The 72,089-nt window shown below is 42.1% G+C and overlaps 2 protein-coding genes across 2 annotated transcripts in view; both read left to right on the forward strand.

The window, feature by feature from the left end:
* The first annotated feature begins 6,271 nt into the window (after positions 1-6,271).
* Positions 6,272-52,214, forward strand: LOC121873788 (probable glutamate receptor). Its single transcript, XM_042377491.1, has 14 exons — positions 6,272-6,334; positions 15,791-15,887; positions 16,141-16,265; positions 30,800-30,919; positions 32,011-32,234; positions 39,608-39,736; positions 43,883-44,041; positions 44,230-44,320; positions 44,798-45,098; positions 45,566-45,786; positions 46,137-46,317; positions 48,909-49,008; positions 51,649-51,778; positions 51,978-52,214. Exons 2-14 carry the CDS (start codon positions 15,806-15,808, stop codon positions 52,059-52,061), a joined length of 1,947 nt encoding a protein of 648 aa, XP_042233425.1. The 5' UTR covers positions 6,272-6,334; positions 15,791-15,805; the 3' UTR covers positions 52,062-52,214.
* Positions 52,215-58,604: 6,390 nt separating this feature from the next.
* The window catches only part of LOC121874003, a 44,688-nt gene continuing 31,203 nt past the window's right edge, over positions 58,605-72,089 (forward strand). Inside the window, exons 1-3 of the mRNA XM_042377882.1 lie at positions 58,605-58,689; positions 68,601-68,710; positions 69,085-69,188. Coding sequence (XP_042233816.1) covers positions 68,650-68,710; positions 69,085-69,188 — 165 coding nt within the window. The 5' untranslated portion in view covers positions 58,605-58,689; positions 68,601-68,649. The remainder of the gene's footprint in view (positions 58,690-68,600; positions 68,711-69,084; positions 69,189-72,089) is intronic.

The following is a 72,089-nucleotide window of genomic DNA, read 5'->3' on the forward strand; positions in this document are numbered from 1 at the left end:
CTTGGTTTGTGTTTCTCATTAGTCTGTACTCACCCCTGATGATGTGAATTACACGAAAGCGCTTGGGAACTTCGTGTTTTCTTCTTTCCTTGTGGTTATCAGCATATACCTAGATCACGCGTACCTACAGTGATTTACTGTAGTACACTAATATAATATGTTCTTGTTTGTTAAATACGTGTAGTGGAAAAGACATTATATCCATTATTTGAATTAATTTCTAATAGAAAACAAATATCTTTTAATTGTGGGTCAAGTGTTCACAATTACACTAGTTTTACACCTTTCACTCTCTCTCTCTACTAGCTCACACACACACAAGAGAGAAATAAACAGAGTGAAAGAGAGAGAGTGAGAGGTGCAAAACTATTTGGAGAATAAAGGTCATTCAATGAGATGTGTCATATAATTTTTCAGATATGCAGGAAAAATCGGAGCAAATTATGGTAGAGAAAACATAAATAGAACAGATTTAATTGAAGATAATATACAAATCATCACCCAAATTATTAAAGTGACCCATAGTGTAAAGACAAGCTCATAACTTTTTGCTTCAGTAAGATGTAGTAATGGTGGCAAACTAATCCGCTGAAAATCCATTAGAAATGTTTCCTCCCACGCACAAGAAAGTATCAACATAATGTCATTTATTTAGGATTATGCTAGGAGCGAAACATACAGGGTGTCCATAAATGATTACCCTAAAAACAGTAAGCTCTCATGTTTTAATCAGGGTAATCATTTATGAACACCCTGTATTAAGAACTTGAATTCAAAATGCTCATAGTTCTCTAACTTAAACCTATTTTCTTAAATTGTAAAATATATTTAATTACTCTAAGAAAATCACATTCTAAAATATTAATAGTAATTAAATTTCCCTCAAGATTGTCATAAAGAAACATTAGTTGTAATATCTTAATGTGATGCGGACAAACATTCACCATCATGAAACTCAATGTGGAAAATATTTCAAATAAACTATATCTATATATCTTGAATAAAGCTCTTTTAATACTTAATTCTTAATATTATAGACTGTTTATACCAATCTAATATACAATGAGACTGTACGTACAATATATAATGTACGATATCTTTCCTGAATTATCCAACTGTTTATATTAATTTCTACTGCGCAACACTGAATAGAAAATAGGAACCAATCAGAACTCCTTATGGGTCATTTATAATGACCCACATCAAGGCTTAGGGGGCGAAAAATATAATAAATTAATAAAAATAATAATGATAATAATAAAATTAATAATAATTAATAAAATAAATTACAATTATAAGAAAGAAAATATTAGTAATACTAATAAAAAATAAGAAAAAATATTACAAAATAATAATAATAATGATAAAGAGCCTTAAATAAATAAAAAAAATTAAAACAATCATGAGTGAGAAATGATATATGTATGTTGTGTCGTCAATAGTAAGAGAAACAATTGAAACCCTGCAATTGTGTGTAAATGAGACAAAGACAGATCAACAACCTGGGACTTGGTCACAATTTTTGTGGTGCCATATGGCAGCAGGGTCTACCATAGACAATACATTGACCCCGCCTCCCTTGCCTGCTCTTTAATGGAGGACTGGGCACGAGCTTCCTCCCTGAGGCACTTCCAGATCCAATGCAGGAGGCAGTGCAGGCCCGCATCGATGCGTCTGAGCCTGTTGTTCGTGCTGCTCTTACCTCCCCTGACCCCACTGATCATCCCATCACACAGTTCGAGGTTGACAGTGCTCGTCGCTCTAGAAAAGACACCTCTCCTGGGGATGATCAGATAACCTACTCCGTCCTCAACGCCTGTACTAATATTCCTAACGGCCCCTTGCTTGCTCTCTACAATATGTCTTATGAACATGGGGTTCTCCCGTCCAACTGGAAAAATGCCACTATTATCCCCATCCCTAAGCCGGGAGATCCTGGGAAATATCGACCCATTAGCCTTACCTCCTGTGTTTGTAAGATGATGGAGAGGATACTCCATCGTCGCCTTCTTCACACCAAAGGCGGCTTCCACAACTCCCTCAATGGTTTCATTCAACATCGCAGCACAGCACACTCCATTGCTTCCTTTTATTGCAATCAGACTGCCCGCATCTCCGTCTTCCTTGATATCAAGGGAGCCTTTGATACGGCTCAGCCTGCCCTCATTTTACGTGAACTTGCGCGGTTAGGGGTTAAAGGGAGACTTCTCCAATGGATCGCCTCTTACCTCACTGGACGTCAGGCCCGGGGTCGCGTTGAAGGCTCTATGTCTCCTGTTCAAGAAATGAACCTCCGCACCCCTCAAGGTGGAGTCCTGAGTCCCACCTTGTTTAACACTCTCATGCACTCCATTGCATCTCTCCCGTGGCCGACAAAAGTTGTCCACTCAGGATATGCCGAAGATGTCCTCCTCCAAGCCCCTGACTACCTCAGCATGCAGGAAGCCCTTAATCTGGTCTCCAGAGAGTGTGATTCACTTGGTTTCCTTCTTTCAACTGCGAAAACAAAAGCCATGTGACACGGTCGTGTTGTACCTCCACCCCTTCTCTTATCAGGAACGCCCTTGGACTGGGTTAAAGAGACAAAATACCTGGGTGTGTATGTAACTCGCACACTTTGTCAGATCCCTGAAGTCCGCTATCTTCGAGACATATGCTTTCGGCGTCTCGCTCTCCTCTCTACCATGTGCAGGGGTTCCCTTGGTGCCACCATCCCTGTACTTCTCACCATGTACAAGTCCTTTGTCCGTTCCTGTGTCGACTACGCCGCCCCTACCCTCGTCAACATTAGTCGGACTGCTGTCAACCGTCTCGAAGTTATCCAGAGGAAAGCTGCTCGTATCATCCTTGGGGCTCCTCAGTGGACACGCTCTACTTCTCTATATACCGAACTTGGTCTTTCCCCCTTACAGGATCGTGTCCAGGAGTTTTACCTAAAAACTGCCGTTTCCATTCTACTGGATCCTCGGGGCAACTATGTCCAAACCAACTTGACTCCTGCTGTCCGAGACCGACCTCCATCTAGAAGACAGTGGCGAGGGTCATTCATCCGAGCCCTTCAGGAACACGACCTCCTGCCTGATATTGTTGTCACCCCTGCTGTTGGTTCGTCTCCTTCTCCCTGGCTGGATTTTCAACCTGAAGTGATTGCCCTCGGTGGACCGCTCCCGAAATCCCAGGTGAACCTTGTTATTCTCTGCAAATACCACCTCTCCAGAATCGCCCACTGGTCCCCAGGTAGGGTCGTCCTCTACACTGATGGTTCTGTTGACCCCGCTACAGGTAGGGCCGGGGCTGGTGTCTACATCTCCCGTCCTGATGCCCCTGAGCCTATCAAACTGTCTCTCAGAGTTTCTGACGGGGCATCCTCCACTCAGGCTGAACTAATAGCCCTCCTTGCTGCCCTTCTCGCTGAGGAAGAAGCAGATGGCTTCTGCCCCCTGCTTGTCTGCTGCGATTCCAGGTCTGCTCTCGACGGGATCGCATTTGGATCAGGGAAAAATAAGGACCTCATCCTCCGAATACGAGGGTTAACATCCACACTTCAGGATGCAGGCCGTCCTGTGACATTCCTATGGATACCCAGTCATGTCGGTATCTTGGGGAATGAGGCAGCAGATGGCCTTGCCAAGACTGGCTGCAACAAGGCCACACCTGACTACGTTGTTCCTCGAACACGTTTACAGCTCAGGACTCAGATTCGCCGCAAACAGAGAGAAGCTCGGGAAGCAGCCATCCCCCTGGACTCCCCGCCCACCTGGTACGATGTCCTCCGTAAACTTCCTGACCTCTCGTACGTCTATGGGAAAGGGTCTCGGAAAGGGGACGTGATTGCTGCCCGTATCATCATTGGGTATGACTTTGCTTGGGAGATTGGTATTCCCGCATCCTCTGAGCAACGCTCTTGTGCATTATGCAGAAGACCTGACAGCAGCACTCTTATCCACTACCTCCTAAGATGTCCCCACACACAACGCTTCCGTGACGCCTGCTGGACCACCACTCCACGACCCCCTGACGGAGACACGATGATCCTTCCCATACTGGCCAGATATTTTGTAAAAAACATTGATTATGTGTTAAAGGAATATCCTTCCTTCCTTAGGCTTTAGTAAGCCCCTTTATAATATTTATGCTGTATATACTTGTCACACTTGCCAGATGCTTCTGGTGTCATTGTACAGGGGTACCTAGTGACAGCACTAGGATCCCGCTTCCTCTATCAAGAAATAAACAATTGAAATTGAAAAAATTGAAATTGACAATACATTATGCTTCCAATATCCTCCCAGGTGGTAGTACCTCCCTGTTTGGCAGTTGCCTACTACCTCGCAAACAGAGATCATATAATACAATTCCACCAACACGGTCTGCTCTAAAGGAACATGTAAAGTGTGCAGCCTATCAAGGTGGAATGATTTGGGGTCAGGCAACAGTAGCCCAACCAGACATTCCAAGTCCTGCTAACTGGGGCTGGTAAAAGAAAGGAGATATGTGGCAAATACACTGGACTGAACTTCCACCAATAGCAGCAAGCTGCCAAGAACTCACCAAGTGTTCTTGCAAGAAAGACTGTGGACATCGATGTAAATGTATCCGCTCTGGTCTCACTTGTACAGCTCTGTGTAGCTGCACAAGCCAGCAGCTGTATATAGGAAAGAATTCCTATAACAATATCTCCCAAAGGTATGAGCAACATATAAACATGATTTTCACTCATTGTTTAACTAAGAATAGCTTCATTTATTTTTATGAAAAGAAGTAAATGTATGTGCAAAACAATTACTTTAAGCATAAGAGACATATCTGAGGGTTCCAGAACAATCATAATCTGTTCCAGCATGCTTTAAAACATAGGAATAGAGACCTTATGTGCACAGATTGCCCAGTAATAAGTCATTATACGTAAATAATATTTTTGGTGAGGTAAATTTGGCGGCACAACTCTTACCATGACAAAATTTTTAAAAAATTTTGTCAAAACTGTTTCAGTGCAAGTTTGGCAATCATTTATGTAACCGTTTCATTGTCATCTGTGGGCACTTCGTATCTTTGACTTTCTGTAGTTATAAAAAAAATCAACTAGTATTTACTAGAAAAGTTACAGCACTGGACATTCAGATTTCCACATTTAGTTTCATGGTGAGTTAATGTCAACAGTGCCAACACCATGCATCTTCAACTGTGACACGCGGTCATCCGGGAGGGACCCTAACATTTCCGTAAAAATTCCACCGGACTAGCACTTTATAAAACTCCTTCCTACACAATAATTTTACTGTCGTATAACCTTAATCAGATTTTATCATCCTGCTTCAGATATCTTCAGTGTTTGGCAGGCCGACGCTCACATGAATAAATTTGACATGACTTGTTTATTTTATTTTTTTGGTGCTAAAAAATTATATATGGAAGTTAATAAATAGCATTGCTCAATTAATGATACGTGTCCTTGTGCTTCATTATACTTCAAATTTTCAGGGAATGTTTGTGGTCCTGGCTGGCTGCAACGGCCTCAGTGTACTGGTGATGTGGAGATTCTCTGCTCTCGTATTCGATAGACGTGAACCATCACCGCCTGTGACCCCCGACACCCTAATCACACCTTGCTGAATTGTCGTTATTTACATTTCAAACAACACTTTTCTTCATCAGAAATCTGTAAATATCTTAGAACGTTAACAAGTAACAGTCAGTCACAATTCAACAAGCCGCCCATTTATTTTTAATTTATGCAATGTCATACGAAACGTCAGTTAGGGAAATTTATCATCTTTAACGTTTTTTTATATATTATTGCTTTGGCCATTTTCTTCATCCAAGATACCGAGGAGCTTGATTATATACCGGTACACAAAAGATCACAGAGGACACGTGACTAAATGTATACATACTACGTGCTATGCTATGGATACGCACACACTACAGGCAGTGGCCGGTCATTAGCACTAAATTAGTGAATATAAGCATGTTATCTGTATTTTGAGTATGTAGCATAACTATTAGCCTATCAATATTTAAATATATTTGCAAGGACTACAAATAAGTCTTAATTATATGAAATCAAACACTAACCTAAATATTTATTGCTCATTCAAGTTATCATTATGTTATTCGATAAAGAAAAACTACCTATATATGGTATATACACAAATATTATTTCTATAGTCATACTGCAAAAGCCAACGAATCATTGAGCTTTATTTCTATGACGTCAGGTAGCCGGGCTCGTCAATAAGACTTGTAAAGTCGGTGATGCTGACTCATTCTTCTCAAGTTCCTCGCGCTGTGAACACCTCTCTTCCACGTCTACACTACACCACCAACTTGATTGGTGAGTTTTTCTTAACCAAAAAGCTTATGTTTATCCTTGTTTACTGTTTCCTCGATTGTTTTATCGAGAGGAATCTTCCCAAATTGATTTGGTTGCATTGCGTAGTTCAGTGAAAATGAAGAGTTGCCCAAATATTTTATTTAACACTTCTATAATCTGCTGAAATATACAAGAATTCAGTCTTCGGGTCAGATCTGACCCACCATTAATAATATTAATGGCCCGAACAGACTGCTTGTTATAGTACTTTTTCATTGGTGCAAAACTATCAACTTTTGGGGAGTTGCAATTTGTAACTGTGGGGCATATATGATCACCAACAAACTCAAAATACAATTTGAATGAATTCGATATACAAGAGACGACCACTTGTATACAATAAACACTAAAATTTTAATATTCAACGCCAGAGTCATTACGGCCGTATCATAGTGCTGTAGTTACTACGCCTATTTATGATATAATAACTTTCATCTCGTCAGCGGGGGTGGGAGACCCGTGGCAGTGCTCTAGTGTCCTCTTCAAATCTTGCTTTTCTTCTCGTCACTTGGCGGTCAATCAGTCACAGGAACAGTGTACTCGGATACACATTTTTCTTAGGGGAGGGGTGTTTTATAAAAAAAAAGTCAATGGTGGCGAATAATATAGTAATTTAGATTTAGTCAATTTGACTAGGGACAGCTGACAAAGCCATGAAAGGCTTTATTTCCAGTAGAGTCCATTTGCAAGCAGCATCTGGTCTTTCTATAGCCAGGCAGTCACCCATCCAAGTACTAACCAGATCGGGCACCCACACCAGAAAGATGCTTTTGGTAGCTAAGTGGAGTTTATTGATAGTGTTGCCCTGTATTTCTTTTATTTCTGTTTGGCCACTTTTAATTACTCGAGGAGCTGAGAATTTTTCACTATCGGAGTTGTTTGCGTAGGCAATGGCCTTGTAGCAAACAACTGCGCTGTAAACAGTGTTGTGTGGTCTACTGAATCATTCTTCTCAAGTTACGCTGTAAACACCTCTCTCTCACGTCTACACTACAGCAACTTTAGTGGTGAGTTCATACTTATCAAAAAAGCTTATGCTTACCCTTGTTCGCTGTTTCCTCTATATCTCTATCGAGAGGGATCTTCCCAAATGATTTTGATAACTTAATTTGTGCACAAAGTTACCATTGGTGTACCGGCTGTGCACATTAAGATGTTCAGTAAGGATATGCCAGTGAAGATGGGAACAACTCTCCAGTCACACAAGGACCTGGAGAGACCCCACAAACAAGCAAAGACCTCAAAAAAGATCACAAACACCCACAATAAAAACTAGAAACGAAAAAGATAGGGATCATCCCTCCAGTGCCACAAGGACCTGGAAGAACCCCCCCCCCCAACATAATATGTCCCAAGCAAACATCAAATAGAACAACTTAGCTTAGCTGCTGTCAACCTCCTCCTATATTTCCCACTTCTGAACTTTACCTTGTACTGTACCCTTCTCGAACCCTCAGAGCTAATGCTCTCTTCTCTCCATATCACCAACCAACCAACTCCTTAGTCTGTACTCACCCCTGAAGATGTGAATTACACGAAAGCGCTTGGGAACTTCTTGTTTTCTTCTTTCCTTGTGGTTATCAGCATATACCTGGATCACGCGCAACTACAGTGATTTACATATATATATATATATATATATATATATATATATATATATATATATATATATATATATATATATATATATATATATATATATATATATATATATATATATATATATATATATATATATATATATATATATATATATATATATATATGTATATATATATATTTATATATATACATATATATATATATATATATATATATATATATATATATATATAATATTCAGAAATTTTATTGTGATATTTAGAGACGCTAGAACAAAAATCACCAATCTGTCGAACAGGAAAGCATAAGGAAAGCATAAGTAGGCCAGGCTGAAACACCCAGCCTCGTTGGCAAGTTAAACCAAAGGCTCCAAGCAACGCCATCGATCTGGGGGTGGAAGCATTTTGAATTAAGCCTATAGAAAATTAAATGTACTTTATCGAGTTAATGTAGACACGATTCATGATGTTAAGGGACAATTATAAAATTTAAAGTTATTGGGGATAGTTTCCCAGTCTAAATATGTTACGTGTGTCCCAAAGAAAACTACTAGAAATATGCGAAAGATGACGCCATTGGGGGAGGCGACCGCACTGAATGATGCTGAGGGGTGATGGGGTTTCAGTCAGCGCCGGTCATCGACCAAGGCGGAAGTCTAGCAAGCGTTCTGCCAAGGAAAACGACCAAGTGGCCTCGCCCCTTCCCGCTCACGTTTCATCTGTGTTGCAATTAAGTTTTTTTTCGATCTCAGACAGTATTTAGATAGGGCAGAGAAGAATTTAACAGTAGCTAACAAAGTGCTCCTTTTGCAGGGTTAAGAGAACCCACTTGGTTGGCAGGTGATGGTTGGTCGGTGGTTAGTGGTCGTTTGGAAGATATAGCTGGCAATGCTTGAGGCGAACACGTGTCTCTGACGACTAACCACTGGAACCAGCAGCCGCACTTTGGTCGGTGGTCGATGTGGTTCATCAAATCTCCCCACCTTGGTTCATACAACACCACATCTCTTCAGTCAATCAGTGAAAAATCTTACTACCGGGAAAGTAGAACCCCTCCCTCAGCTGGGCAGGGTTCACCTGGTTGTACTCTGAGCTGGCCTAACTAGGCCGGCTGACGGTCGCTCTCTTCCTGTCCATGAAGTACTGGGAGTAAACTGAGTGCAGACTGAGTGAATGAAAGGTCACACGCTGGGACCGGGAGTCTACTGGTTACATAAAGACATTCATCTCCCCAGTATTGGGTGTATGTGATTAAAATAGCCAAGTCCAGGTGTGTAATCAACGCTCCTCATGGTTGATTGCACACGTGGGAAGTAAGAGTTCCTCTTCAAAAAGTTTGTGAAAGGCTGTAGCACCTTAAAGTACGGGTGCATTCTGAACTTATGTGTGAAGCATGTTACGGGGATTGGTGGAGAAACACACTCATGATTTCGGAAACCTAGAAAGAGTAATGAAAACACAGCAGAGCATCCACCTGCCTGACGGGTCATGGGTGATTTTCTCGGTTTCTTGTAAATGTCTGCCACTTGGCTGGTTAGTAGTTACAACCTTCGGGTTCTGTGTAGTTAGGACAGTTAAGATTATAGTATTTTGTGGGTCGTCCCAGTCGGCTATGAGTGATCCATGTTCTTGTGTAGTGTGACTAAATCAAGATTTCTATTCCTCAGTGATTGCTATAATTTTGTCCGACGCCCTTAAGGGATGTTCATCGGTGCAAGTAATATTTTTTAATGTTTTATGTGGCACTAAGTGATGTAGGATATAAGAAGGAATTGTTTCAGATGAGTTCCTCGTTCTGGTGTCTGTTCTGATGTAGGTAGTACTGCTCCCATTGTGGTGTTGTAAACCACGCTAAGAAGTACTCTAGTGCTTTTGTACACTTATTGATTCCGTTTGTAGTGTTGGAAGGAATAGAAGTGTTATCTTTTACCAGTGCGTCTCATTAACCCCAATCACAGGTACTAGCTATTCCACGGTCACGGAAAATACTTTTATTAATTGTGTTTGTGTTGGTTCGGGATTTCTCTGAGGGGCGCTTTCACTGCCTTTTCCATCAGCTATAACTAAAAAAAACAATAACCGATTACACAAACACACACACACAAACACACACACACACACACACACTCGCTGGCTACGAGTTGGAATAGGGCAGATTTGAAGGTGGTTTCTAAGTTGTTCTCTCAGCACATGAGAACAGTGCTGTCTTCTTTTACTGGGGTCGAGTGTTAGCGGGAGAGAGAAGAGAAGACGGAAATGCTGAGTTTAGCACGTTGCAGGTGTGAGGTGTAGTTTCATAGAACAATTTCTTAGGGGGGTCGTTGCATACTTTTCTCAGCACTTGAGGACAGTGCTGTCTTTTTTTAGGGGGGTCGATTGCAATATTCAGAAATTTCAGTGTAATTTCAAACACCACGCCATTGGAGAGACTGAGTTCAAGGTCGTCTGAAGGAAGACCGCGCTCTAGCACATAGCGAGAGGTTGTGGAACTAGGCCTATACGATATTAAATGTAATTTACCGGATTAATATGGAGGCGAATTATGAAATTAAATATCAGATATTAAATTAAAAATAATTATAGATCGTTTCCCAGTCTGAAAATGTTGCGTACGTCCTAATTAAGCTGTTAATCGTCTGGTAAATATGTCACTCATGAAAAACGTGAACCAGTGAGCAAGCGTGGCTAGGGAGTTGTGAGAGTGGTCAAGGACCACCTCTGTGCTATACCCAGGAGAGACGAATCTCGTGACCTGGTTCCTTCGTTTATTTAACATCAGTATTAATGAGTAAGTTTTATTCACTCTCAGACAAATCTACATAGGGCGGTAGGAACAAACAGTGTGAAACGTCTGTGGTATGATAACGTCCACTGGCGGTATGAGACGAGTGGTGAAGCGAGCTGTATGACCGTCCACTGACCTGGGTTTGAGCCACCTGTTGAGTATGGTGAGAGTTGGAGTGAACCTAGCCGTCTGGGTGCCCAACTAACGACGTGACGATCGTTTGGGGTCATCAGCTCTCCTCTACCCCGCTTACAATACCACATATCTTCAAGCAGCTTAGTGAAAACCTTTTACTAACGGGAAGCTAAAGCTTCTCTCAACTGTACAAGGTCTGATTAGCTCACTCCTTTCCGTTTCATGGATGTACTGGGGGTAAAGCGAAGCCAGCTGAGTGATACAGGGTCACACACTGGGGCCAAGAGTCCAGTGGAACTTAGAGGTACATTTCCAAGGTTTAGAAAGGCTGGTTTGGGCCTTAAACTACGGGTGCCTGTTGGTTGTGCCTTAAAAAACTAAGGAGTGCAGATGGAATCTATGTGTTAGGTTAGGGAGCATGTGTTGACCGGTATTGGTGGACTCAGTAACTTCTTAATCTAGTGATAAGATTTTTTTCAGTTACTGATATTGTCTTGCTGTGTGTAATTAATATTTCTTAAATAATTGTGATAGTATTGTTTTTAATGTTTGTGTCACCCATTGAAACCAGAGAATGAGGGAACTGTTTTCAGATGAGTTTTCTCCCTTATGTTGCAAGTGATACTGTGATTTAGTTCCTTTAATGCATTTAATATTCCTTTATCATTTCAATCTCAGGTATAACCCTTGTTCCCCAGAGTAGTGTTTGAGTTAGGTTAGGAGGTGTGCATTTGTTGGGGTAATATTATTTTATTGAGTTCCCTTAAGGCCTGTTCATGGTGGATTTAATAATTTCTTATTTTATTACCATTTTCTCATTGGTTGATATTATTTTGTTGAAAGCCCTTAAGGCCTGTTTCATGTGTGCAAGCAACAATTCTTAATACTTTGAATTTATTGTTGTCTAATGAGGCATTGTCTGTAGTGTTGGGGGGAATAAAAGTGTCTAAACTTTACAGTGTGTCTCAGACGCTATCCTTCCACGGGTCACGGAGAATTCATTTTGTTTAGTAAATGTAAGTGTTCTTGTGCTCGTTAGGGACTTTTCTCAAAGGGGCGCTACCACTGCAATTACCATCTAATAATCTTTAATAAACCCCAAGTCAAGTGAGAAATTAAAGATCCAGTAATTCCGACCGGTTACACACACACACACATATATATATATATATATATATATATATATATATATATATATATATATATATATATATATAATCAAGGAGAAGCCAGGTAATTCACATCTTCAGGGTGAGTACAGACTGTGCTCACCCTGAAGATGTGAATTACACGAAAGCGCTTGGGAACTTCGTGTTTTCTTTCCTTGTGGTTATCAGCATATACCTAGATCATGCACTACAGTGATTTACTTGTATATATATATATATATATATATATATATATATATATATATATATATATATATATATATATATATATATATATATATATATATATATATATATATATATATATATATATATATATATATATTTATATATATATATATATATCAACAATAGTATCATTTTATTTACACTCCAGCTAGAAAGCGCGAGGCTTTCAATAAGTCTCAAATATCCCTATATACCTGGTCTTCAATATACAAACAATACTTTTAAGATATATTGGTGGCCACGTGCATTCCAGCGGGTTATCTTCCCTGGAGGCTCCTGTTGCTTGAGAATAAGACGAAGGAGTAGGGTTGGTGTGAAATGCAACAAAGCCTGGAATAAGTTTTAGTTGTCCTTGCTGTTCAGTGGTAGCGCTCCCAGGTTCCATCTCAGTAGTCCCGGGTATGTATGGATCTACATGCTTGATTGTACATGAATTATGAACTAGTTAGTAGCTAGTGGAGAACAAGATCATTATAAATATGAAGCCTTTGTTAAGTGAGTCTTTGTGTTATCTGCACAATAATATCCCAGTGTTCATACAGTTTCACGAAATTAGGTATATTATCCATATTTCACATGGAGCTGTTTGCAGTGAGCCATGTGTATTGTTGGAAAATATACTCAAAATATATTCACTGTGGAAAATAATTAGAAACAATGAGAGAAAAGAATACACACACACCCATTCTCAATAAAAGATGGTATCGTCGACATTTACAAAGTACGAAATCAATAGTTACTCGTACATGTGTCGAGAAAGTTAACCATGCCTACCTTCTTTCCATAAAATTATCTCATCTTTTCGGGTTGATGATGATAATGCCACACAGTTAGACTCAGTTCAGAAAATACATCCAAACTTACTGAAGAACTAGGGAACTTTCATGAACCCTGTCATGAGTTGTTATTGTTGTTATAATTTTATTACTACGCTTCAACAAAGAAGGTCTTCAAGCGTGTAACAAGGTTAGTAATTACACTAGTTCAGCTACTTAAAACATTATGAGCGATAGAATTATATCTGCTATGAGTGCATTTAGTTTCGTGTTTCATTGTATTAATTGTTATAAAGTCTGAATATCGTTTATTATATCAAGGATAATAGTCAGTGAAACCCGCAACACACCCACTATAACCGTCGCACCTTTAGCCAAACGAAACAATATAAAATTCGGTATAACATTTTTCGCTCCTCTGACAACCCTTACCCATTGTCTAAAGATAACAAAACACCGAAGTCAGGATGCTTATCAAACAAATTATAGAACTTTTCGATTGAAATTATGAATGATTGATTTCAGACAGAACAATGAAGGCTCCACGGTCATCTCGACCAACAGAGTTAAATGAGAGGGCCAGCTTCGTGTGGATGTGGGTCAAGGGGATGTCTCCCCGCGCTATTGCACAAGAAACTGGAGCAAGTGTGACAACTGTGAGGAGGTGGATAAGACGCTGGAAACTAGAAGGCAACGTGAACACAAAACTTCGCACCGGAAGACCTTGTAAGGATAGATTACGAACATTTCTACAATCCACTCTATCCCGGCGTTGGATAACACCAGCAGAGATTGTTCGTGGTCTCCAGCATAATAATACATGCAGTGCAACACAATTTTGCTTCAGTAGAAACCCATTGCACCACACATATTCCTACCTTGTTTACTTAAAACAATTGGAAAATAACCAGAACTATATATAAGTAAGAATCCCGGTTGACACAAAGTGAATATTTGCTTTGTGTAAAACCTGTCATTAGAAAGAGGAAACCAAGCATAAATGTCAGAAATTTGTTTTATAAGATATATAAAGAAGTTACAAGAGCAACTTTAAATGACCACAAAGATTCACCAACCAAGAAAAAATAATTCTATGGCACCGTTTTATCATCACACATAGGTTATCCCTCTTCATGTTTCCAATATTTTTGTTTAATTCCAACAATATTGAACAACTAAAACAAACTCATACATGACAGTGATGTATATGATAATTTGCATTCGTAAACTTTCAAGTGTGGTTTTTGGCTATTAAGGAATACAAAGTAAGCTTTTGAAATTTGCAAATCAATGAAATGTACATTGCTACAATACAATTGGTGACAGTTCCCCTAAATCTTTAACCTTTAAATTACCCATAGCATCACATAAATTACGACTTTTAATTTTGTGTAATCATATAAATCTCTGGACTGCTTTGAAGTTTTTAGTACAAACTTCTAGGAGAATTTTGTGGGAAGATTCCACTCTTTATTTTTTCGCCCACCACGCCCCGTTATGGGTCGATGGCCTGTGTCTGGGTGGGCTGAGTCCAGCTAGGAAACACGAGGCTACACACACACACACACACACACACACACACACACACATATATATATATATATATATATATATATATATATATATATATATATATATATATATATATATATATATATATATATATATATATATATGTCTCATAGGTAGTGTTTCCTAGCTGGATTCGGTAAAATGCCACACCGACCACATAGTTGGCACGGGCACTCCCCAATGAGGATCACGACTCCATAAGCTCGATCAACAGGCTTAGTGTGGAATATAACAAAGCCTAGGACTGCTTTTGGTGTCCTTGTGGTTCGATTCCCGACTAGTGAGGTGATGTGTATATAATGAAGGTAAATTTTAGAACAATGTTCCGGTTTTATTGCATATTGCCTGTAATTGCAAAAAGAAAATGTTTTCTAGGCTCTGATGATGGAAAATTATTTTCCGAAACGTTAGTCATTAAAGAAATCCAACTTAGTCAAGTTGTTTGTGTTTTCCCTGGTTCTCCTCTTAGAAACTAAGCTTTCCACGTAACAAGTCCATTGCTGAAGTTATATATATATATATATATATATATATATATATATATATATATATATATATATATATATATATATATATATATATATATATATATATATATATATATATATATATATATATATACATATATGATATTTCTGCCTCTACAGGTATATCCACTTAGCTGGTGGTTCATGTTCCCAACTATTGTCCACATTAACTGCTTACAATACACAAATTAAAATAAATTTTAAAATCTGTTTGCTACTTGTACTTTTTGTAATGAACTGTACGAATCCCATCTAACCTCCTCATCCGTATTACATGTTTATACCTACAATGATTCATCGGCCGCTATCCGCCACCAACTACCTCGTAAAAGTAATGATTTATTATATTACTGATTAATGGTATCAGTATGGGCTGAGGCATTTTAGACACTTTATTTACAGAAATATAATCCCAATGTACAACATGCTTAGATCTGAGCAAATAACAATTACATCCTTAAAGACAAAAAATAATATAATTTTTATAAAAGAATATGATACAAAATAGCTGTTGATGAAGAACTGTAATAACTAAAAAAAAATATATTTTTTCATTAAGAAATTCTAGTGTGTCTAGAAAGAAAACATAGTAATAAAATTTTAATTTATTGTTATGATATTCAGGTGTTACGAAGAGAGATGATATCTACCTGGACATCTGTGTTCCTGCTTCTTGCTGCCCTTGTCTTGAGGGGCGATGCTAAATTGCCCCGCGTCTTTGGTGAGATAAAAACTAATCCATAATATATGATGAATTTCTTATAATAAACGTCTGTGGTTAATAAGTTATTGCTGTCGAATATCTCGATTACAGTATATACTGTAATATATACAAGATATATATATATATATATATATATATATATATATATATATATATATATATATATATATATATATATATATATATATATATATAGGTACACTGAAACTTGATTTTTACTCAGTAGTCATTCAAATAACTTTTTTCTTAGATGGACCTAATGTTCTGACACTGGCACACGGGGCTATAGACGACATTCTACAAGCAACTTTACGAACTCAATGCTCCGTCTTCCTTTTTACAGATGGCACGAATTCTTATAGCTCGACGTTCTGGGTGAGCTATAAGATTGGTTTTGTGTTGCAAAATTATGCACACACACATACACACACACACACACACACACACACACACACACACACTCACACACACACACACACGCATATATATATATATATATATATATATATATATATATATATATATATATATATATATATATATATATATATATATATATATATATATACACACCTGTTGTAAATGAAGTGTACTCTGTGTTATACAATATTGTAAAAAATAGATCATACCAGGGGTAAAAAGGTCTTGAAATTTAATAGTTAAGCAATACGGAAGAATTTTTATCATTTTGGTAACAAAGTTTAACATTAGTTATTATTCATTTAATTTACTTAATGTGATATAATACATTATTTGAGAGTAAGAGTAATGACGTTTGAGAAATTTAAAAATTTGGGCAAATTGAGAGTCGAAATGCCTTTGAATTCCTAATGGAAATTCATCGAAGTTAGGTGGGAGTTTATTGCCCAGATACTGGCTAATGGGCTACAACGATAAAGTGCACCAAGGAGTTCAAGCATGAAGTGAGAGCCTTGAGAATGACATCAGGTCTGGATAGCTATCATATACCATCGAATAGTCAACTGACTGTAAGCCGTGTTGAGACATCCATTATGACGGACCGGGGTATGAGAGTCGATAAAATAAACACTGAAGTTGAGATTTCACATGGAAGTGTTTTGATCATCATCTTTGAACATTTCGGGACGTTCCAATTTTTTTCAAGAAGGGCTTAGCCAAACGAGAGCCCTCAGGATCTACATCATAGTATGTGTATCGAATTCCTAGAAAACACACACACACACACACGCACAGACGAAAGCTAAAGTGCTCCAGTATATATTCTCGTGTGTGTATATATATATATATATATATATATATATATATATATATATATATATATATATATATATATGCAAGTAAATCACTGTAGGTGCGCGTGATCTAGGTATATGCTGATAACCACAAGGAAAGAAGAAAACACGAAGTTCCCAAGCGCTTTCGTGTAATTCACATCTTCAGATGTGAATTACACGAAAGCGCTTGGGAACTTCGTGTTTTCTTCTTTCCTTGTGGTTATCAGCATATATATATATAATGAGACACAATCTCATCTGAAGAGGATTGCATATAGATATAATATTGATAGCAGTTGGAATGTAAAGAGAAGAAGTTTGGTAAGGTGGCCGGTTAATTACCTTCTCTTAGCTTATATTTGGGGTCATCTTGTGAACACCACTTCGTTACAACTATTTATTAATTACGACAATGGCATGGACACATTAATAACACCTTCTATCAAAGTTACTAGGACATTATATTTACGTTACTAGACGCTGATTTTCGGACACAAACATGAAATGAATACACTTCCCACGTAAGTAACTCATCCTATGGATAGCTCTGACAAAAACTCACGTGCCCTGAGGGAGGCCCAGCAGGTGCTTCTGGGCGGTCTCCTATGAGAGACTCTGCTTAGCTGGTGACACCGGTGTCGAAAGGGAAGTCTTCCTCCCGACCGGAGGGAGGACTTGCGAGACTCTGTCCTCTGTCGATGGACCCGGCTGACACCTCTAGCTGTGGTGAACTTCCTCCTGTGAGCGGTACTGGGGACGTCGTCGCTGGCCCTTCACTGTTTCTAGACTCCCTCTGTGTGCGGCATGAGGGAGGGCTACGACGTTCTATATATTGGGAGAATAGCCGTCAGATGCCCACTAATGCTGACTGGGTGCCTCTTGACCTAGTTGTTGGGGCCGTGTGACAGGGATGTTGGCTGATTTGTAGTTTCTTGATTTATAAGGTCATGACCCCGGTTTGAGCTGATCCGGCGGCGGCGAGGGGTCCCCTTACATTTGACCTCTCTAATGTAAGGTCAGGTCTGGACTTTTTCTGAGTTGTAAGTTGTTGTATATATATATATTGGAGGAAGAGCTGGCAGGTGGCCTCTCCTGCTGACTGGGTGCCTCTTAACCTAGTTGTTGGGGCTGTGTGGCAGGGGTGCTGGCTGATCTATAGTTCCTTGACTTGCAAGGTCCTGACCCCGGTTTGAGCTGATCGGGCGGCGGCGAGGGGTCCCCTTATATTTGACCTCCCTAATGTAAGGTCACGTTTGGACTTTTTCTGAGCTGTAAGGTGTGGTCTGATAAACCATCATTGAATAGTTACTAGTGTCCCCCAAAGAATGCAGTGATGGGTAGGGAAACACTGTGTAACACTGAAGTCCGTTTATTATGGATGAGAGAAATACAAGTGGTGACTCGCGTGTGCCATGCACGGCTCACACAGTCAGACTAAGGCTGCCTTGCCATATGGCAGCCTCGGGGCAATGTTGACACATAACGTGCAGTGTTGCCACGTGATGATATATATAAATGCTACTCGGCACAGTAGCTTACATACAGGGTTGCTACTCGGCAGAGTAGCTTATATACAGGGTTGCTACTCGGCACAGTAGCTTATATACAGGGTTGCTACTCGGCACAGTAGCTTATATACAGGGTTGCTACTCGGCACAGTAGCTTATATACATAACCTACATCTCCCTCCCCCCTCACGCTCATAGTCTTTGTCTTGAGCGGACTTCTTAGTCCTAAGTCGCTCCGAGCGTCGAGGTGCACTGTGGGGCGGATCCTCGTGAGGTGTAGGTGACTCGTCCTCGGTCAGGGGGCCAGCAGCAGGGGGTGGGACTGGCCGGAGGAAGCGGCGGTTCCTCCACCAGACACGGCCGCTCGGCATCCTGACCTTGTAGTCCCGCGACCGGCCGACGCCCATCACTATGCCCACCTTGTCCCAACGTGTCGTCGTCGGGTCCTGGACGCGGGCAAGGGCACCAATCTCCAGTGGCTGAAGAGGGCGGGCACGGTCGTCATACCGAGCCTTGGCGTCCTGGGCACGTGAAGCGGCGTGGCGGTCGCAGCTCTCGGCTCTGGTCTGCCACTCCTTCGCAAAGGCCTTGGCGTGTGCAGGAACGCAAGAGCGGAGAGGGTGACCATACAGAATCTGGGCAGGGGAGCGTCCTGTGTGGGTGGGAGTATTACGTAACTCCAGGAGACCTTTGTCAAACGCCTCATAGTCTATGTTGCCTGAAGGGGCCACCTTGAGGATGAGGTGCTTGACTGTCTTGACCGCAGCCTCAGCATGGCCGTTTGACTGTGGGTAGTGGGGTGTTGACACGATGTGGCGGACTCCCCAACGCTCCAGGAATCCTGTGAAGTCCCGGCTGGTGAACTGTGGCCAACCGTCCGTCCGCAGACGTACGGGGACGCCCAGGTCACGAAAGAGGTGCCGGAAGTGGCGAATGGTGGCCGCGGACGTCGTGTCCGAGCCACAGATTACCACCACAGGCCAGCCAGAGAGTCGGTCGGCGACCACTAGGAAATGTTTCCCAGCTGTGCTGAAGAAATCAGCCGACACGGACTCAAAGGGCCTGGTGGGTTCGTCGTCGCACAAGAGGGGCTCTTGCTGTTGACTGTTTTGCATGATCTGGCACGGCTCACAGGCAAGGACCGTATTGACGATATCCGCGTCAATGCCGGGCCAGTACACAGCCTGCCTTGCGCGGCGCTTGGTGGCCTCTGCTCCACGATGGCTGTCTTGTAAGCGGGTCAGAACGCGACGACGGAGAGCTGCAGGGACGACCACACGGGCACCGTACAGGACGAGGTCCCCATCTGCGTAGAGGTCCTCACGTATCTTCCAATACGGGCGTAGGGCGTTGTGGAGGTCAAAACGGTCGCGAGGGAACCCAGTCCTCACCCTCTCCAAGAGCTGAGTAGGAGGGGTCGTCACGTGCCGCGGTCCGTAGTTCCTCAAGGGCCAGATCGCTGTCGGGTGGCGACACTGAGGCCTGGGTGCTGGCGAGGGACTGTACGGCCTGCAAGGTGACGATGTTGCTGACGGAGAAACCGGCCTCGGTGCTGAGCATCTCGTCTTCAGGTGTAGGGCGGCTAACTGGGGAGCGGGAGAGGGCATCCGGGATGCACAACTCCTTACCTGCGCGCCAAGCCGCGGTGAAGACGAAGGCCAAAATCTTCTCCTTCAGGCGCTGGAGGCGGGGATTCTCGATGGCGTCCAGCGAATAGTGGTTAAGAATGGGGACCAAGGGCCTGTGGTCAGTGATGAGGTCGAAGTGCTGTAGGCCAATCAAGTAGAACTTGCACTTCGATAAGGCCCATACCACTGCCAGCAGCTCCAGCTCGATGGTAGCGTAGCGAGACTCAGCATAGGTGAGGAAGCGAGAGCCACACTGTACGAGCCGGTACTATCCTCCACCGTGATCCTGGAGAAGGGCGTAACCAACCCCGTACAGGCGCGAGGCGTCTGTCTGGAGGACGGTGGGGAGCGCTGGGTCGAAAGTAGCGAGGATAGGTGGACTTGACAGGGCCTCCTTCACCTTATGAAAGGCGAGGTCGTGGTCAGGGGTCCACGTGAACGTCCTCTTGGGGCTCATCAGGGGGCGGAGAGGCCCGGCAGCGGCGGAGACGTCAGGGGAAAATTCTGCCAGCTGGTTCACCAGGCCCATGAAAGACCTGAGATCCGTAAGGTTGGCAGGTTTCGCAAAGTCCGCTATGGCGCGAACTTTCTCCGGGTCCGCAGCAATGCCATCCCTTGAGAGTCGGTAGCCGCAGAAAGACACTGCAGGTGCGGCCAAGACGAACTTCTCGGCATTCAGAGTGATGCCGTGCGTCCTACACCTGGTCAGTACCTCGTCGATGCGGCGAAGATGCGTCAGGTAGTCCTCATCGTAGAGGAGGACGTCGTCCACTACCTTCACGCAGTTGGTCACGCCTTGAAGTGCCATGTCACCACGGAGACAGAAGGCGTCCCCCGTAGCAGCGAATCCCATAGGGCCACGGCAGTAGCGGAAGCGTCCGTAAGGCGTGATGAAAGTGGTCAGTGGCTGATCCTCCTTCTTCAGTGGGATCTGCCAGTAACCACAGAGGGCGTCCATCGTCGAGAAGTGCCGTACCTTCGGATCCACACTCCGTATAGCTGCAAAAGGTGTGGGTGAAGGGTGGGCGGGACGGGACACCTGGCTGTTAAGCTTAGACAAGTCGGTAGTAATCCGCACTCCACCGTTAGTCTTAGCCACAGCGACTAGAGGGTGGCACCAAGGGGATGGGTCGTCACCAACGGGTACGATGACACCCTGGGCCACCATGGAATCCAGTTCCTTCTTGACTGAATCTCTGAAGGCGAGAGGAATCAACCGGGGAGTGTGTATGGCAAACGACTGTGCATCTTCCCGCAGGTGTATCCTCATAGGCGGACCCGCCATAGCCTTCAGTGGCGCGGTCCGTAGGGCCTCCTTCGTCACCAGCACATCCGAGTACTCCTTCAGGAAGTAGGCCCTTGCAGCTGAAGGAGACGTCTCGCTGTGAAGAGGAAGCAGCCGTGACTTGGGTAGAGGCGGGGAGGGAGTGGACGCGGGTTCTGGGCAGCTCTGTGTGGCAGCGCCAGGCGCGTCGCTCGTCGACTCACGCACCCTGCTGGCGGTGTAACGAGCAGCTGGGATCTGCTTGGGAAAGTCTCTGGGCACCACGCCTAACTCCTTGCAGTGCTCCCACGAGTAGGCTGCACGTCGATCCATCCGTGACACGACCTGTCGCCGTAGGTGATCTCTGCTTGAAAGGAGCCCACAGCGTCCGGCATCTGGGAACCGTCCGCATTGTAGTACTGCAGCTGCGGTGGTGGTCCCAGGCCGCGTTTGGTGAGGCCCAGTTTCTGGAGGTGCTTCAACCCAATCACCGTAGTATCGGCGCCGGTGTCCGGTATCACCTCGATGTGACCCGACACATCACCGTGTGTGACAGCGACGCGGATAGTAGGGGAAGGGGTAGCCCTGGGGCGTGTGGTCGATTCCACCCTCCTGATGTGACTCCGCTGCTGCTTGGGGCTGCGTGGGCCATCTGGAGGGGGCTGCGTGCGAATCACCCCGAGGGAAGTGCGCTGCTGTCCTCCTCGTCTCGGGCTTTTGGGCTTGGGTTGGCGGCAGCACTTGTCGTAGTGTCCATAGCGACCACAGGCCTGACACTTGCGGCCTCGTGCAGGGCACCTGTCTGTGTTAGACCAGTGGCCCTTACGGTCACATCCACGACACAGTGCGTCGGCGGCCGGGCAAGTCTTGGGGCTGTGCTGCTTTCCACAGCTGCCACAGGAAGCACTAGGCGGAGGCGTGGAAGAACGTGTGGCAGCCTTCGCGTTGTTGGCCGCCTTCTTATCCTTCTTGTATTGTGAGATAGCTCTCACAGCAGGTGGGGCCCGTAAGGCAGAGGTGGCGGACTTGGTGGCCTCGTATGGCCGACATTCAGTCACTACCACCTGGAGTGTGGAGGAAGCGTCCAGGGGGATGAGTCGCTGCATCAACTCTTCGTGCCTGACACCTGTCAAGATCCCGTGCTTGATCCAGGCTTCCTCACATTCCCGGCTGTGCGCCTTGCAGACGTCGATCTCCTCCGACAAACTCTTCAAGCGTACAAAAAAGTCGTCAAAGGATTCGTTCTCCGCCTGCTTGCAGCTGGTAAAGGCACGGCGACGCAAAGCCTCGTTGTTCCAACCCTTAACGTGCTCCTGTAAAAGGTCGAGCACATCCGTCACTGAAGATGTAGAATCAGGAGGCACTTGCAACGTGTGCTCCAAAACTCTCTGGGTCTCCAGCGACAAACACATCCGCAGTTGGATGAGCTGTTTGTTTGGAGGCATGCTGTCAAGGTCCACCATTGTGGAGTAATCTGTCCAACGCCGCCTCCACTCACGAAAAAGCTGAAACGTGACGTCTGGTGAGAGGGCGGGTGGGGGTTGAACAGATGCCTTGGGAGCTGTTGGGGTAGCAAGAGTACCTGGAGGACGCTGGTGTGGTGGAGGAGGGAGTGTACTGGCGCCTTGGAGCGCGCTACCTGCGAGTGAGGGAGGGTGGGTTAGCGCCAGGGTCGCCAATAGTGCCTCAAAACGCAACTTTTCCTCCTCTCTTCGTGTCTCCTCCCTCTGAAGTTCCATCTCTCTGCGTCTCTCGTCCCGGTCGTCCATCCACCTCAGAATTGTGGCAATGTCCGTCACAGGAGGTGGAGGATGAGAGTCTGCGCCTGGTGGAGGGGAAGGTGGTGGGGAGTCGTGTCTCCCATCTTGACGTTGTCCCTTCTTACCTCCCATCTTTGTGTGTGCATAGACTGTACTGTTTAGTATATAAAGTGGCGCCTCAACAGCTCGAACCACATATATATGACATAAACAGCGCAGAAATCACGCATATGGTCCACTGTTCTGTCCGTGAGTGAGTGCGTGCGTGTGTGTGTGTGTGTGTGTGTGTCTGAGAGAGCGGAGCGTGGTCCGGCAAGACCGTCAGTGTCCCCCGGATGTCGCACGAGAAGGGTGTATGCCTGCGTGCTCCGTGGGTACCACAAAAAACAGGCCAATGCTCAACTCTCAGCTCTAGACACACACTAATACACTGACACTAACACTGCCACCGTCACTAAAACGCACTGTGACGGCCCAACACTGCACATCGCGGCGAAACACAGCGCAACACAACACAACACACTATGAGTCGACGCGCATCACTGGCAGACGTAACTGTCGGCATTGTTCACACACTTTGTAAGTCCACAGATCCTAGACACTGCGCCATGAATAGTTACTAGTGTCCCCCAAAGAATGCAGTGATGGGTAGGGAAACACTGTGTAACACTGAAGTCCGTTTATTATGGATGAGAGAAATACTCGCGTGTGCCATGCACGGCTCACACAGTCAGACTAAGGCTGCCTTGCCATATGGCAGCCTCTGGGCAATGTTGCCACATAACGTGCAGTGTTGCCACGTGATGATATATATAAATGCTACTCGGCACAGTAGCATATATACAGGGTTGCTACTCGGCACAGTAGCTTATATACAGGGTTGCGTCTCGGCACAGTAGCTTATATACATAACCTACAATCATTGCACCTCCCGCCAAGACCAAAGCTTTCATGCTTAGAGAACTGATGACACATATAGACAGTAACATCATGTGCAGTATCTAATATAGTCCCTGAGGCGATAATGCATCCTCACATTTTACAAACAATAACCTTAGAGATGTATATTTTTCTACTGACTTAGTTTGATCTGACAAAGCTTACTATACCTCCCGCCAAGATTAAGGCTTCTATGCCAGGAGAAAAAAATAAAACACATACACAGCAAGTGAACATAGAGTGAGCTAAAGATCCTTCATATCTACCATAGTATCCGAGGCAAACTTGCAAATCACATTCTACAAACAATAACAGGCGTTACATTGCCTTACCAGGCCGTGTCAAAATAATAATTCGTCCCACTCAGAAATATGGCTACAACATTGCATTAGGTAGTACAAAACATTGATCAACTGAACTCACAGGAAAAAGTGACTAATCTTTCTTAAATAAAAAAAAACATTCTTTGTAATAAATGGTAACATAAATCAGAGACTGAAATACTTCACAATACACAAAAAATGCGCCTACTTCACATGTTAGGGTGTTATATTTTTTCAGTATACATCAACAACAACCATACAGTACACCACCGAAGGGTCAAGACGTACCTGGCGCTCCTCTCGGAGCAGCCAGGTCAACTGTTATGTTGGCCCATACCAACTCCCTCCCCTGAACCCTCCTCCCCACCGGAATATCAACAAGTTCTCGCCAGAATTTACTATTTCATTTAGGAAAGGAATGGAACCAGTGTTAAACAGAGGTGAACAGTGGTGAACAGTGCTTAAGTCAGTGAGAACAACTCAACAGTAACAGTAGTACCCAAGTTAACCTTCACACAGTGAGGTCCCAGGTACCCAGTGATAACGGCCCGTGAGACCCAACAACCAGCGATGTGTTAATCCGTCTACGATAGGAAGGCCTGGAACCACACCTCACTCATATAACACCATCTGTGAGGGAATTACTACACCACGTGAGGCCCCTCATAACACCATATGTGAAGGAGTTACTACACCACGTGAGGCCCCTCATAACACCATCTGTGAGGGAATTACTACACCACGTGAGGCCCCTCATAACACCATCTGTGAGGGAATTACTACACCACGTGAGGCCCCTCATAACACCATCTGTGAGGGAATTACTACACCACGTGAGGCCCCTCATAACACCATCTGTGAGGGAATTACACCACGTGAGGGCCCTCATAACACCATCTGTGAGGGAATTACTACACCACGTGACCCCTCATAACACCATCTGTGAGGGAATTACTACACCACGTGAGGCCCCTCATAACACCATCTGTGACATAACACCATCTGTGAGGGAATTACTACACCACGTGAGGCCCCTCATAACACCATCTGTGAGGGAACTACTACACCACGTGAGTTCCTCCTAACACCATCTGGGAGGGAGTTACTACACTACGTTTTTGCTGTTCAACACCTACATTAATCTGTATGTTCACTGTATGTTCCTTTACCTTTCTTTAATGAAAGCTTTTGTTAAACCACCAATGTATGTAATAAGTCATTTATGTCCAATGCATATTTTCAGCCTTCGGGCTGCAGAACTTTTTCAATAAACCGTCAATTATTATTATTATTATTATTATTATTATTATTATTATACAGTAGTGTGGCCCAGCATGGCTCACGTCCTCCATCCAGCTGGTATCGGGTATCCAGCAGCACAGCAGCGGTAGTGGGTTGGTCCTTCCGATGATCCACCTTTTCATCGTCCACACTCTTCTGATGTCAGCACAGCATGTTTCATGTGTTCTCTCTTCACGTAACACGTTTTTCTTTCTTCAATACCTCACCTTGTAGGTCGTGTCTCCACACCTTCTGACTTCTTCTCACTTCCTCCTGGTTTCTATCATATGACAGATGAATTTTTCTACTCCATCTGCGTTTCCTCTTCGTGTAGAGCATCATTTTCCAACATATTCCAGACGAGTTTTTCTAGCCCCATCTGCATTTCTTTATACAGCTTCATTTTCCGGCATATTCCAGATGGGTTTTTCTAGTTCCATCTGCCTTTCTTCTTTGCAACATAACTTTTTGCCACTCCGGCCGGGGATAGCAGGTCACACTGGGGGGGGGGGGTGATACCATCACTCAAGACGATGTGTGGGGCAGGCTATGTGGCCCTGGTTTCGCCCTCTGTACACGAATATCGGCTGGATCCTTGATCGTCCTGTCACACGCCCCCACCGCAGAAATCACCCCCCTGGTTCGGCTTGTCAGGGTTTGATGTGTGGTGCTGCATTCTACACTCCTTAACTTCCTAAAGTAGAAAAATATAAAATCTTCTTAATCCTAGACAAGGGAGGACTTGAAAGAAGTGAAGTGGTGTGTGGTGGGTGTGGTGCTGCATTCATCACGCTGCTTCTCCTGTGCTCGTATGTGCTGTGGTTGGATTCCGGCTAGTCATGGGGCGGTACTGTGTGTGACATTTGACAAAAGCAATCCGAAAGGAATGATGGATTAGTTGGAAGTGTATCCTAAAGAAAAAAATATTTGCTTTATACATTACGTCAATGTTTGGCAACTATGGTTTCCGTCATGACAATATTCTCATTAGGCTGGGTCGGGGAGTGAAGCTCTGCTCACTACACTGAATATTATGTATCACTACGCGCCAAAGAGTACATTGCAAATCATACTAGCATAAAAACACACTGAGTGAAGCTCTGCAATTATCGCAATATTAAATGACACTAACCATCAATGACACTAACCATCAGCATAACTCAAGGGACAAAACATACGGGGGATTGGTGGTCACAAGGGGCGAGGAGGGGCGGGCGGTGAGAAAAGTACGCTGGCAAGATGGGCGGCTGGTGGGGTGGGGTGGGGTGTGTCGTAGCGTGGCGTAACCGGGACGGGGCGGGGCGGAGCCGGGCGGGGCGGGGCGGAGCCGGGCGGGGCGGGGACGGACGGGTATGGAGGGTGAGGTGAGGATTAGGACAGGGAGGAGAATAAAGGTTGTAAGACATGTTAGGTTTTAACAGTTAGTATAGACACAGCTTCTATCACTAAAACACAATGGGTACATTTAACACTGACCGACAATCAAAATGCACTTGGGTTACTGAGAACTTTACAGATCGCGGGGGACACTGAGAAATTATATTAAGCACTGAGCATATTCTGGGAGTGTTTTGCTAGTAACAATTCGCGCATACCACGACGAGAGACATTGACTTGAGCTGTAAAGATGACACACTAGGACACTTTTCACGCTACGACACAGGAATTCCTTATTACATACACACTTTTAAACAATACTCAAACTGAATTAAATGAAGGATGAGACGAGCCAGGTGTTTTATATATATATATATATATATATATATATATATATATATATATATATATATATATATATATATATATATATATATATATATATATATATATATATATATATATATATGCAAGTAAATCACTGTAGTTGCGCGTGATCTAGGTATATGCTGATAACTCACCCCTGAAGATGTGAATTACACGAAAGCGCTTGGGAACTTCATGTTTTCTTCTTTCCTTGTGATTATCAGCATATATATATATATATATATATATATATATATATATATATATATATATATATATATATATATATATATATATATATATATATATATATATATATATATATATATATACAGTGTATATTACGGTGTGACCGTTGTCCTCCAAAAATAAAAAATGGTCCTACAAATTTGTTCAAAGTCTTATTGTTGTGTATTTATCTCTGAAACACCCCTGTAAATGTTCTTGGAGATCGGTGCATGTCTGACCTAGCACCGTCGGCTTTACAAAATAACAAGGAATATTATTATCTACTGAACAAATTTAGTGGAATTTCTTTTATTAGACTTATAAGATATACTAACACCAAGCAAATGATCGATCTTAATACCCCTAAAACAATATAGATTAGTACGAAATACAATAATCCCAATAATTGCATTTCTAGGTTCAAGACCCATTTCTCTCAACTGGCGTACAATGAAAAAAAAAAATACTACTACCCCGCAATGCCTGGAGTGTTTGAGGAGCGTCAACAGGAGATGGCTGACTTCTTCCGTGAATCTCTAGCCCAACCGTTTACACGTGGCGACTACAAGGAGCTGGTAGAGCTTTGTCTGCTGCTTGTAACTAAAGGATCCGAGCCAGTGAACTTCACGATGGTCTACCCCGGCCCACTTCACAAAACAAGTGGATGGATAAACTGCTCTATACCCTCAAGATTGTTCTTTTGTCAGGCCAGATCAAAGAGCAGTTTCCCAAAGCCGAGGTTGTGACTAAAAGTCAAATCAGCTAGTTAGAACGGTTTGCTGTGTTCACAGTCGCTGTTTATGTCCCATGGTGGATTGTTTGCCCCGTTCCAGCAAGTGCGCCACTGAATGACTTGAATTTGGTCGAAACCTTGGCTGAATTTGTCCCATATGACGCCACAATAGTTAACAAAGCACGTGTGGCATTCGGTAGAAACACTTGGTACCTAACTGAGGAGTTGGCCCCACTGGCTTTGTTCTCGTCCCAAGTACAATAAAGGACAAAAGAGGAGACGAGGAAGGCCCTTCTTTGCCATGAAGGCACTGAAGTTACTAAGAGAGTGGGGCTCAATCATGGGGGCTATGGAAAGCCATATCTTCCCCCTGTCCCAGAAAGTGGCACTGCCCTGGTGGACCTAATTGGGCCTGACTCAAGTCGGTTCTTCACCATTTTAGGCATGCCCTATCAGTTTCTCCACAGTCCAGCCAGTGAATGGGCGGATCATGACGACTACCTGAACATGAAACGGGTTGTGGACAAGCTTCAGGTCGTCAATGAGGCTGCAGAGCGTGGTGTGAAACTTTGCCATGACTTTCTTAATGTTGCCAGAGATGAGGAGCGTTTTCAAGAAGTCCTTCAAGTAGTTGAAAATGACAGACTCCGCGTTCCTAATCAGCGCAAACGATCATCTGTTTCCGAACAAAAATCATGGTTTCTTGCTCTAGAGAAATAATACCTCGTGAATATATGATAAAACCCCTTAATGTACCATGAGAGAATAAGAATGATTAACTTTTTTGTGTTAGTGATAACGGCTTTTAATTAAGACAGGCAAATGATTTGTGTTAATATCCCTTATGATGGTTGTGTAATCTCATATGTAGGTACGTATGCAGTATAAGCAAAATCGCTATTTTTCAAATTGCTGGTGCTCACTCAAATATGAATGAATCTCCAAAAAATTGCACTTGGATATTTTGTATGTCAATATGCAACACCAAAATTTTGTACAGCATTGTAGGACAAAGTTGGGGCAACTGTCACACCCTAGCGTATGTAATATTCAGAAATTTCGGTGTGATATTTAGAGACGTTAGAACAAAAATAACCGATCTGCCGAAAAAGAAAAGATAATTAGGCCAGGCAGAAACACCCACGCCTCATGGCGGGTACAACTAGGCTCAAGCAACACTATCAAGCGGCAGTGGAAGCATTTTGAACTAGGCCTATATAAAACTAAAGGTACTTTATCGAATTAATGTAGACACGATTCATGAAGTTAAGGGACAATTAAAAATTTTTAAGTTATTGTGGATAGTTTCCCAGTCTAAATATGTTACGTGTGTCCTTAAGAAACTATTAGTAATACGCGAAAGATGACGTCATTGGGTGAAGGCTAGGCGGCCGCCTTGAGGCATGCCGACGCTCAACCAGTCTCAGTGAGCGCCCGGTCATTGACGAGACAGACTTCTAACTGCGCGTTCCACCAAGGAAAGTGACCACGTAGCCTCGTCCCTTCCCGCACACGTTTTATCAGTGTTGCAAGTAAGTTTAATTCGATCTCAGACAGTGTTTAGATAGGGCAGAGAAGAAGTTAACAGTAGCTAGCAGAGTATTTTGCAGGGTTCTGAGAACCCACTCGGTCGGCCGGTGATTGGTCGGTGTTTAGTTCGTTGTATAGCTGGCAACGCACAAGGTGAACGGGTGTCCCTGATGACTAACCAAGTGGGACCAGCATCTGCCCTTTAGTCGGTGGTTGATCTGGTTCATCAAATCTCCCCACCTTGGTTCATACAACACCACATCTCTTCAGTCAGTCAGTGAAAAATCTTACTAACGGGAAAATAGAACCCCTCCCTCAGCTGGGCAGGGTTCACCTACTGACGGTCACTCTCTTCCTGTTCATGAAGTACTGGGAGTAAACTGAGTGCAGACTGAGTGAATGAAAGGTTACACACTGAGACCAGGAGTCTAGTGGGTACATTGGACATTATTCTCCCCACTATTGGGTGTAGATAATCGAATTAAACAAGTCCAGGTGTAAGATCAACGTTTCCTGTTCTTTTTTGTTTACCTGCGGTTATCCTGTTTGTAAGGTATTTTTGCAAAATTACCATTATGCATGCCGGTAATTTTGCAAAAGAGCAGATTTCTCAAAAAAAAATCAGAAAAGCGTAACATATATTCCCGGATTGCAAAGCTTTATTGACCATGCCTGACATATTTCCATATATTGCGTGCTAATGCTCATGTCTTCAGGAAGACTTGCGTCAGCTGGTGGCTCCCTGGGGTATGGGGGTGTTCGAGGTGGCAGTGGACGGCCAGGACGCTAACGTGACGCAGGCGCAGCTCTCCAGGGTGGTCGACGAGGCTCGGCGGGTAGGTCACTCTCACATTACTACTGAGGCGCGGGTAGGTCACCCTCACATTACTACTGAGGCGGGTAGGTCACCCTCACATTACTACTGAGGCGGGTAGGTCACTCTCACATTACAACTGAGGCAGGTAACTCACTCTCACATTTCTACTGAGGCAGGTAGGTCACCCTCACATTACTACTGAGGTTGGTAGGTCACCCTCACATTACTACTGAGGTGGGTAGGTCACTCTCACATTACTACTGAGGCGGGTAGGTCACCCTCACATTACTACTGAGGCGGGTAGGTCACTCTCACATTACTACTGATTCACATTACTGCTGAGGCGGGTAGGTCACTCTCACATTACTACGGGTAGGTCACTCTCACATTACTACTGAGGCAGGTAACTCACTCTCACATTTCTACTGAGGCAGGTCACATTACTACTGAGGTGGGTAGGTCACTCTCACATTACTACTGAGGCGGGTAGGTAGGTCACCCTCACATTACTACTGAGGTGGGTAGGTCACTCTCACATTACTACTAGGCGGGTAGGTCACTCACATTACCAGGTCACTCTACTGAGGTGGGTAGGTCACATTACTACTCTGGGCGGGTAGGTCACTCTCACGGTGAGTAGTCACTCTCACATTACTACTGAGGCGGGTAGGTCACTCTCACATTACTACTGAGGCGGGTAGGTCACTCACATTACTACTGAGGCGGGTAGGTCACTCTCACATTACTAATGAGGCAGGTAGGTCACTCTCACATGACTACTGAAAAGGGTAGGTCACTTTTACTTAACTACTGAAGCGGGTAGGTCACTCTCACATTACTACTGAGGCGGGTAGCTCACTCTCACATTACTACTGAGGCGGGTAGGTCACTCTCACATTACCAATGAGGTGGGTAGGTCACTCTCACTTTACTACTGGAGCGGGTAGGTCACTCTCACATTATAACTGACGCAGGTAGATCACTCGCACATTACTATTGACGCAGGCAGATAACACTCACTTTACTACTGATGCGGGTAGGTCACTCTGACATTATCACTGGGGCGGGTAGTTCACTCTCAGATAACTTCTACCATGTTAACGTCAACAGCTGCGTCAGGTGTCTTGGTGCGTGACGGTGGTGGTGGTGAGCGACGACCCAGCCTTCCTCGCCGCCTTCGCCGAGTGGTCCCTCAAGGGCCGCCTGCTGGTGTGGTCGACGAGGCTCCTCGTCGTCACCCGCCTGCCCCTCCAAGAGCTCCAGCTCCTACACAAAGTGATGTCCGGAAGGAACACCATGTTGCTCATCGTGGGTGATACCTCAGTCTCCCTGAGGTAATCGTTAGTTGGCATATATTTTTCAGCTTAAGTGACACACTCAGGACTTGTCTATCACACAATCCTTTATATACTTTCATCATATTACAAAAGTCGCTCCCCACTTGATAAACAATATTTTTCAATCCTATCTATTTTTGTTTGCAGAACTGCATCGCTAGTGAATGAATAGTTACAGTAAAAGAAAGAGTGAACGCCGCCATTATTACCGACACTAACGGGTGAATAAAAACTTATTGTACAATCTCGAATGAAACATTATATTCAAATAGGGGGCGCTGGTGGTAGAGCGGTACAGCTCTTGACTCGCAAGCGAGATGTCACGAGTTCGATTCCCTGGCCGGTGGAAAGTTGTTTGGACACACTTCCTAGCCCTCCTTGGTCCCTGTTCACCTAGCAGTAAAGTAGGTACCTGTTGTAAATAGAAAGTTGCGAACTCGTATTCAGGGACAAGTTATTGGAATTTCCAATAACCTGATGACAAAAACCGTTGACTCTTGTGCACTTCACCTTACACAGGATGTAGGATGGTACCCAATAAAAAAAAAATAATAATTTTATTCAAATTCACAGATCACAGTATGAGCCTCATCTATAACTGTGTATTATAAAATGTAACTTACTTTACAAAAATGTGTGATCAAGATATACTTAGATATGAAGCTTAATCATATGAGACAATAATTTTCCCAACAAGGAAACGACGTTTTTTCTAAAATAGGAATAACATTTTGTTTTCATTGCTAAAACTTAATGAAAATAAGTTCATAAATAATACATTTAGGCAAGTTTACGTGAGATAATTTATGTCAATTAAATAAGGCTAGTAATATTGGAATTAATTTAAATTTGTAATGTGATTGGCAATACTGTATGATCGTCACCGTAATTCGATTTAAAAAACAAAAAATATATATCGCACTTATCTATGTACTTTATATACAGTTCCATGAAATGCTACTGCAACTACTACTTTGCTGTCACTCTTAATCGAGTATGACGATCATCCAGCTATAATACAATGATATGAGCTATTAAGGATGTCACCTTGGTTGGTGAGCTCTGAGGTGACTCGAGAGGCCGATATGTGTGGAGGGCTACATCCAGTGCGGAAGGTGCGGTGGCAGCGTCTTTCCGACGTTGGCACTTGTCTGCCTCGGTATGCAGTCTGGGTAACTCGAAAGTATTGACACCTTCTCGTGTGGTGCTCCACCAAGCGATAAAGTGAGGAGTGATCGTCTCCCAGGTGAGGGGGTTGATTTGGCACTTTTTCAGGTTTGTCTTAAGACTAATCTTATACCTTTTCAGTTTCCTGTCAGTGATATGTTTACCATTCATTAGGTGGCTGTAAAGTAGCTGCTTCGGCAGTCTACTGTCGTCCATGTGTGTAACATGGCCAGTCAACGTAGTTGTTCATGGATAAAGGTAGCCTCGATGCTCCTACAGTTGGTGTCATGGAGAATACTGGCATTTGTTCTTTTGTTTTCCCAGCGAAATCAAAGGATGAAATATAGACTACAATGGTGAAAGTTTTCAAGTGCCGTGAGGTGCCTCCTGTATGTGACTCATGTCTCGCTTCCATATAGCAGGGTGGGGAGGACCACTGCTCAATATATGTGCAACTTTGGAGTTAAACTCAGCTCCCTATAGATGAAGACACTGGTACAGAGTCTGCCTAAGGCTTGAGAAGCACATCTGATCCGATGTTAAATCTCTTCATCGACGTCCGTTGTGGTGGACAGGTGGGAGCCGAGATACTGAAAGTAAATAACATTAGAACGGGTATTACCGTTAAGCTGGGTGAATGGTGGAGCAGAGGGAGCTAAGCTATGAATGATTGACCCTTAAAATATTTCAGTGGAATTGAAAAATTAGCATATCTTGTGTTGATCTGCAAGCTTTCCATTTCACATGCTTATTTTTCAACCATTCGTTTTTAGATTGCGAAGTTCGTGCAAGGTCACCACTTTCTTCTTGTGGAAGGCATCTGATTTGGTCCGAGACTGAGGGTTGTTCTGCCAGTCAGTTAAGGAAGCACGTTTATCATCAATGAGTATGTTCATTTCCGGGTTATTTTTATCAAACCAGTCCTGATGTATTCTCTCGATCTGGCCTTGGGTCTCATTGTAGGTTTATGTCATGATAGTGTCGAGAATACCCCATTAGGCACTGGAATTTAGGTTGTTTGTTGTCGGGTTGTGTATCAGCCCTTGTTTGAGCTTCCTCTGAAAGTACGTGCTACAGCTGGATCCTCCAGACGATTAGTGTCAAAACCTCTTCTGGAGGCTTGTTGCCTTCGCCGTTTTGGGGCAACGTAGAGTGAGAGTTTGGCACTGACGAGCCTATGATCAGTGTCACAGTGGTCTGAGCCACGTATGACTTAGGTAATGAGAACATCTCGGTGATCTCTTTCTCTGACAAAGATGTAGGAGTCGGCCGTTGGGGTTACACTTGCCTAGTCCATTTCTTCCTATGGTTCCCTGCCAAATGTCAGCATCTCTGCCAACTCTGGCATTGAAGTCACCAAGGAGCACAGCTTTATCTTCTCTGCGGATAGAATTTAGTACTCTGTCAAGGTCAGCATAAAAGGGTTCCTTGATGTCATCTTCTCCATCCAGTGTTGGGGCGTCATGAGGTGCTCGTTAATCCCAACAGATATTTCAGTTAGCCTACACAGGATGCATTGGCGGATGGCAAAGGCAACTTCACAAATGTGGTTTATCTCCGCAGCAGGCTTAATCTTCCAGAAGGTATAGCCAAACCCCAGTTCTGTGAGTCATCCCTCGTTTGGGAGCCAGGAGTCACTAATGGCTGCTATGTCGATATCAATCCTAGCCAGCTCTTTTGCCACAAGAGCGGTTCTTCTTTTAGGATGCTCATTTGTGCGGTTGCCCAGTCAGCTTGGTTCTTTAGGCTGGCTATGTTCAAGGAACCTTTTCTAGCCCCCTCCCCATGTTGGGTGAGGAAATTGGCTCCAGGAAAGGGCTGCTCAGTCGCACAGGCAGGACAGGATTGGACTGTTGCCTAGATCCCAGTGCATAAACGACCCTTTTATATATGCTGCCCATATGTAAAGTTGTGACAAGAGACTCCCGGCAGTCATCTGTACCTGTCCCCTTTGCCACTCGTCCGACGCCAGAAGACTTTTGGGGTGTAGGGGTTTTAATGATGATTAGAAATATGATGAGCTGGATGATTACTGCACGTAAGTTTATTTATGTGGTGAGGCAGGAGCGCAGGCTGCAACCACACATTTTGGCTCTCCCTTTTCCTCATCCAGTTGTGCAAGTGTTGCAATGACTCAGGAGAAGGCGAGTTGCATTGACATACATATTCAAATGGTTATCTGTATATGAAGCACATGGTCATTCTTATTTCTTGTGTGTGTGTGTGTATGTGTGTCTGTGTGTGTGTAATAACAATAATAATAATAATAATATTAATAATAAAAATAATAATTACCTGTTTATTGAAAAAGTTTTGCAGCCCGAAGGCTGAAAGTATACATTAGACAAAAATGACTTTTTACATACAAAGACATGGGGTGGGTGGGTCGTTTAACAAAAGCTTTCATTACTGAAAGGAGAAGGAACTTGAGGTGAATATACAAATTATTATAGTTTGCAGCTGATGGCCCGGGCTGGTCTCTTGCCATACTATGTGAGGTTACATAGGCCTCGTGGTGCCGTAACTCGTCCGTAGGTGTTAATATGAAGGACCTCATGTGGTCAAGGAGACACTGGGTGGTGTGGTGTTCACGTGGTGCAGTAACTCGTCAGTAGGTGTTGATATGAAGGACCTCACGTGGTCATGGGGACACCGTGTGGTGTGGATTGGTGTCACAGTACCTCACTCTCTCTGCAAGGTGGTGTTGTGTTATCTCTTAGTCATGTGTGAAGCCGAACCACTGTTGTTCCCATGGTGAACTGATTAGCGCTTCCTGGTCAGAAGATGGTAGTCAGTTCCCAGGGGTCATGCCTCTCACTGGTACTGTCTAGTGCTGAATTCACTGGCTTAAGCACTGTTCATAACTGTTCAACACTGGTCCTAGTTCTTTCCAAAACGAAACTGTCACTTTTGATTATGTTGATATCCCGGTGGTGAGGATGGGTTGGGGAGAGGGACTTAAGGAATGGCGCAGCAGCACCTGGTCGGTATTGACTCTAATGTGGTCAAAGATGTAGTGTATGTGTGTAATAATAATAATAATAATAATAATAAACGGTTTATTAATAGAGTTGCAGCCGATGGCTGAAAATATACAGACTTACATTTGATTTAGACATAATGATATAATATGCATTGAATACATTTACAGGGCTGCACAGTACATAAATCAGGAGTTGTTTATTATTTTAACAATAGATGGGATGGTGCTGTTCTTATATCTATCAGTGGGGGCTCTTATGTTGTAGTGGCGGACTGCGCGAGTTGGGTGGGGGGCTGCAGGTGGCAGGAGGTGGCGATGACGAGGGTGGTGCAGTAGTCCACTGCCAAACCTTTCCAGTGCTTGGTGGTGGAGGTCACTGAGGGATGGCATTTCCAGGGTGGAGAGAGCATTGCTGTAGCCGGAGTATTCTGCGCTGAGCATGATTCTGCAGGCCCTTTTCTGTACCTTCTCTAGCTGACGTTGTTGGGTGGAGTTGAGAGAAGATGACCAGGCTGGTGACGCATACGTTAGCTTGGGGAGAATAAAGGCGTTGTAGATGGTCCTCAGCTCTGGCGTGGATGTCCCAAGTAACCTAAGTCGTCGTAGCATGTAGAGACGGTACGAGGCTGCCTTATTTACATGTGCCTTCCAGTCAAGTTTGTTGTCTATAGTTATACCCAGGAGTTTGGCAGACTGCACCAGCTGGAGAGGATGGGCACCCACTGTGACTGCTGGGGCTTGCACTGGAGTGGTGGCGGTATTGATGCGCATGACTACGGTTTTGGTGTGGTTGATGGTGACCTTGTTCTCCGTAGTCCATGCTAGTAGCCTGTCCAGGGTGCCTTGTAGCGATGAATAGTCTGGTGCGGTGTTTTCCACTGAAACCTCCACAGTGCAGTCATTCACGTACTTCTACCTGTGAGGAGTGTCCGATAGAGCGTCGTTGATCAGGATGAGGAAGCACAGTGGTCCCATCTTGGTCCCCTGGGGAACACCGCAGGTGAGGTGTTGGAATGTGGAGACCAAGCCCTGATACCTCACTGCCTGGCGATGTCCACTCAAGAAATCAGTGAGCCATGAGACCAGGTTGGTGGGCAGCCCTAGTGCAATAGCCTTGTTGATAACAGTGCTGTGATCAATAAGGTCAAAGGCCTTCCCGAAGTCCACAAGGGCAACGGCCAGTGATGTCTTATGTTTCTGCAAGTTTTTGTGCAGAAAATCCAGAAAGCTCACCAAGCAGTGTGATGGAGAGGAGGTCCTCATATTGCCAAATTGCTGTGGATCAATTGACTGATAGATACTGGCAAATGCCCACTCAAAAACAAAGTCCTCACAAAGTAGACTGGGTATGGGGGTAATGGCAACCGGCCTGAGGTCGTTAGGGGACTGTGGGTTGGCGACCTTGGGGATGGGGGTGCAAATGCGGTTTTCCATTCATTAGGGCATTTGCTTTGTCTGAGGGATGCATCAATAATATAACAGAGGGGGGTGGCAAGTTCGACTGCAAACTCCTTGTATATTTTGATTGGGAGGTCAATTGGGGGTCGTGGAGCGTTTGGATTTAAATTTCAGGAGTTTGTTGGCGATTTCATATGGTTGAACACTGGGAAGGGGGGAGGGGGAAGGTATGACATATGGTATCAGCAAAATGGTTATTTATTATCTCAGCTGCCTCCTCACTAGGTAAATGTGAGATGAAAGGCAGTGTGGGAGACTGACGGTTGAGACTACAGAGATCTTTAACCTTGGAGTACCACTGACCGATGCCGACTTCCTTGAGGCCGTGCACTTTCCTGGGATAATAAGTCTTCTTGGCAGACTTGATTTCCCTGATGACCTGGTTATGTAGACTTTTATACAGGCGGTTGTTGGCGTAGTATGCCTTGTTGCACTGCTCGATAAGTCTTTTTATGCGGGGCGTAATCCACGGGACATCATCGGGGTGAATCCTCAGTGTTTTGGCTGGAAAGAAGTGGTGGTAGGCTTTAGTGATAGTGTCCAGGTAATTATCCCACTTGTTCTGCACATCGTCTACCGGGATCACTTCAGTCCAGGGATACCGGGTTATCCATTGTCCAAAACGCCGCATAGCAGAGTCGGGGGTGGGTTGGTAAGTCCTGGTGGCAACTGGCGGTGGTGAGAAGGTGGGGGTAGGTGACCACAGTAGGGACAGGTGGGGGCTGCGTCCCATGGGAGGCAGCGGCTGGGGGGGAAGGTAGTGGTTACCGAGATCAGTCATAATGAAGTCAAGGGTGGCATTGCCATGTGTGGGAAAGTCTACTATTTGTGTAAGGTGGAGGTGTTGGGTGATGTCACTGATGTTTAACTCATTGAAGTCACCGCATATCACAAGTTTAGCACATGGAAATCTGGATCTCAGGGAGTCAGCAGTGTCTATAATATGAGTAATCAGTACATTGGCGGTTGGTGCGCGGGGGGATGATAGCATACACAGACAATGAGGGAGGCAAGCTGGTGGGGGTGGGAGGTGGGAGTGACCTGAACCCACAAGGCTTCTACATCTTCAGGTACATTAACACCTAGGGGTGATGGTTTGAGGTCACTGCGACAGTACAGAACTACACCCCCACCTCTCCTGTCCTTTCTACGCCTCGGTAATCGCCACAATACCTGCACCAACTGACTTCACTGTGACACTGACCTCCACCTTGTTGCATAAAGATGTGACATTGGACAGCAGTAGGGATGGTAGGTTGTACCATAGTTGCGGCACTTCATAGCGAGTACACTGTCTTTCAAGTACTGGCTTGATTTTCCTATGCTTGCTCGGTGTGATGATAGGGATTCGTCTGGGAATGCGGTGACCCCGTCTGCAGCCGCGGTTGTGGAAGATACTCAGCGCCTTTAGTAGAGTGATGCTGTGGGGTGGAGGATAGCCAGCACCAGACTTCAGCCGAAACAGGTCGGTGCGACGATATCTAGCCACTGGAACACACATATTCACAAGTCTGGCACTTACAGTCACTGACACCTTGAAAATACGCACTGTCTACCCGTAAAAGTACTGAACTACCTTAAGTAACTACAGGTCTCCTTGATGACCTAAGCTGCTGCTGAGCGCCAGGAGACAAGTCCTCAATCAGTGAGGTCACTAAGGTGTTTGTGTGTGTGTGTGTGTGTGTTTGTTAATGAATAATGTGATGAGGCAGAATATACAGACTTACTTGATTCATCTGCATAACCCTTCATTTTGCTGCAGGGTCGAGGTGTACGTGCAACTGCCATACAGACAACTAGGAGGCCAGTTTTTGCGAATTGCGACGTGGACGCACAACCAAGGACTTGTTTCAAGAACACATTTGCCTCTCTTCCCTGACAAGTTTTCAAAGTAAGATTTTAAACAAGACTACTTAACCCATTAAGGAGAACGATTAAACATTTAGAAGACGATGATTTAACTTTATCAACACTAAGGGGAACGATGAATTAAACCCTTTATAAACACAAGCTAAACCCACCGGACTCACAGGGTATAACCATCGTCCTAAGAGGGTTAAACCACCATACAATTTTTTTTAACCATCATCATCAATGGATTAATTAATTGAGCCTAACGAATATTACTGTATGATTCATGAAACTTTGTGTTGTTCAATGTGTTTTCTTTCTTACAATACCAATAAACTGTAATTCGATTTTATTTTGCCTCCCATGACAAAATATAAAAGGAAGAATTGCATGAATAGTTAAAACATACACACACAGTAAATATATATATATATATATATATATATATATATATATATATATATATATATATATATATATATATATATATATATATATATATATATATATATATATATATATATATATATATATATATACATATATATATATATATATATATATATATATATATATATATATATATATATTTCATGTATATACGCACATATATATACGCACATATATATACACACATATATATACGCATATATATATATATATATATATATATATATATATATATATATATATATATATATATATATATATATTTATATATATATGCAAGTAAATCACTGTAGGTGCGCGTGATCTAGGTATATGCTGATAACCACAAGGAAAGAAGAAAACACTAAGTTCCCAAGCGCTTTCGTGTAATTCACATCTTCAAGGGTGAGTACAGTCTGTACTCACCCCTGAAGATGTGAATTAACATAAGAATGGAGGAAACTGCAGCGGGCCTATTGGCCCATACTGGGCAGTGGGCAGTCCCGTTTACACCCAACCCCTATTGCTCATATAAGCATCCAACCTATGTTTGAAGCTATTCAGCGTATTCGAGTTAATGATGATATTTGGTAACTTGTTCCATTCATCCACCACTCTGTTTCCAAACCAGTGTTTACCTATTTCCCGCCTAAATCTAAATTTGTCTAATTTAAAACCATTGTTACGAGTTCGCTCCTGGTTGGATAGTTTGAGTACCTTTGTAATGTCCCCTTTGTTTAGCCCTGCCTTCCACTTGTACACCTCTATCAGGTCGCCCCTCGCTCTACGTCTCTCGAGGGAGTGCAAATTAAGATGCTTTAACCTGTCTCAATACTCAAGGTTCCTAATGCCCGGGATTAGTCTTGTCATTCTCCTCTGAATTCTTTCCAAGGATTCTATATCCATTCTGTAATACGGTGACCAGAACTGAACTGCGTAATCCAGGTGTGGTCTCACAAGAGCAAGATACAGTTTTAGGATGACCTCGCTAGTCTTGTAACTAACACTCCTTTGTATGAACCCAAGTACTTTATTAGCCTTGTTACGAGCAAAAACACATTGTTTACTTGGCTTAAGGTTCCTACTTATCATTACTCCTAAATCTCTCTCGCAGTCGGATTTCTCTATGGCATCGTTGTTCATCTGGTATCTAGTTTCCCTGTTTCCATCTCCTATACTGAGTACTTTACATTTGTCCACGTTGAATTTCATCTGCCATTTTTCAGACCATTCGAAAAATTTGTTTAGATCTTCCTGTAGTTTTGCTGAGTCCTCATCAGATTTAATAACACGTCCTATTTTAGTGTCATCAGCAAATTTACTTATGTTGCTGTCTATGCCGATATCTATGTCGTTTATGTATATAATAAATAATGATGGTCCAAGTACTGAGCCTTGGGGAACTCCACTTGTGACGTTGCTCCAATGGGACTTAGTGCCGTTAATGCTCACTCGCTGTTTCCTGTCCTGTAACCACGCCCTAATCCATTTAAGGATGTTACCTTTGATGCCATGAGCTTCTACCTTTCTAATTAGTCTTTCGTGGGGGACTCTGTCGAAGGCTTTGCTAAAGTCGAGATATACCACATCATAATTGTGCCCCTCGTCCACCGATTCGAAAACTGATGAAAAGAATGTTAATAGATTAGTTAGACAAGAACGTCCGCTTGTGAAGCCATGCTGGGAATCATTGATCAATCGGTGCTTCTCCAGGTGATTTCGAATAGAGTTTGAAATGATTGCTTCCAGTAATTTGCCTACTATTGATGTTAGACTGATTGGGCGGTAGTTAGAGGATAGTGATCTATCCCCCTTCTTGAAAATCGGTATTACTTTCGCTATCCTCCAGGATTCTGGTACTACACCTGTTTTTAAGGACGTGTTAAACAACTTTGCTAAGGGCATACTAAGCTCTTCCTTACATTCCTTTAATACTCTGGCAAATATCTCATCGGGACCAGGTGACTTATTAGGCTTTAGTTTGTCTATTTGCTTACTAACATCGTCACTACTATCTCGCTTAATTTGTTTTCTTCACTATCTCTGAATAGAGTCGGTGCCTCGGGTATCATGTTTAAATTTTCGGTGGTGAAAACTGTTGAAAAATATTTATTCAAATTATTGCTCATTTCTCTGTCGTTATCAGTGAGCTAGCCGGCGTCTGACCGTATTGGTCCAATCTTTTCTCGTGTTTTAGTTTGATACATTTGGTAGAATCCTTTGGGGTTTGTCTTCGCCTCCCTTGCTATCCTTACCTCATTATTCCTCTTTGCTTTCCTTATCTCTGTTTTAACCCTACTCGCCAATACCCTATAATAGTCCCGGAGGTGAATTTCGCCACGATTTATCCTTCTACCTATAGCCTTCCTTTGGCCGATGATGTTCTTTAAATAATTATTTATCCATTTAGGGTCATTGTTGTCTGATCTGAGTTTTTTGTATGGTATATTCTGCCTTTGTGCATTAAGTAACTCACTATTTAAATTGATGTGGAACTCGGCAATCTCAGATCTCGTTATCAGGTCGGTGTCATCTGTCAGGTTCACGGCCAAGCGCGACACCCCCTCTGTCAGCTGCCTCTTTAAACTGTCAAAGTTCGCCCTTCTGAAATCTGGTACTTTAGTGGAATTTTCCTTACGTCTGCCCTGAAAATCTAACTGGAATCTAATTTCTTTGTGGTCGCTGTTTGCAAGTTCGTTCCCTACCTCGACACTGCTAATGAGATTTTCTCTGTTTGACAGAACTAAATCGAGTATATTATTACCCCGTGTGGGTTCGGTTATATGTTGACTTAGAAAACAGTCCTGGATCGTCTCGAGAAAATTCTCTGATTCTGAGTTACCTGTAAGGTCAGTCCAATCTATTTGGCCAAGGTTAAAGTCGCCTACTATACAGACTTTGTTGTGTATGGAAGCCCTGCGCATTTCATCCCAGATAAGTCGCTCATTGACTCTATCAAGATTGGGAGGTCTATATATTACTCCTGTGATACACGAAAGCGCTTGGGAACTTCGTGTTTTCTTCTTTCCTTGTGGTTATCAGCATATATATATATATATATATATATATATATATATATATATATATATATATATATATATATATATATATATCATGTAGATCCACAATGAAAACGTGGATAAGATAAATCTTGATAAAATCACACAGGGAAAAGGGGAACAATGAAGCACCTTAGCTTTCGTCTTTATTCAAGACATCTTCAAAGGCAACTGAATTACATGGACCGAGAGAGGCTTAAGCACACAGGGTGACCTTACTAAACATGAGATCAGGTCAAAATCATGACATCCACTAATCCGCACACCAGCACCACCACACACGCAGAGGAGCTTAAGAGAAAGGGCGACGTGACTAGTCAAGTTAAGTCAGGTCAAAAATAAGGGACCGACTAATCATCTATCCTACATCTAACTCCAAGGTTTTCAAAGCATTTTTAACCTTGGGCCACTGACAAATAAATTTGTGTAACATATTATGAGTCTTGTACTGAAAAGGTCTTGAATATAGACGAAAGTTACGGTAATCCATTGTTTCCTTTTTCCTTGTGTGATTTTATCAATATATATATATATATATATATATATATATATATATATATATATATATATATATATATATATATATATATATATATATATATATATATATATATAAAGATAATTTCACTGTAGTACAAATATCATAAATTATATTTCTCTCGAATCGGTTAATGTCATCTTGCTAATCTCCTACTCAGATTCCTTAACGCCCCAAAACTAAAGGTAGCGGCGATAGTAATGTCCCACTTCAAAATTGTGAAAATGAATGACGCTGAGTCAGCTGGGGATGAGAGGGTCGTCTACACAGGAGCCATCGCCAATGTGGTGGAGTATCTTTCCCGGGCCTTAAATTTTACGTAAGTTTAGTTGTAAAAAAATATTTTTAAAATAATTTTCGTATCACTGTCAAAATCCACAAAATAGTAATGACTTTTGGGAGAATTCATCGGTTTATTCTTTTCCCGTTTCTTTCACTAACTCTAGAAAAAAATCAGTAATTGTCGTTAATGATACCTTTATCCTTTCTACATTTATGATTCATCAGGTACAAATACGTAATGCCTCCTGATGGGAGTTTCGGTACAAAAGCAGAGGATGGCTCTTGGACCGGTATGGTGGGATTAGTGAGTAGAGAGGTGAGTTTAGTGAAGCACACAGCAGGAAGACTCCTTGGTCCTGATCAAGTATGGTAGGTACTGTACGGTGAACAGGAGGAGACGGGTGAACTAAGCCATCGTCCTAAATGGTGGTCCACCGATGTCAAGGAGGACGTGTAACACTGACCCGCATGATAGAGTGAAATGTTGTGCTTACAGTTTTTGAGAAAACATTATTATAATAATTTTAAGAAGGCTGATACTTCTAACAAAAATAAAGAGACTGTTTTCTGTTTTAATAAATGCTTTTACAAGGCTTCGTGTGAGGGATGTCTTAGCACGTCGCTATTCAAGATAGTGAATACTGTAACTATAGCTAAATAGATGAAAAAATCAGGCCCACCCAATTAACAAAGCCATGTGTCTCTCTTATAGTTTTATTCACTATGAAACTGTCTGAAATGGTAAACAATTTAATATATACTGTATTATCCGGAAATTCGTGTTTCCATGCAGGAGGCAGATATCGCCATAGGTCCCTTCGGTCTTACACCAATTCGGGCTGAAGCTGTGGATTTCACCTGGCCTCTGTCTTACGACAACACCAAGATTTTAGCTGGTCTTGGGGACCCAGAAGTGGACCCGTGGGGCTTCCTGCTGCCTCTAGCACCACTGGTATGGGCGGCCATTTTGACGGCGCTATTGATGCTGCTTACAGTGATTTTGATGTGTTCTTCATGTCTCTCACCCAAGACTTCCACCTTCTTCATCAGGCTGACAGACACTCACGGATTTATTCGCGTATTATTACAACAAAGTGAGTTATCGTTTGTAAGGATCTTATTAATATTAGTAAGATGAAAAATTACAAATGGAGGATATCTTCTCAAGGTAAAAAATACAAATGAATTTATAAATAAAGTTACACACGTGTCTCAATTAATCTAGATTTATTTATTTTATTCTGTTTACAGAAATATTCTAGTGTATAAATAAATATAATAACATTTGCATAGAATATATACTAAAAGAGTGTATGCAAAATAAGTTTCAGACAAATAATTAGCTAGTAGTGTGTTGAAGTGCGGGGTAATTTACACAAGGAAGTCAGTGAAGGTATGTTGTAAGAAAGAATGAACCAACCGCCACAACGACTACAGTAAGGTGATAAGTGGTCGAATGATGAACTGGAAAACAAAAAGTTAGATGAAATATAACGTTTCTAATAGAACACTGCTCACTTTCATATTCGTTTAATTGCTTAATATGGTATCATTCACCCAGCCGCGATAATTTCGATGGAATGGTGGTGGTGGCAGCGGGTGATGTTGGGAGTGTGGATGTTGATGACGTTGGTGTTAACACGGAGCTACGCCGGCAACCTCATGTCCCTCCTGGCCGTGAGACACATCCCTCAACCCTTCCAGTCTCTCCGGGAAGTTATTGATGATCCTTCAACAATTACCATCTGGCAGAGCAGATCGATCAACGCTGAATACCTCCGTGTAAGTCATTCTAAAGTTGTTGTTTTTTTCACAGTAACCCCGTCGAACTGTTCTCAAAGCGTCAGAGAAAAGAGGATGTGAATCCCACAGGATAAGAAAGTGCCCACCATATAAATTTATTTATGATATATTCGAGTAGATAAAGTTAAAGTTCATCATCCTTTATAGGAAAGTAAACAGTACTGATTAAAACGCAGCAAAGTTCGTCTCTCAAAGGGACTGTCAGTAAAAATATAATGAAATATGTTTCCAAAAATTTGACCTTGACTCATAATTTTGTCATTGTTCAATTGCATCAGCTGTATATAGCTATTATTTAACGGAAGGTACTGCAATTTTTGTTCTTCTAGACAGCGAAATCAGGCATTATTCAAGAGGTGGCAGACTTGGGGGCTGACGGACGAGTGATGTACACTACCCATGAGAAGTACAAGAGTGTGGTGGACACGCTCGTGCGGCGCGGCACACATGTCCTCGTAGACATTCACATAAATATCAGGAACTTGATGGCACAGGACTTTTCCCAGTCAGGTTATGTCATTTCTGTCTTGCCTTGTTTTTCCTTAGAAAATGGCTATACTATAATACAGCATATGGAAAATTGTACACTTTATCATAACAATCACAAATTTTCTGCTCTCATATTTACTTATTTTCTTATTGCAAGTACCTGAGTGATAGGCCGAGATATTATAAAAACATTCCACGAATCTTGAATTGTCGCAGTTAACACCTTCAATTTGTAAATATCACCTCCGGCCTCCAGTGTTACGGTACATTATCGTATTGTGTTCTGACCTTGCTAGAGGAAAGGTCACGGCCGACTTAGCTCCCGGTGATTAATTGTCCCCTAGTGACAGTTATGACCAGTGTAGTGCCCTTCTGAGGGCCGAGTTAGTGAAGGTCAAAGCTGAAAACTGTATCTGACGAAGACACAGGCGAATGGAAGGTTGTGAGGTGAGGAACGACCAAACTGGTGGTGAGAAAAGACACCGAAACGACAACAGCTAAGTACAAACAATCTTTTAGTCCTTTGATAGACGAAATGGACGTTAGCATAGTCATGGACAGGGCAGACAAGGAAGGTACAAAAATCTTAATTGTTGGTGATACCCAAGTACGGTACCTGCATAGAGCATGCTGTGGTAAAATATAAAAAAATAGGGTGTGTTTACCTGGAGCTGGGGTGGGGGGATATAGTTGACAGGATGGACAATATCTTGTCTGGTAATGGGAACAAACCTGTCTCAGTGCAGGAGGCAATGATATTGGCCGGTGTAGGAGTGAGGAGTTCCTTGATAAGTTCAAGACAGCTATAGAACGTATTAGGTCGAAGGGGGGGGATCCCTATCATGTGTGGTGTCCTGCCTAGAAGGAGAGTTGGCAATGAATGGTTGTCAAGGGCAGTTGATGTCAACTGCCGTCTTGACAGATATTGCAAGTCAATATCAGTCCCATTCATTGACAACTGGGACAACTTCTACGGCAGAAGGGAACGTTATGCTAGAGATGGGGTGCATCTGTCTAGTGATAAGGTAGCAACCCTGGCTGGTTCTCTCAAGAGGGCAGTTAAAAAGATGTCGAAGTCTTTAAAATGCTAGGAGAACATATGGAGGAGACTGCAGTGGGAGTGGGTAAACAAAGTGAAAGATTACAGGGAAATAGTGCTAGGAGTGATGACAAACTAAATTAGGCTGGGAGTTAAAACCTAAACGCGACAAAGAGAGAACTCAGAACACGACTAACTTAAATGTCTACTACGCAAGCAGTAGAAGTGTGAGAAACAAAATGAATGAAATCAGGGCGTTGGTATGTACTGAAAAAATAGAGATAATAGCATTCACTGCAACATAGATAAACTTAGACTCACGAGAGTGTCCTGCCGAATACCAATTTGCAGGTTACAAATTATTCCATACCGATAGGCAGATTAGGAAAGGAGGTGGAGAAGCAATCTATGTCAGGGATAATCTGAAGTGTGAAATAAATAAGGAAATAAAAACTGAGCTGAATACAGAAACAATTTGGACAGAATTAATAGATGGTAGGGAAAAATAATCGCAGGAGTAATATATAGATCTCCTATTCTTGATAGAGTTAATGAGCGACTTATTTGAGATGAATTGCACAGGACTTCCAGGCATAGCAATGACTGTATAGTAGGCGACTTAAACTTTCACCAGATAGATTGGATCGACCTTACAGGTAACTCAGAATGAGAGTATTTTCTTGAAACATTACAGGAGTTTCCTAAGTCAACATATAACTGAACCCACCCGGAGTAACAATATACTCGATTTAGTTCTGTCAAACAGAGAAAACCTCATTAGTAAAGTCGAGGTAGGGAACGAACTTGCCAACAGCGATCACAAAGAAATAAGATTTCAATTAAATTTAATAGCAGTCGCTAGGAAAAATCCATTAAAGTCCCAGATTTCAGAAGGGCAAACTTTGACAGGTTGAACAGGCAGCTGAGCGAAGGGGTATCACGTTTGGGGATGGATTACATGATCTCAGAAGGCGACCTCACTTTACCTGGATACATGACAACGATAACCTCACAAAATATGACGGTTGAGGATGACCTGATCACAGATCTGAGGTTGACGATTTCCACAACAATTTAAATAAGTAATGAGTTACTCAATGCACAAAGGCAAAACATTCCATACAGAAAACTCAGATCAAACAGCAATGACCCTAAATGGATAAATAATTTACTTAAGTTGCTGTCTACGCCGATATCTATTTAGTTTATGTATATAATAAATAATAATGGTTTAAGTATTGAGCTTTGGGTTACTCCACTAGTGATGTTACTCCAATCGGATTCAGCGCCGTTAATGCTCACTCGCTGTTTTCTGTCCTGTAACCACCCACTAATCCATTTTAGAATATGTCCTGCAATGCCATGAGCCTCCATTTTTCATATATATATATATATATATATATATATATATATATATATATATATATATATATATATATATATATATATATATATATAGAGAGAGAGAGAGAGAGAGAGAGAGAGAGAGAGAGAGAGAGAGAGTCTTTGCTTAAATATTCATAGTAGTATACAGGCAGATTAAATTTACCTCATGTGTGTGTTTGTGTGAAAGGTCGCTGCGATTTCTACACATCTAGAGAAGGCTACCTACCGTTTCCTGCAGGAATTATAAGCCAGAAGGACAACCCCATCGTTCCAGCTATGCATAAAAGGTGACAAAATATTTTACATAATTTCAAAACATACTATTTATCAGGAATGTGTGTGTAAGAATGTATGAAAAGCGTATATGGAAGTCTGCGTGTTTTATGGACTGATTATATACAATATGAAGATGTCTTGAATAAAGACGAAAGCTAAGGTGCTCCGTTGTTTCCATTTTCCCGTGTGATTTTATCAAGATATATATATATATATATATATATATATATATATATATATATATATATATATATATATATATATATATATATATATATATATATATATATATAGACAAGAAGAAAACACAGTTCCCAAGCGCTTTCGTGTAATTCACATCTTCAGGGGTGAGTACAGACTGTAATTGAAAGATTATACTCTAGATCACCTACAGTGATTTACTTGCATATATATATATATATATATATATATATATATATTTATATATATATATATATATATATATATATATATATATATATATATATATATATATATATATATATATATATATATATATATATATATATATATATATATATATATATATATATATATCTTGATCAAATCACACGGGAAAAGGGGTTGAAAATGGAGGTGTTCACCTTCTCCCACGCGAGGTATTGTCTCGGTGTGCCCATAAAGGATGATGCTCCTCAGCTGTACGTGCACTTAAATCAACTAGTATTGGGCGTGGCTTATGGTGGCATCACTTTCATTTCTAAATGAGGATTGGCTGATATAATTCGCGCCAAGTACTATAACATGTGTCGAGCAGAGAAGTTGAGGACGTAACCAGCAACTAGATAGTGCTAGGAAGTTGCTCTTACATGATGGTATTGTCTCAATACTTGACATATATATATATATATATATATATATATATATATATATATATATATATATATATATATATATATATATATATATATATATATATATATATATATATATATATATATATATACAAGATAAATCTTGATAAAATCACACGGGAAAATGGAAACAACGGAGTACCTTAGCTTTCGTCTTTATTCAAGACATCTTCAGAGGCAACTGGATTACATGGACAGAGAGAGGCTTAAATATACAGGGTGACCTAAAAACATGAGGTCAGGTCAAAATGATGACATCCACTAATCCCCACACCAACACACACGTAGAGGAGCTTAAGAGAAGGGTGGTGACGTGACTAGCCAAGTCAGGTCAGAAAAAGGGACCCACAAAATAACTATCATACATCTAGATCAAAGGTTTTCAAAGCATTTTTAACCTTGGGCCACTGACAAATAAATTTATGTAACATATTATCAGTTTTGAACTGACCATCACTAAGGTTTATTGATTTTAATTCCTTAATCAAACTAGCTTCAACCAGAAGTCTTTCTGTGACACAAGATGATTTGAATACTTCTAAGCTTTTTTCCCAAGCAATGGGGTGATTATTATTCCTAACATGAACGAACAAGGCACTGCTTTCAGATGCAGTTCTGATATTATACTATGTTGTTTGATTCTGAGCTGCAGTGTTTTTCCTGTCTGACCTACAGGAAAATGGAAACAACGGAGTACCTTAGCTTTCGTCTTTATTCAAGACATCTTCAGAGGCAACTGGATTACATGGACAGAGAGAGGCTTAAATATACAGGGTGACCTAAAAACATGAGGTCAGGTCAAAATGATGACATCCACTAATCCCCACACCAACACACACGTAGAGGAGCTTAAGAGAAGGGTGGTGACGTGACTAGCCAAGTCAGGTCAGAAAAAAGGGACCCACAAAATAACTATCATACATCTAGATCAAAGGTTTTCAAAGCATTTTTAACCTTGGGCCACTGACAAATAAATTTATGTAACATATTATCAGTTTTGAACTGACCATCACTTAGGTTTATTGATTTTAATTCCTTAATCAAACTAGCTTCAACCAGAAGTCTTTCTGTGACACAAGATGATTTGAATACTTCTAAGCTTTTTTCCCAAGCAATGGGGTGATTATTATTCCTAACATGAACGAACAAGGCACTGCTTTCAGATGCAGTTCTGATATTATACTTATGTTGTTTGATTCTGAGCTGCAGTGTTTTTCCTGTCTGACCTACATAATTACATGTAATCCAGTTGCCTCTGAAGATGTCTTGAATAAAGACGAAAGCTAAGGTACTCCGTTGTTTCCATTTTCCCGTGTGATTTTATCAAGATATATATATATATATATATATATATACAGTATATGTATATTACTAACATTTCAGAAAATCATTTTCCATCATCAGAGCCGAGAAAACAAAAAGTAAAAAAAAATACAGGTAATATACAATAAAAACGGAACAATATTTGGGAGGGTAAATTTTAGAATAATGCTCCGTTTTTATTGAATATTACCTGTAATTTTTAAAACTTTTTGTTTTCTAGGCTCTGATGATGGAAAATTATTTTCCGAAATGTTAGTAATATACTGTAGAAACCCAGCTTAGTCGAGATGTTTGTATTCTCCCTGGTTCCCCTCTTCATAATGCAACTATGCTTCCCACGTAACTGGTCCTTTTTTTATTGCTAACTTTTAATACGAAGCCTAATATTCACATATCAGATATGTAGACCAAAGGTATTTTCTAAACTTCTTATTTCATGCCTGTGTCTCATAGGGTCTTGGCACTGACAGAATCCGGGATCTTTATGCGGTGGTTCTGGATGAGTTTTCCTAATTCTACAAAATGTCTTAACCCACCAAAGAGGATCACCGTCCGTACATCTCTCTCCCTATCAAACTTATGGGTATTTAAACATTATGACTTAAGAAATGAATATTCACATTCATCAACATTATCAAATTTCAACAAAACATGAATAATATTTTATATTGATTCAGATACAATCTCTTGTATTTTCATTATTACATATATGACATACAAATAACCAGAACATATTAGTCTTATATTAAGATAGTGTTGCTAGAGTATCTTTCATATCTCAGGGAATGTTCGTGGTGATGGCTGGCGGAAGCGTTCTCAGCCTACTGGTGCTGTGTGTGGAGCTTCTTACCTATAGTATTTTCTAAACGTGGATCTACGCCACACTTGGCTTACTGCACCATAATAAGACCATTTACTGTACACTGTTGCATGAAATTGATCATGTTGAGGTGTCTTATGTAGAAGAACTCATCAAAGAAATGTTATATAAGTCTCTTATTAATAAACACAGCATAATACCTTGAATTATTTCCAACCTCAATATATATATATATATATATATATATATATATATATATATATATATATATATATATATATATATATATATATATATATATATATATATATATATATATATATATATATATATATATATATATATATATATATATATATATTATATTGACGTGTCGTATTTTTCTATTTTTTTTGTTATATAACATGCTTCCATGTTCCATATTATTCCTGTAATGATGTGTTATATTTACTATTATATTATCTAGTCGCCTTACCCTGTGCTGTTAAGGTTTTAACTGTTATTATTTGTTCAAGCCCATCTTATTTCTTCATTTAGTATTGTAACAAGCATTCTGTGTTGCTCTAACGACCATCTGCATCGTTAAACGACCCATGTTCACCGGCTGGTCGCTTGGCGCGAACCGACCATATATATAGTACTCCACCTGTAGACAGAGGCAGTTCAGTCCTCTTGTCATACAGTTCACATCCTTTGAGTGACACTCGTCACCTGTTACTTATACTTAATTTATTTGTGTTGTTCCTGTCGCCACCAATGTGGTATATCTATGTGAGTACCTATTTATGTCTCTATTTATGTCCATCAGTATTTGCTTAGTTACATTTAAGTAATTCAGTGTTGTTTCACGTTAGTTAATTTCAGTGTTAGTTTTTATATGTTTATGCAGTGTTAACGTAATCCAATGCTTTATTTTTATTCTTTTGATGTTTCGATGTTTAGTATCATTTGTGTCTTAAAAGTTTCGATGGTGAATCAATTTGTTGTGACAGCCTACGAGGCTCTTTAATGTGTTAATATTTAATTAATTAAATTCTTAAAGGTTTACTTTATTTATTTTTATTCCCTTTTAATTTACTTCACATTTTTGTTTGGTTACGCCTAGAACCTGGATATTTAAGTAAATTAAGAGAAGGCGTAACAATATATATATATATATATATCTTGATAAAATCACATGGGAAAAGGGAAACAACGGAGCACCTTAGCTTTCGTCTTTATTCAAGACATCTTCAGAGGCAACTGAAGATGTCTTGAATAAAGACGAAAGCTAAGGTGCTCCGTTGTTTCCCTTTTCCCGTGTGATTTTATCAAGATTTATCTTATCCACGTTTTCATTGTGAATTTTCATGAAATATATATATATATATATATATATATATATATATATATATATATATATATATATATATATATATATATATATATATATATATATATATATATATATATATATATATATATATATCCCTGTGTTTCCTAGCTGGAGTCGATAAAATGCTACTACGACCACATAGTTTGCACGGGTAATCCCCAATAGCGGTTCACGTTGCTTAAAAATACGATGAATGAACAGGCTTTGTGTGAAATGAAACAAAGCCTAGGAATGTTTTTTCTTATCCTTGTGGCGCCATGGTATGGTAGCGATCCCTGTTCACACACAGAGGTCAAGGGTTCGATTCCCGACTGATGATGATGATGAGATGGAAGGTGGTGAAGGAGAAGATAAAGTTAGGCAGTGGGAAAAAAGTGGGAGATTTGATAGGAGATGGGCTATCCACCTTGCGGGTACGGGGTTATGTCTGCCACGAGAACATTCCGGCAGGTGCACTCCGGCAAGAGTATAGACAAGCTAAGCTAAGGTACTGTAGTTTCTGTAGTTTTTTTTTTGGGGGGGTAGTGGGTTCTTCAGGTCCTTGTACGTCTGATGGGGTATCCCCATCTTTTCATTTACTACCTTTTTGTGTATCGTAGTTTTTATTGGGTATATATTGGTTCAGGTTGTGTGTTATCGTCTACTGTGCTCTTTGGCCACCAGCTGTGTGTTGTGGTATGTCTTCTTGCATTAGTCGCTGTAATACGGGATCCTAGTAGTTTTTTTTCATAACGCTAATGCTTGATTGTGCGTACAGGTGTTGATTGTGGTTAGGTTATGTTTTGTGTGTAGCTCGCTGGCAGTTTTTGTATATGGTGGTCTGAGTTTTGCTGCTCTTCTGAAGGCTATGTTTTGGACTGACTGTATTTTGAGTTATTTGTTTTTGTTATAGGTTGAGAGGAATTGGGGGATATTCCAGGTGTGGTCTGACTAGTGCTTTATAAAAGTGTATTTGTGGTCTGGTGTTTAGTTAACGGAATCTTCTGGGTTTAGTTGTTGGGTCTTGGCTATTGCGAATCTTTCTTTTACATGTATGTGGGAGTATGCCGTTTCTTGTAATTTTGAGGCCAGGGATTTTCCCATTTTCTGCATATGGTATATTTTGGTTGTTGACAATGATGGGGCAGGGTCTGGGTTTTGCTATATGAATTATCTTCAGTTTTTATGTGTTTGTTTTGATTTTCCATTTCCATTCGTAATTATTTATACTGTAGTTTCGATTTCCCTGGGTATTGTACGATTTGAGTTATGTCACGTGAAGGGTGAAATTTTTTCCAATCTAGTTGTCGTTGATGAGTTTGGCTTGTCTGTTGTAGAAGGAGTTGCAAAGGTGTTCCGTGATGTTGGGTGGCATGTTAAGTTGGGTGAGCTTATAATTAAGTCCTTCATGCCATACTTTATCGAAGGCTTTGATGACATCTCTAAGTACTATGTTGCATTGGGTTCTGTTGCTGGCTGCATTTGCGATGGTGCCTCGGTTGTATCGAATTTAATTGTCGAGGTAGTTTCTTAGTCTCAGGTTTATTATATTTTCCAGGATTTGCTGGGTGTTTCGAGGAGTGACATGTGTCTGTAGTTTTCTGCCTGTGCTAGGTTCTTTCCTAGTTTTAGTATGAGTCTTATTTTGGAAATTTTGAATTTTGTTGGGAGGAATCCGGCTGCTGTTGATGCATCGTGGATATCTTCGGGCTGTTTGGTCTTTGGTGGAGGTTTGTTTAGCAGTTCGGTTTTGTTTATCTGACTTATTCCGGGTGATTTATTCTTGAAGCTGGCAATTGTTTCTTTGATGTCATATGTGTGGTTATTGGAGTAATTAGTGGGTTGTTGTTGCCTATCGTGTTGAGGTTGTTTATCCTGTAGTGTTGCCATTTGCTTGTGTTTTGATTCAGGTGTGTTTTCACCGTCTGTTCTGTTTCTCTGCAGAAGTTTCGGTTGTCCTCATCCGTGATTTGATAAATGCCGCTCCAAACTGTTCTAAATATTGGTTCTTTGAGCTTCGGTTCTGATATCCTTTTGCCGTTGTTGTCTCTAAGGTGGCTGTTTCCTGCTGAGTTGGTACCCATGAGATTTTTAACTTTGGTCCAGAAGGCTTTTGGATCTTTGTGGTCTGAATGTGTGTTGGTGATTAGTTGATTCCAATTCTCATTGTATTTTATTTTGCACTTTTCCTTAAATTACTATTTGAGGTTTCTATATAACACTGTGGCGTGTAGGCTCCAGCTGTGTGTTTTTTATGAATTCGTATACGGTTGGTGAATCTGGTTTGAATGATCTTTTCTTCATGAGCTAGTTGTACACTCACGAGCCATAGTTTCGATGCACCGTCTACCACTACTCCTGACTCGATGGAAGTCGTAGCCTTGGCTTCATACAGAACGTTCACCCCCCCACTCCCACTCCCACATGAAAGTCAACAGGATTGTCTGGAACTTCATAAGGTGGGTCCAAAAGGTGAAAGATGAAAGTGCTGCCATGGAAGCGGCCCATTTGTTCAACGGAAACTCTGGAGTCTTCAGGTGCTTCCCGGCAATACCTTAAATGTGTTACATGCTTTGCATTAAGGAGGGCATCGGTAGTTCCTGAAGTTTGCATTCCGACTTCAGCAATGATGACCAACCTGAACCTCATAAGAAGTCAACCAGAGACTTCAATGTCTCCTTCTCCAAGTGGAATCCTTCGTGTTGACAACCATATTATTGACTACTTTAGGGTAAGCCCAATGAAGCTTTTTCATCTTCGCGTAGACTGGTTGGTCTCCCGTGATGATAGGCACCTACCCCGAGTTTAGGTAGACTGTGCTCTTGATAATCAACTGCATGGTATGAACTATGTCACCATGTTGAGCAGACCATGTGGTGCAAAGCTCTTCATTCACCTCCTCTTGATCTTTGAGTATGGGGGTCACTATTCTCGCCCACTCGTCTTCCTTAGAGTATTCATCGGAAGAATATCTTGTGCATGGTGAGTTATCCTTGAACACGCAAAATGTGAACCATTCAGCCTGACAGACAGTTGAGGAATTGTTATTCATGAGGCAACGTCAGTTTGAGCAGCCAGTTTCTGGAATTGGTGAATATTTCTTTTATCCATCATTTTAAACCCTATTTTGATGTTGCTTTAAAATAACTTGACCACAGCAATATCATTTTATTTATTTTTAATGCCGGAACAGTTTTTCAAGGAAAACCATTGGAAAATGCCCCACGAAATCAAAATTCGGTTAAAAGGTAAACACGGCAGCCATGTTTAAAAACATCCTCTATTATATTATATCCATCTTTCCAATATCTATCCATAGATTGTCATATGTCTAAATCAGACAAACAATATGAAGGTTATGACTCTTTTATCTCGGGGTCTTTGGGGGCCTCTGAGGGGCCCCTGGGGACCGTTAGGGAATTGATTTTTTTACCTCAATTTGGAATCGATTATATTCACGACCCAAGGAACCTGGAAAACACCCAGGTTAATCTTTAACACTTCGTTTGAATTATAACCTGTTTTACTACGTACATTCATTCCCACTTAATGTTTAACACAATTGCTAAATATATGAAACTTTATCATCAGCTAAAAAGTTTTCATTATGTTTATTGGCTGTAGGGTAAAAACACACCGAGAAGTACTATTGTGGATGGTTAACTTAGACCACATGTTATGAGAGTGTGTGAATTAAGTGATGTTTTAATATTTGTGTAATATAGAGTATATAACTGCAATTAATATATTATTGAGCAATATATTTATATGTACTCATTTATTTAGATAATAATGAGACAATATTAATTTTTCATTAAAGAAAATTTTAAAGATCACCCAAAAGCGAATGTATCTGTCCCGGTAGACCTTCACACCCGGTAGACCTTCACACCCAGTAGACCTTCACACTCTCAGCTGAAATAAACTGTTAGAGTATTACTATAATTATAATTACACAGACAGACAGACAGACAGAGAATCAGACAGATAGACAGAGAGATAGACAGACACACACAGACACACGATAGGGAGGCCTGGGACCACACCTCACTCACTTGAGTGAGGTGTGGTCCTGTGACACCAGACCACGTGGTGTCCCCATGATGCTACGACACCACGTAGTGAATGAATTGCTACAGCATCATGTGAGGCCCCTCAAAACACCATCTGTGAGGGAATTACTACACCACGTGCTGCCCCTCATAACACCATCCATAAGGGAATTACTACGCCATGTGATGCCCCTCATAACACCATCTGTGAAGGAATTACTACACCACATCAGGCCCCTCATACACCATCTGTGAGGGAATTACTACACCACATGAGGCCCCTCATAACACCATCTGTGAGGGAATTACTACATCATCAGGCCCCTCATACACCATCTGTGAGGGAACTACTACTCCATGTGATGCCCCTCATAACACCACCTGTTAGGGAATTACTACTTAACGTGATGCCCCTCATAACGCCATCTGTGAAAGAGTTACTGCACTACGTGTCTGCTGTTCAACACCTCAGCTCACATGATCTACGTGACCTCCACTGTAAACATTAATCTGTATGTTCACTGTATGTTCCTTTACCTTTCTTTAATGAAGGCTTTTGTTAAACCACCAATGTCAATGTATGTAATAAGTCATTTATGTCCAATGTATATCTTCAGCCTTCGGGCTGCAGAACTTTTTCAATAAACCGTTAATTATTATTATTTATTATTATTACACACACATAGACACACACACACACACCATCCTGTTCCTCCCTTATGTAGCCTCTTCACTTATATCTGTTCATTCTAATATCTCTTTATTTCCTGTCATCCCTCCTTTTAATTCACTCTTTCGTCTTCCCTTCTTTCTGTTTTTATGCCCCCACACCTTTTTGTTTCCCTTTCTTATCAAATCAGCTCTCTACTTTTTCGTCAGCATATCTTCTCCATTTTCACTTAAACTTAACCTAACGTAACCTAATCTGATGTCCCTTACTAATTCTGATACTTTCTCAATGTCTTTTGTTAAGATCGCAAATGAAAATAGTTTACAAGAACCAATCACAGTTCTCTAGCAGCTTGACCACCCGACAACGTATGAGAAAAACGCCTTGTTTAAGTGCGGACCAATGATGGACCTTTAACTTGGTTTTAGTGACATAAAATCAATCAATCAATTCGCTCACGCATCTTGGCTAGTCAGCGATACTCCTGGACCGAGGCATCATTCCTCAGTTGCGCCTCTCACTGTCATCATCCATCTGGAACCTGCACGTTGTCTTCATATGTACAGTAAGGCTCTGCCAAGCAACGTTTAGGAGACTTGTGAGTGTCCTGTCATTGTATTTATTTATATAAGTTTAATCTCGTAGGCTGATATGATATTTCGTGTGGCAAGAGTTATTAATATTTGTTGTTACTGAAACGAGCTTAGATTATATTGCATTTCACGTCATTCTATTGGGTAATTAAAAAAAAATCTTGTTTCAGCATTTCGTCCGTAGCAATGGCTATATATTTCGCCGAAAAAATATCTATCGTTGTGAACATTATTGAGATAACATATATCGCTGTTTACCTCACCGAGAAAAACATCTCTCCACTCATAAGTTCAATATGTGTTTCTATACCTGATTATCCAGTATCGTGATGACCGTGTGAGGATTCAATTCAATTCAATTTCAATTGTTTATTCCTTGATAGAGGAAGCGGGATCCTAGTGCTGTCACTAGGTACCCCTGTACAATGACACCAGAATCATCTGGCAAGTGTGAAAAGTATATACAGTATAAATATTATAAAGGGGCTTACTAAAGCCTAAGGAAGGAAGGATGTTCCTTTAACACATAATCAATATTATTTACAAAATATCTGGCCAGTATTGGGAGGATCATCGTGTCTCCGTCAGGGGGTCTTGGAGTGGTGGTCCAGCAGGCGTCACGGAAGCGTTGTGTGTGGGGACATCTTAGGAGGTAGTGAATAAGGGTGCGGCTGTCGGGTCTTCTGCATAACGCACAAGAGCGTTGCTCAGGGGATGTAGGGATACCAATCTCCCAAGCAAAGTCATACCCAATGATGATACGGGCAGCAATCACGTCCCCCTTCCGCGACCCTTTCCCGTAGACTTACGAGAGGTCAGGAAGTTTACGGAGGACATCGTACCATGTGGGCGGGGAGTCCAGGGGGATGGCTGCTTCCCGAGCTTCTCTCTGTTTGCGGCGGATTTGGGTCCTAATCTGTAAGAGTGTTCGAGGAACAATGTAGTCAGGTGTGGCCTTGTTGCAGCCAGTCTTGGCAAGGTCATCTGCTGCCTCATTCCCCAAGATACCGACATGACTGGGTATCCATAGGAATGTCACAGGGCGGCCTGCATCCTGAAGTGTGGATGTTAACCCTCGTATTCGGAGGATTAGGTCCTTATATTCCCCAGATCCAAATGCGATCCCGTCGAGAGCAGACCTGGAATCGCAGCAGACAAGCAAGGGGCAGAAACCATCTGCTTCTTCCTCAGCGAGAAGGGCAGCAAGGAGGGCTATTAGTTCAGCCTGAGTAGAGGATGCCCCGTCAGAAACTCTGAGAGACAGTTTGATAGGCTCAGGGGCATGAGGACGGGAGATGTAGACACCAGCCCCGGCCCTACCTGTAGCGGGGTCAACAGAACCATCAGTGTAGAGGACGACCCTACCTGGGGACCAGTGAGCGATCCTGGAGAGGTGGTATTTGCAGAGAATAACAGGGTTCACCTGGGATTTCGGGAGCGGTCCACCGAGGGCAATCACTTCAGGTTGAAAATCCAGCCAGGGAGAAGGAGACGAACCAACAGCAGGGGTGACAACAATATCAGGCAGGAGGTCGTGTTCCTGAAGGGCTCGGATGAGTGACCCTCGCCACTGTCTTCTAGATGGAGGTCGGTCTCGAACAGCAGTAGTCAAGTTGGTTTGGACATAGTTGCCCCTAGGATCCCGTAGAATGGAAACGGCAGTTTTTAGGTAAAACTCCTGGACACGATCCTGTAAGGGGGAAAGACCAAGTTCGTTATATAGAGAAGTAGAGCGTGTCCACTGAGGAGCCCCAAGGATGATACGAGCAGCTTTCCTCTGGATAACTTCGAGACGGTTGACAGCAGTCCGACTAATGTTGACGAGGGCAGGGGCGGCGTAGTCGACACAGGAACGGACAAAAGACTTGTACATGGTGAGAAGTACAGGGATGCTGGCACCAAGGGAACCCCTGCACATGGTAGAGAGGGGAGCGAGACGCCGAAAACATATGTCTCGAAGATAGCGGACTTCAGGGATCTGACAACGTGTGCGAGTTACATACACACCCAGGTATTTTGTCTCATGAACCCAGTCCAAGGTCGTTCCTGATAAGAAAAGGGGTGGAGGTACAACACGACCGTGCCACATGGCTTTTGTTTTCGCAGTTGAAAGAAGGAAACCAAGTGAATCACACTCTCTGGAGACCAGATCAAGGGCTTCCTGCATGCTGAGGTAGTCAGGGGCTTGGAGGAGGACATCGTCGGCATATCCTGAGTGGACAGTGTGAGGATTATAACTACACTATCACCGAATGTTTACATCCTCAATCTCTACATCACATCACAATGTTGTGTACTACATAATTTTGTTTCTAATAAATAAAAGTAGAAAAGTCAAGGCATACAGTACGATACACTAATTTACAGAAACCTCGTTTAGACGTATTCTTTTGCATGATTTTGAGAAAAAATGTAAAGCAGGTGAAGCAGAGCATTCTAGGTAATTATGAATATATGCAAGTAAATCAGCGGAGTCTGCCTGTTTGTGTGTGTGTCCGCACGAGGATCTCGGAAACTACTTTACTGATCCGTAGTGATGATGGGTGGTGTTATATGTAGTGATGATGGATGGTGTTATATGTAGTGATGATGGATGGTGTTATATGTAGTGATGATGGTGGTGTTATATGTAGTAATGATGGGTGGTGTTATATGTAGTAATGATGGATGGTGTTATATGTAGTGATGATGTGTTATATGTGAGTATGGTAATGATGGTGTTATATGTAGTGATGATGTGGTGTTATATGTAGTGATGATGGTGGTGTTATATGTAGTGATGATGGATGGTGTTATATGTAGTGATGATGGATGGTGTTATATGTAGTGATGATGGATGGTGTTATATGTAGTGATGATGGATGGTGTTATATGTAGTGATGATGGATGGTGTTATATGTAGTGATGATGGATGGTGTTATATGTAGTGATGATGATGGTGATGTAGTGATGGATGATGTAGTGATGATGGATGTGTTATATATGATGATGGGTGGTGTTATATGTAGTGATGATGGATGGTGTTATATGTAGTGATGATATGTTATATGTAGTGATGATGGATGGTGTTATATAGTGATGATGGGTGGTGTTATATGTAGTGATGATGGATGGTGTTATATGTAGTGATGATGGATGATGTTATATGTAGTGATGATGGATGGTGTTATATGTAGTGATGACGGGTGGTGTTATATGTAGTGATGATGGATGGTGTTATAGTAAAGATGGGTGGTGTTATATGTAGTGATGATGGATGGTGTCATATGTAGTGATGATGGATGGTGTCATATGTAGTGATGATGGATGGTGTTATATGTAGTGATGATGGGTGGTGTTATATGTAGTGATGACGGGTGGTGTTATATGTAGTGATGATGGATGGTGTTATAGTAATGATGGATGGTGTTATATGTAGTGATGATGGATGGTGTCATATGTAGTGATGATGGATGGTGTCATATGTAGTGATGATGGATGGTGTTATATGTAGTGATGATGGGTGGTGTTATATGTAGTGATGATGGATGGTGTTATAGTAATGATGGGTGGTGTTATATGTAGTGATGATGGATGGTGTTATATGTAGTGATGATGGATGATGTTATATGTAGTGATGATGGATGGTGTTATATGTAGTGATGACGGGTGGTGTTATATGTAGTGAAGATTAGACAATAAAATAATAACAGTTTAATGCTAAAAAATATACTTTGCTGTACCGTTGTAGTGACAAACATGGTGGAACTTACATACACCGTTAATGAACTATTCATGGAAGAAGAAGCTTTAGGGACTGAACAGTGAGACAATGTGGAGCCTCCCGGAGGGTGGCGTCCTACCGTGGCCTAGCGAATGAGCCGCCTGTAAAGAAACTTGCCCATAGTTTCACCTTTCTCTGGGATCAAACCCGGGTCCGCTTGCTGGCGAGGCGAGCATGCTTGCCATTGCACCCCAGGTCGCCAATAAGAGCTACACCATTTGACACAGCAGTGTTCCAACGACATAGATATCGACACTAAAGTAGGGCGTGTGATTAAAACTGACGAGGACTCTGCAAAAGTACAGGAAGATCTAAAAAAAAATTCGAATGATCTGAAAAATGGCAGATGAAATTCATTGTGGACAAATGTAATGTACTTAGTCAAGGAGGTGTAAACAGAGAAACCAGATGTTAGATGAACAACGTTGTTATAGAGAAATCCGAATGTGAGAATGATTTAGGAGTAATGGTAAGTAAGAATCTTAAGCCAAATAAACAATGTGTATTTGCTCGAAACAAGGCTAATAAAGTACTAGGGTTCATACAAGGAGTGTTGTTTAAAAACTAGAGAGGTCATCCTAAAACTGTATCTTGCTCTTGTGAGCTCTCACTTGGATTACGCAGTTCAATTCTTGTCACAGTATTACGGAATGGATATAGAATTCAGAGGAGAATGACAAGATTATTCCCAGGTATAGGAACCTTGAGTACAGAAACAGGTTAAAACATCTTAATTTGCACTCCCTCAAGAGACTTAGAGTGAGGGGCGATATGATAGAGGTGTATAAATGGAAGTCAGGGCTAAACAATGGGGACATTAGTAAGGTACTCAAACTATCCAACCAGGAGCCAACTCGTAACAATGGTTTTAAATTAGAAAATTTAGATTTAGGCGCGAAATAGGTAAACATTGGTTCGAAAATAGGGTAGTGGACGAGTGGAACAAGTTACCAAATAGCATCATTAACTCGAATACGATTGATAGCTTCAAGCATAGGTTGGATGCTTCTATGAGCAATAGGGGTTGGGTGCAAATGGGACTGCCCAGTATGGGCCAATAGACACGCTGCAGTTTCCTCCATTCTTATGTTCTTATATTCATATGCACTCTTCGGCCAGAGGTGAATGTATGTAAGACTCAGATTCTCTTTCAACATGCCCCTGGTTCAGCCACACCTCCATCATCCATCCAGCTTAACGCTACTACACTCTCGATTGTTATTAATTTTCGGTATCTCGGCTCCCACCTGTCCACCACAGCGGACATCGATGAAGAGATTCAACATCGGATCAGACGTGCATCTCAAGCCTATGGCAGACTCAGAATTCGTGTCTTCAGCTGTAGGGAGTTAAAACTGTTGTTACGACCCTAGGGTAGATCGTTACATAAACACAAATCACATAAGTCTTTCAAATATATCAGTAATTATTATTATATTCTTAATGCCAAGTTCTCCCAACAAACGCCAAGTTAACAGGTCAAAACCTAAACCTAGAACATTCATTAACTTATTCCCACCACCACATATGTACAGTCAGCCAAAGATGCACCGACCCCACCCTGGGTCTCGTGCTCTCCATTTTACCTGGCAATACTTGGCTAAGGAAGGCTGTATGTAAAGGTGATTGTTTTCGGCTGTATCACTATCAGGATAATTATTAGATAAACTATTCGTTGTTATTTAAAGTCATGAGACGTTTCCAAATGTTTGTATATTTGCTTAAATAATGAAGAAAATTATATTAATGAATTGACAACTAAACTACAACCACAGCTGCCACAAGATTCTCACATCAAATTTTCTTCATATATGCAACGACTGCCTCGCTTCTGGATACTTCCCTAAGATGTTCAAAATCGCCGTTATTCGCCTCATACCAAAAGCAGGGAAGCCTCCAAACAAAGTCGAAAACTTTCGACCAATATCGCTGCGAGAGGTACCTGCTAAAATCTTCGAAAAAATAGTAAACAAGCAGTTGCGGATGTATCTGGAGGACGAAGACGTGCATAATCCCCGCCAGTTCGGCTTCCGCCAGTACCGAGGCACATCCACCGCCATAGCTCAGGCCTACGAGCAGATCGCCAATGCCATGACTGGCCGCCTGCAGTGCAATATAGTACTGAGGGGTGTCAGCAAGGCGTTTGACAAATTTGGCACGCGGGGCTGCAGTATAAGATCATGCAACTGGGGCTACCCGAAAATCTGACGCGCCTGCTGTGCAACTTCATTATGGACCGCAGAGCCAAAATCAAGATGCAAGAACATTTTGGAGAAGAATTCTCACTATCGAGCGGCGTGCCTCAGGGCTCTTGTCTCTCACCAACCCTTTACACACACTACACGGCTGACCTGCCACCCCCAATCGTCTGCAGCGAGTACGTCATGTATGCCGACGATGTAACACAGATCGTCACCTGCCCAGGAAGGTCCACAGCAAGGATGGCGCGACTCACTGCTCGGGCAATAGAGGAGATCTCGGAGTATGAAAATAAATGGAAAATAAAAACAAACAAAACGAAATTCGAGGTCATACCCATAGCCAAATTCAAGCCGGCGCCATTGACGATCGACGACGAAGAGATTGAGTACTCTAAACAAGGCAGGTTGCTCTGCCTCATCATTTCTCGGACGGGCATCATTCCCCACGTGAAGGACAGACTAAATAAAGCCAAAGTCGCCGCAGCCAAATTAAAACGTTTTAATCTAATGCCTGAGAAGATACAAGTTCACCTGTACAAGGCGCTGGTGAGGCCTGTGTTGGAGTACCCATCTATACCACTCGTCACACTCGGGAAGACTAGACTACAACAACTACAGAGCTTCCAAAACAAGTGTTTGAGGTCAGCCAGTGGCCAAGCGCCACCCTACCAAGAGGCAGTGGAAACCATCCACCTGAGAAATAAAACAGAGGCCCTCAACGTCAGGTTCCATCGTCTAGGGAAGAAGGTTTGGGACAAGCTCCTGGACGACCCTCACAGCCCAGACCACCTACACGGGAAAGACATCAACGGAGGGCGACCCCACGCCTGGTGGCCCCGGAGTCTGCCCGCACTACAACAACCCAACTCGCGACCCATCTATGTCCGCCACAGTGATCCACCTTAGATTAAAATTTAGATGATATAAATTCACATTTAACAAGTTACAATCTAGTGAGTCCATAACGTAATACAGTATATAATTTTAATAAACTTGTAATTGTAAAATCAATCTAGTCATTGTCTACTAAAGTGACCATTGTGCAACCTCATCCTAAATCCTAGGTTAGCTTAGTTAGCCAACAAACTCTGTAATATGTAAAACAAGGGGTGTCGTCCCCCTCTGTTTAACTCATTAAACTTCTTTTCCAACCTTTCCCCCCACGACTATATGTTGTGACTTCTCCATCCCTCATGTCTGGCTGTGCCTTCCATTCATTCCCCAACTTAAACTAAAAAAAAAAAAAAAAGTGTTGTTCAATTTCGTTCATTTTTTTCCACAGATGTTCTTATCATTATAGTAAGTATTTTAAAAGAAGCGACAATGAGACAACTATTAGAACCAAACAGAACCTGACCTAACCAACTAAAGAAACTTACCTAACATCCTAACGGAAACAGAGATACCTGCCTAGGGTTACCTGACTTCCTAAACGGGGGACGGACCCGCCATATTTACAGTAAGTACTTGTTTTGATATCTGGTACCAATGAAAAAAACGTTGTTAAAGCGTCATAGTGTTATTTTACTTTTGTGTGTGTGTGTGTGTATGTGTGTGTGTGTGTGTGTGTGTGTGTGGGGTACATGAGATCATACTCGGGTCGAGCAAGTCGGTTGTAAACATACAGGGCAGAGGAACATGAGCCGAATCGGCAGATTTTTTGGAGGAGTATTTACAGGAAATAAGTAATTCCTTCACGTACCAAAGCACGTACAGACATCATTTTAGTGTCTTATTATCAGTTTTTCACCACATTTTACCCCGCAGTTCCCCCATCCTCAGGTGGTTTATGATCATAGAGAAAAAAACAACAACAAAATACTTATAATTTAAATAAAAAGGTTTTCGCCTCTTTTATAATACTTACTATATTAACTAGAACAACCGTGGAAAAAATTAACGACATCAAACGACTCCTGTGTTGACCATCTCCTCAGTATTATTCATTCATTAGTTCCATCTTCACTAGTGACGCTTGAAGTACGTCTGGTAACTGTGTGGGCTTTGGTACGGGTTGTATAGCAGAGAAAACAAGAGCTACATGACCTTACTTCCGCCTTGCAGAAGCATATGAGACCCCCGGAGCCACCATAAGTTACGAGGAAAAGTCAGCCATTTTAAATGGTGTTGTGGACTTCATAACTCTTTTGTGAATCATCACCTCAGAAGATATGAAATCCTTAAGCACTTACAAAGTTCGTAACCCGTTTGTGAATCTCGGCCCAGGTCTCGACAACACTCAAAAGACACGCCTTAAAAACCGTACTGGCATGAGCGATCAATAAAGATTAGCGGTTGCTTCCACCCATTTCACAGCAGATGACGTTCACCAATCTTTTACTACTGATGGTGTTATTATTTTTATGGTATGAGTATAAGAAAAAAAACATTATCTGCAAACACTGGATTAAGGTTTACTTGTCGTTTTAGGCGACATCTCCCTACGCGTTTAAGACCCCTGCAGTAAACCACTACAATGAACAGTACTAAGACAACCAGGAAGCTTACCTGGAGACAACTAAATCTAAAAGGAAATAATAAATTATCATCTCTTGCCTGCATCATTAATTATAATGGAAAATTCGACCTATGACCTGTTGCCTCTGTTGGAACAGCCTGTAAGATAATCTGGTAAAATGATTATGACCTCAGTGATGCTGTCGTTCCCTAAGTTTAGTGTGGCCATCTTTTTATAAAATCTTAATATTATCAGGAAAAACATTGGGGAGTGGTAGGGGGTTATCTTATATGACTTGCTGGCCAGGATATTATATATTAGAGAAATATGTTTATATACAAAACTTGTATCTACGTTAAAAAAGGGTCTTTTTAAAGGGGAGGCGATACTTTACATGGAGTGTCCTTGGGATTGCTAGTTCGATACCGGAGTACTTCCAGTCAAACCAGCTGTAAATGGGTACCTAACTTTACAAGTTGGGGAAGTGAAGGCGGTCGAGTGTATCGCCCCTACGCTTCTTGCTTTATATATATATATATATATATATATATATATATATATATATATATATATATATATATATATATATATATATATATATATAATTTTTTTACAGAGATTAGCCCACGGGCACAGGTCACTAGCCCAAATCGGGCTATGGGGGCGAAAATGTAATAATAATAATAATAATAATAATAATAATAATAATAATAATGATAATAATAATAATAATAATAATAATAATAATAATAATAATAATAATAATAATAATAATAATAAATAACAAAATTAATAAAAAATAAGATATAATAATTAAACAATAATAATAATAATAATAATAATAATAATAATAATAATAAGTGAGAAACAATATAGATGTATGTTGTGTTGTCAATAGTAAGAGAAAAAATTGAGACCCTTCAATTGTGTGCAAATGAGGCAGAAAGTCAGATCAGCAACCTGGGACTTGGTCACAATATTCGTGATGTCATGTGACAGCAGGGTCTACCATAGACAACACATTATGCCCATTTCATAAGTTATATAAATAATTATAACCCTATTTTTTGTTTATATTTTTTTACTGTAGAGATTCTATCTAAGGATAAAATGCTATTTATTGTTGATTAGTCAATAAATGTGTCATCTAACCCATAGATGATAGCAAAAGGATCATTATCTTTTAGAAATGAATAAATTGTATATTACTGACTGTAAGGCTTTGAATACCCACCTGAGAGACGCAGTATCACATCTGTGGATACTAACATTTTCTTTTAAATGAACTATAATAAAATGGAAGGAATATAGTCAAATTGGATAGAGTTGAAGTTTTTCTATGTATGAAAGTATCGGAAAAAAATTAAACCTTTTGTCACATTAAAGACTTTTTTGTACTTATAAACTCTTTGGTTATTAACCAAACTTTCTCTTCAACAAATCACGCTCAATTGTATCGATTCCCGCAATGACATTTGCCCTTTATTATTCCAGTAATAAGTCTCACATTATTAAGTGAAGGCGGTGGTCTCTATCAGCAACAATGTTACTAGGAATCACTGTCTTCTACACCCTGGCTATCCTACAGGCACTCGCCCTACCTGGTAAGTGTGACACCTGTGTGATACTTAAGAGATTCAAGTGCTATAGAGTTAATGGAAAACTGTTGAGTTTAACTGCTAATGTTACCTATTCACTGGAACTAACTTACTTGTGTGTTATCAGAAAAAAAGTGAGTAAAAATAGGTGAATTCAATTTGACACAAAGCGCTTGTATATTCCTTTTAAGTGAGATGTCTGATTAATCACTTGTTTCTGTCATTCTTGTCATGTGGCCCAAGAATTTCTGAAAGTTTCATGTTTATTTGGATATTATCTTGTTCTTTGGAATACAAAGGAATCGTACTTTGACAAAGATATACATAATTCTGGTAATCTAGAGTCAGGGTGTTGAATCTTTTGATTTCGGTTTCTTCAGGGGTGGCCGAGGAGGTGATGGTGGTGAGGTTGCAGAGAATGGACGTGGCTTCCAACGATAGTTTCCTGGACAGTGGGAAGAATGCCCTGCCAGACCTGCCTCAGGTACTGTGAACATGATAAGATTGTATATATTAGGGGCTGTGAAGCGTGCTGAAAAGTCTATTTTTGGTGAGTGAGCGAAGCTAGTGCACTTGCTATTAGATCTCATAAGATATTACCCTTAGGTGGTGACAGGTCCAATTTTAGCACATCTAGAATAGTCTAGGCTGCACTAGTAGTAGAAGAAAACGTGACAAGGAAAAGGAAATTGGCAGTGAGCACAGGCAGAACCATTTGAATTTTATTTATTCTTAGATTAAGCTACATAAAGTAGTTTTTTTTAGAGTGCTGTCTGTTGGTCGAGGGGTGAGACCAATTGCCACGAAGGGTGCGTCTGACACCTGGTGAGACAGGAATCTTGCTATGAAGCAGGAGGCCGATTTCCACTGACCCCTTACCCGGACCTGTGAGAGGGAGTGGGTCTTCAGGAAGGTCAGTGAAGCCGCTACACCCCGTACGTTGTGGGAACGTGGGGCCTTCCCAGGGTCAGCCTCCTCTATAACCTGCCACAACCTGTCTGCCAATCCTCTGACTAACAGCGGGCAGCCCGACCGAGGATGAACGAAGAGATGATACTGGCTGGTAGTGTAGCCGTAGCAAAGAGGTATTGGAGGAGGGTCCCTACCGGGCAGAGTCAGTGGTGCTTGTCCTCCACCTTCCATGCCGGAACCACTACTGGCTAGAGCCTGTGGTTCTCCTGCTCATTTTTCGCCAGGGAGGTGGGGGAAGGTGCCAGGGACACTGCAAAATCTCCTTGGACGAAGGAGGTCCCGTGGTTCGAATCTCGGAGTGCCTTGAGCTGGGAGGACCTGAAGCCCGTGACCAGTGCTACGAGGAAAAACAGACAACATAAGGCCAGTGACCCTCAGGCTAGATTGTTAAAAAAGTTCACAGGACTGAAGGAGTACGACTTACCGAGCCCAGAAGAGTGGGGACTTTCTCCAAGGACCAGAAAGGTACGGGGTGGTCTAGCAGGTGGTCGCTGGTGGAACAGGCCCCGCTTCAGCAGGGTAACCAACCTGTTGTTAACCTTGACCCTGCATCCGTAATCCAGGGGGTCGGTGAGGGCAGCCAACTGGACGGAGAGGGTCGGGATAGACCTGCCTTGCTCGTGCACTAGAGACAATAGGAACTCTATGTTCGTGTTCTGGGTAATAAGTTCAATATACAGGAGCGAACACAAACACCTGTATAGATTTTGTAGGTTCGATTTACTGGATAAGAGATATGTACACAAGGAGAGTAGCGCTCTTCAACCTGTCCGCTGGTCAACTGCTCTATAGACGACGTATGGCAAGTGATACATTAGCAGCTTTCATACGTCGCCAGGCACATTAATTAAGCATGTGGGACATTGATAAATACATTGCCACACGCTACTAGCTAGGCTAAATAAATAATACATAAATGGAGCACATACATAATATACATAGCATAATATAAATACAGCATACAGAATATACATACACCTCCCTCCCCCCTATACGCTCATAGCAAAGTCTTGAGCGGACCTTTTCTTTTGGATCCGTTCTGAGCGTCGAGGGACTAGATCACTGGGAAGGGTATGGGACTCAACACTGGTGGCGGGGTCAGCAGAAGGCATTGTTACGGGGCGGAGAAAACGGCGGTTCCTCCACCACACACGACCACTGGGTAACCGCACCTGGTAGTCCCGTGACCTACCGAGACCCATGACTACGCCTACTTTGTCCCAACGTAGGGAGGTCGGGTCCTGAACACGGACTTGGGTGCCGACACTCAACCTGGGGAGAGAACGGGCGTGGTCGTTGTAGCGGGCGACGACGTCCTGAACACGTTCGGCGGCTCGGCGATCACAATCCTCTGTCTTGGCCTGCCACTCCTTGGAGAAGGATTGAGGGTGAGCAGGGACACAAGAACGAAGGGGCGAACCTGGGCAGGGGAGCGTCCGGTGTAGTTAGGTGTGTTGCGGAGTTCAAGAAGACCCCGGTCGAAGGCCTCGCAGTCAATATTCCCAGAAGGGGCCACCTTAAGGATGAGGTGCTTCAAGGATTTGACAGCAGCCTCAGCGTGGCCGTTGGACTGCGGGTAATGGGGCGATGACAACACATGCCGGACTCCCCATCGGTCAAGGAACACAGCAAAGTCCCGGCTTGTGAACTGAGGCCCTCCGTCGGTTCGCAGGCGTACAGGAACGCCCACGTCACGGAAGTAGTGGCGGAACTTGCTGATGGTGGCGGCAGACGTCGTGTCATTACCGCACTTGATGACAACCGGCCAACCAGAGAGACGGTCGACGATAACAAGGAAGGACTTTCCTGACACAGAGAAAAAGTCGGCCGACACAGACTCAAAGGGGCGGGTGGGGTTGTTGTCACTCATGAAGGGTTCCTGCTGCTGGCTGGGTTGTAGTACGTGGCGGGGCTTACACACCTGGACAGCATTGGAGATGTCGGGGTCGATGCCAGGCCGGAACACAGTCTGTCTTGCACGCCGTTTGGTGGCCTCGGCTCCACAGTGACTGTCGTGGAGGCGAGCCAAGGGATGGAGACTTGAAGCAGCAGGGACAACTACGGAAGAAGAGGTGTCACTGGCCAGAGGTAGGGGTAGGGCGGCAGCAGGGTAGTTGCTGCTCCTTTCGTGCACCCTGTTGGCGTATTTTACCTCGAGAATCGGTGTTGGGAAGTCCTGGGAAATGATGGCCAACTCTTGACAATGTCTGTAGGACAGCAAAGGAGTCGGGACACCATTATGCACGTCAATCCAGGCTTGACACGACCTGTTGCCAAAGGTGACATGTGCATAGAGTGAACCTAGGGTCGGGGTCATCTGTGAACCATCTGCCGTAAAGCGGAGATCCTTGGGGGGCGGTCCTAGATCACTTGGAGAGAGCCCCAAGCATTGCAAATGCTGGGGACCGATGAC

This window comes from Homarus americanus, unplaced genomic scaffold, assembly GCF_018991925.1.
Source record: "Homarus americanus isolate GMGI-L3 unplaced genomic scaffold, GMGI_Hamer_2.0 scaffold25827, whole genome shotgun sequence".
Classification (NCBI taxonomy): Eukaryota; Metazoa; Arthropoda; class Malacostraca; order Decapoda; family Nephropidae; genus Homarus; species Homarus americanus.

Bases quoted from the DNA above. Each gene is read 5' to 3' on its own strand.
- LOC121873788 (XM_042377491.1), top strand. From the start codon at position 15,806: ATGATATCTACCTGGACATCTGTGTTCCTGCTTCTTGCTGCCCTTGTC. The intron at 39,737-43,882 runs GTAAGATTTTAA...TCTCCTACTCAG, and splicing joins TTCCCTGACAAGTTTTCAAA to ATTCCTTAACGCCCCAAAAC. The intron at 51,779-51,977 runs GTATTTAAACAT...TTCATATCTCAG, and splicing joins TCTCCCTATCAAACTTATGG to GGAATGTTCGTGGTGATGGC.